Below are 72089 nucleotides of genomic sequence, written 5' to 3' on the forward strand. Positions count from 1 at the left end.
TTCAACAAGCTTTTTGCCACCCTCCCGCCCAAGAGAACATACTTCGCAGCTGGAGTTCCAGGGTCATTCCATAGGCGACTGTTCCCCAAATCTTCTATCCATTTTGTGTACTCTTCCTTCGCACTGCAGTGGCTTTCTCGGGTCCCGCAAGAGTTGCTGGAGAAGGGATCAGCGGCATGGAATAAGGGGAGAGTTCATTGCACGGGAGCTCATGAGGAGGTTCGTGGGGCTTATGAGGCTCAGTATGCTAAGGACATGGAGGTATTCTTCAAGGCTCGGGCCGAAGAGGTTGTGGGTGGAGGGGTGATGGTGCTCATAATGCCTGCTAAAGCCGACAAGGTGCCATATTCAAGCGTCCCGATTTGTGTCATGTATGAGCTCTTGGGGCAAAGCCTCATGGACATGGCTAACGAGGTAAACCTCTTCAACAATGCTATGATCTCTCGCCGTTTCTTTCCATAAAGCTATCGGTTCTGGATTATAACAATCCTTGACCACACAAACGTGGTGCATAACACATGAACTGAGTTGCGTAAATTCAGAAATTTTAATTTTGCAGGGAACAATAAGTGAAGATCAAGTGGATTCGTTCAACTTGCCTCTTTATCCCACCTCTCCCTCCGAGATATCCAAGTTCATCGAGGAGAACGGTTGTTTCTGCATAGAGAAAATGGAGCTGATGAGCACCCAACACCGATTCGAGGGTCCAATCAATGGTGCAGATGTCGTCAGGCACCTGAGAGCAGGCTTAGAGGGGCTAATCAGCAAACATTTTGGTGGTGAGATCATCGACAAACTGTTCAGTCGTCTCGAGGAAAAGTCTGAGGACCTCAGCCATCTACAGGGTTCAAGCTTCACGGGAGGAAGTCTCATGTTTCTGGTTCTGAAACGCAAATAGTTAGTGAGAGGTATAAAAAACATTTCTGCTTTTACTACGAAAATGCGCTGTTTTGCTGGAGCTGTGGACCGTGATCAATGCTTATTGTATATTTCCTTGGACCCTTAAAAATTTCAACAAGGACGAACCATGCTATGAATTTTCAATACTTCTGCACCTGTTACAATTTTTCACATTCCCATCAGTTGATGGGAATGTAAATCGTAGATCTTCATCTTTTATTAATGAGAAAATAAAAGTGGGACAAGACCACTGTTGCGTTTCCTATAAACAACAGTATGTGATGTATAATCGTTACGTACAATAAAACACAGAAGAGTTTAATTCTTATCAAAGTCGCCTGTACATTACAAATTCTCATTCTTCCATTCATTAAAACATACGGGCAGTATTCAGAAAACATAAGGGGGAGATACAACCTGCTTAGGCTATCCGCCTTAATGATTCAGACGGAGTTGCATTCTCTAAATGTCTCAATCCATCCGGACCTTCTGTAAAGCCATTCGAGTATCCGCTCACTCCCTCTTGATGTGAACAAGATTGTCAAAGTACAGACCAGCTGGAGATACTGAGCAAAATGATCAAGTTGAGAGTTAAGGGTCAAATTGACTCCATTTGAAAACGTTAATAGCTAAATATAATTTTTAACACTAGTGGCTAAAAAAATGATATAAACAAAAACATTATGGCCAAGCATCAGTCGTTTACATTACAAATCATGATATAAGCATGGAGTAACTAATCATGATAGAATATCTGAAGCAGTAATTTTCCTTTTTTTTTCGATTATAAACGAGACTTATCAATGAGAGAGAATTCTAGATGAAAATAAATGGGGTAATCTTCTGTCTTTGAATCGGTATAGATGGATCTTTCTGCTATAAATAGTGTATTGTACTCCCTTAAATATGCCCATCATCAACAAAAAGCAGGAAATCTTCCAGAAAGCCAACCCCCAGAAGGTGCACGCAATCAATTTGCAGTATACAATATATCTGCGCCATCGAGCAGCATAAGAATTCGTATTTATGCAGAATAATCTCCGGATATTTTTAGGCCTAGGGTTTACGATTAATGCTTAATACGACATTCGTTCTTGATTCTTATTATAGTCTACTCTGCCCGGTGCTTTGTGCTTTATTATCAAGGCACGAACAAGAAGCACGATGTTAGGATGGATTATAAAAAAGATCACATCACAACGCGGGCTCGGATAACTTGAAATGATGATACGTTCTCTTGTATGGTTGCAGTTGCTGGACCTGCATTTCATGCTTGCCCATTTTGAAAACTTCCAATTCTTGGCAAACAAATAGCACTTATTAACAAGCAACTCGAAGAATTTATGAGACTATTGGGAACAATTTCATCCCTGTCATATGTGTAAGGAAACCACTACGTCCTAAACTTCTCGACACTGATGCACCTGTTTTGAAGATAAGCACCCAGTATACTTTCAAGTTCCAACTCCAGAAATGTAGTCAACGGTTACCAAAAGAAATCCACGAAACCTGACGCGGAAGATTTTCAACCCATATCTGTATCAATAAGCCCAAGCCCAAAAAAGCATATATTGGATATATCAAGAAAATATTTTCGTGATGTGGAAGGGGAAGATGAGATGTCTTGATCCATAGATTGATAATATTATTATCTTAATTAGGTAGTATATTTAATTTAGATAGAAATATATTTAGAATTATATATTACTTGCAATTTTAGTTCGAGTCAAGAGTCTAAAGTTTTCAATTTTGGAATAATTACTTGTTTTGTTTTAGGAACTTACATAGTAAGGGTCTAGATTCTAATTTCCTATTTTAGTTTATTAGTTTTCTTAAGTGACGCAGCGTACAACGCGAGTAACCGTCATATTACCCATTGATTTGCGCACGAATATCGAAACTTCGACCTTCTATACCTGTTGATTCTACGAATACCAGGAAATAGGCATCAAACTCGAATCGATCCGAGATTGGACAAAACACGAAAGCTCTGAATTTTATTGATAATCCAAAAGACGACTTCTCCAGCCCTACAGCTTACACAAAACTTAAATAGGGTTTAAGAAAACCTAAATTGCATAAAAAGAACTAAACTTTCCTAAAATTGTAAAAACACCCTAATTAACATAAATTGTCTGTTTGAGATCCAAAACGATGGAATTTACCTTAAATATCGAAAAGTCACAGCAAAACGATGAGTTTTGCTCCGGATGCCATTTCCTTCAAAATAGGGTAGTCAGAACCTAATTTTCTCTAGGTACCGACTTGCCAGGTCTTTTGCCGCATTATTCTCCCCTGGATGGAGAGAATTCACCCTCGAATCGTCATCGTCCGAGCTATCACCTGTGTAAGGAATCAAGTACTTAACATTAAACACATCGACAGTACGAATGTGGCTGGGAAGTTTAAGCCGATAGGCGTTCGAATTGATCTTCTCAACGACCTCCACATGACTAATCTTTCTAGCAGCGAGCTTGTGGTAGTCACCAACAGAAAATCGATCATTCGTAAGGACAGCCCAAACAAAATCGCCAACTTCAAACTCCACGTGCCTTCTCCTTCGGTCAGCAACAGCCTTGTATTTCATGGCAGCATTATTCAAATTATTCTACGCAGCTTCATGAATCTCTTGCAGCCCGTGAACGAAGTCAACCGCCTTACCATGAACCCTGGTCTTATCCGGTACGGGTAACATATCAAGGGAACCCCGGGGAGTAACAGAATATGGCACTTGGAAGGGACTGAAACCAGTGTTGCGATTAACAGCGTGGTTGTGCGCAAACTCCACCGAACTTAACTTCTGATCCCAGCTCTTCAGGTGCTCCCCTACTAAACCTCTCAACAGATTGTCCAATGACCTGTTAACCACTTCTGTTTGTCCATCTGTTTGCGGGTGATACGCCGTACTAAAGTTCAACTGGGTGTTCACCATCTTCCAAAGGCTCCGCCAGAAATCAGCTATGCAGACGAGCCCGAACATGCAGACGGTATACCTCCCGAAAATACAACTGAGCAACTCGCACAGCATCAGTGGTCTTCTTGCACTGAATAAAGTGTGCCATCTTGGAGAACCTGTCGACGACCACATATATAGAATCATTTCCTCTTTGGGTATGGGGCAAGCCGAGGACGAAATCCATACTGATATACACCCATGGCTGCGAGGGAACCGGCAGGGGCATGTACAACCCCGCGTTAGTTGTTGTACCCTTGGACATTTGACAAACCTTACAGCGCTGCACATACTTCTCCACTTCTTTATGAATTGTAGGCCAGAAATACGATGACTGGACCAGTTGCAAGGTCCTGTCTCTTTCCACATGACCCTCGCCGTGTAGCTACTGAATAATATGGGCTCGCAAACTACAATCAGGAATACATAGCTGATTTCCCCTGAAAAGAAAACCATCCTACAACACGTACTATGTTCTTTTTCCAGCCCGAACTTTAGCTAGCGTCACAGAAAAATAGGGGTCGGCTTCAAGCAACTCAGCAAAAGAACTGAAATCAGGTACCTCAACCATCATCCTACTCAGAATGCTACACCTCCGACTGAGAGCATCTGCAACGCGAGTAGTGACTCCGCTCTTGTGCTTTACCATGAAAGTAAAACGCTCTAGGTAAGCCACCCATGATGCATGACGAGTTGACACCTTATCTTGGCTATGGAGGTGCTTCAAGGCCTCGTGATCGGTATACAAAATGAACTCCTTGTGAAAATGGTAATGTCGCCAATACTTCACCGCCTGCACTACAACATAGAATTCCACATCGTAGGTGCTGTATCTCACCTTCGCCCCCGTCAGTTCTCGCTGAAGAAAGCAATTGGCCTGCTGTTTTGGCTCAAGACTGCACTAATCCCCACCTTCGATGCATCATAATGCAACTCAAAGGGCTACTGAAAATCAGGCAGGACAAGAATCAGGGCGGTCGTCAAACGCTCCTTAATCTTCTGGAATGTCGTTTCTGCCCCCTCAATCCACTCGAATTTGCCTCCTTTCATGCAATCAATTAAGGAAGCCATAATACTGCTGAAATGAGGAATAAACCGCCTATAGAAGGAGGCTAACTCATGGAAGCTCCTGACTTCAGTAATGCTCGTTGGTCTAGCCCACTGCCTGACTGCCTCGACCTTGGATGAGTCAACCCTCAAAACCATTAGCAGCAACAACATAACCAAGAAAAAGAACTTCTGAACTCATAAAAACATATTTCTTCAACGCCGCATATAGTTTCTCGCGTCGAAGAACAGAGAGGACTTCTCGCAAGTAGGCCAAGTGTTGCTCGGGGTCGGCGCTGTAGATCAAGATATCATCAAAATACACAACCACACACTGACCAATGAAAGGCCGCAGAATCTGGTTCATCACTCTCATGAACGTACTCGGCGCATTCGACAGCCCAAATGGCATTACCAGCCATTCATATAACCCCTCCCTAGTCTTGAATGCGGTCTTCCATTCATCTCCAACACAAATCCGAATCTGGTGATAGCCGCTCTTCAAGTCCAGCTTCGTAAAAATCCCGACACCACTCAGCTGGTCAAGCAGATCATCCAAGCGAGGAATGGGAAAACGATGCCTGACTGTTATCTTATTGATGGCTCGTCTGTCTACACACATACGCCATGATCCATCCTTCTTAGGTACTAGAAGTGTCGGGACAGCACACGGGCTCATACTCTCCCGAATAAACCCTTTCGATATCAGCTCCTCCACCTGTCTCCTTAACTCTTCATGTTTAGCCGGGCTCATCCTGTAGTGTAGTCTGTTCGGAAGGGCCGCACCAGGCTACAGGTCGATATGGTGCTGGATGTCCCGCAAGGGTGGTAGACCATTTGGCAGCTCCTCAGGAAAGACATCCTGAAATTCTTTCAAGATCGGTAAGGACTCACAAGGCATAAGACCCTCCTCCACAACCTCCCTGCCCACGAGAGCAAACATAAACTCTGCATCATGCAACTCCTCCTGAAATCGGGCAAGGGACAGCAAGTTGGTTGCGGTAATCGGATTCGCAAGTTCGAGCTCGATAGCGTCCCTACCTCTGTTCGGTACCAGTACAATCTTTAATCCCTTATGCGTGAAGCTGTAATTATTGGTCCGTCCATCATAGCTCACGCTCCTATCAAACTGCCAGGGCTTTCCCAACAACAAGTGACACGCGTCCATCATGACAACATCACACCACACAGAATCCCTATACCGAGGGCCAATAGAGAAGGTAACCAGCGCGCGCTTCAACACACTCACTTCACCTCCTTTCTTCAGCCATGCCAGCTTATACGGTTTGGGATGTGGCTCACTTCGCAGGCTCAACTTCTGCACGGCCTCAGCAAATACGATGTTCTCGCAGCTGCCCGAGTCTATCATGAAACGACATACTTTATTCTCGATGGTGTAGGTAGACTGGAAGATATTGTTACACAGCTAGTCTTCGTCAGCAGCTCTCGGGGTCATACAAGACCTCCTCACCACCAGATTGGGCACTCCATCTCCAGTCACAATTTCTTCCTCCTCATCAAACTCGACCTTTCCATCGCCTCCAGCTACATAAACTGCGTCATCAGACAATTCCTCTTCAATAAACATCGCCTTTTTTTTTCTCTCTTTTCTGCACTCAGATTGCTGATGCCCGGGCTCTCCACACTTGAAGCACTTCGCCCCGCTACTGCTCGGCCCAATGTTGGCAGGCCCTATCGGACGTCCAGGAACAACACTACTACTGCCAGCTCGGACGCCCCCACCGATTCCTACAATGGCAACACCTCCACCGAACACCCTGCTGCCCGCTCGCTTCTGCTGTCTTTCGATAATCAGGGCCCTCTGATGGGTGGAAGACACGTTAACGGGGTTGAACAAATTAACCGTGTCCTGTAGCTGCACTCTTAGCCCGCCAATATATCTCGCCACCAGCTGATCCACCGACCTACTGCCTTGCCTCAAGTTCTGTAGGCGTTGGTACATGATCCTCTGAAAATTATAGGGCAGAAAGGTAGCCCTCATCTTTTTCTTCATCTTTTCCCACGACGTGATCTTCGGTTTGCCCATCCTACTACGGGTAAGCTTCACCTGCTGCCACCATGCCGACGCCCTACCACGCAACCGAGTCGTCACAAGTTGTACTCGCTTGGTCTCAGGTACCCCTTTGAACTCCAAAACCTCTTCTACCGTTGCTAGCCAATCTAGAAACTCTTCTGGCTGTAAACCCCCTTGGAATTCGGGAATATCGGTCCGAATGCCCGTCTCCCAACGCAAGTGACGCAGCGTACAACGCGAGTAACCATCACAGACCCGTTGATTCGCGCATGAATACCGGAACTTCGACCTTCTATACCTGTTGATTCTACGAATACCAGGAAATATGCATCAAACTCGAATCGATCCGAGATTGGACAAAGCAGAAAGCTCTCAATTTTATTGATAATCCAAAAGACGACTCCTCCAGCTCTAGGGCTTACACAAAACTTAAATAGGGTTTAAGAAAACCTAAATTGCATAAAAAGAGTGTCATGCTTGGTACTCTAGGCTTGCGTACTGGTCAAAACGCGGAAGACGGACGTCGGGCAAATCGAGTTGTTCCTCGTGAAGAGCCTATTGTTCGACACGTTTTGACCAATCGTACACTCCAAGTCGATGCTGGACCATATCAAGATGGAGGATACGATCAAGTTGTGAATTATTGCAATAGCGGAATATTTCAATGGGATCCTGGTGATAACCATCTCAGAAGAATTCCTATTTTTGATGGAAGCGTAAGTGACGAGGATTTTCTAGAGTGGATTTTCGATGTGGATTGTTTCTTTGATTACTATGATATCCCTGATAACGGAAGCCGAGTAGATCGGGTGGTTTATCGCTTAAGAGGTAAAGCTTCTACTTGGTGGAAAAGATTGCAACAAGATCGCGGTCAAGATGGCAAAGATCCAATTTTTACATGGAGGCGTATGAAGAGATTTCTAAGGCAAGATTTCTTTTCTTGGAGTATGAAGAGTACTTATTTCAATTGTACCAGTAAAGTTCTCAAGGAATTAGGACGGTTGAAGAGTATACCATGGAATTCCTTCACTTGGCTGAATGAGTTCTACCAATGGAAAGTGAAGATATCAAAATCAAGCGTTATCTAAAAGGCCTAAATCCTGACATACAAGAAAGAATGGGGAACAAGGTGATTTTGACTTTATCTGAAGCTTGCAGCTTAGCTTTTATGGCCGAACTGCAATTCAAGGAACAAATTAGAACAGAAACTCGAGAAAATTTTGCTAATTTTGCCAAACATCATCATGAAAGGGCTAAGGTAAATCTTAGTGATCAAGCGAATATTCATCCCGCGATGGAAGAGAAAATTCCGAATAGTAACCATGGAAACGAAAAGGAAGACGAGAGACCAACACCAATCGACTGCAAGGAGGAGAAGATTAAAAAAGTTTCCAAGATTGTTGAGAGTCCTAAAAAGGAAGATGATATCGAGGTGAAGAACGAGTTAACTCTAGAATCACATGAGTTGCCTATGTTGATTGTGAAGAATTTATATTTTGAAGAGAAGTTCCCAAAGGTATCATCGGTATTAACATTTCCACATATGGAATTTGAAGCTTTGGTGGATCTCCATCCATACGAGCGATTCAACTTCATGGTGACTACAATACTCGAAGCACATCGAAAACTCGAGGACGAGCTTTTCACAAGTGGGGTAGAATGACGCAGAGGATTTTCAGCCCATATCTGTATCAACAAATCCAAGCCCAAAGAAGCATATTTTGGATATATCAATGAAATATTTTCGTGATGTGAAAGAGAAAGATGAAATGTCTTGATCCATAAATTGAGAATATTATTATCTTAATTAGCTAATATATTTAATTTAGATAGAAATATATTTAGAATTATATATTACTTGCAATTTTAGTTCGAGTCAAAAGTCTAAAGTTTCCAATTTTGAAATAATTGCTTGTTTTGTTTTAGAAAGTTACATAGTAAGAGCCTATATTCTAATTTCCTATTTTAGTTTCTTAGTTTTCTTATGCCTATATATAGTCCATCTCAATATACTAAAAGAGAAAACTAGATATCTCAGAAACACCTATTGATGAATGATACTTTGAATTTGCTATAACTCTTTATTTTCAACATATTGTTAAGGTTTAACTGTGTTCTATTCCTTTCGAGTCTAAATTCAAATTTAGGCGCAAGAAATCGTAATCTGCGCTACATTAGAACCGGATGTACAAAGATCCAGAAATCACACTCAAACTTAATCAGAGGCTCAGCTAGCTCAGGAAAAAGCTCGATATACAAGGGGACTTATTCATGGTTCGCTATCCTCTTTCAGAAGAAAATTACATTGCTAGGAAAACCATCATTGGGTGAGTCATAAATATGCGCAGCTATAACAAGCAACATAAACTCAGGATCTTCCGAGTTGAGATTAACTTGGTAGAACAAAATTTCAACACAGGACTCTAAAAAATGGAAACAACACATCCACGGGCCTATTAGTTTATGCCGAAGAAAACTAATCAACCTTATTGTCCTGAATGCAATGCGACATTCCACGATGTATCCTGAAGAGCCGTGCCAATAATTTACCCGAAGTGCTTCCTTTCACATTAGCATTGAAGCAAATCGACAAATTAAAGCCGACTAATCGGATGAACTTTGTCACATCTATAGCAACATCTCTGCAATCTGCACAGCATTTAGTGCTGCCCCCTTGCGTATCTGATCACCACACACAAAGATGTCCAGACTGCACAAATTACCCGGCTCAAATGTATATTCCAATAAAATTTAAGAAAAGGTCAGGTGAACTATAATAAGATCTGATAAATTAAAGATAGATTGTATTTTCTGAAAAGACTACTGTTAGGACATGAGTCTCAGTTTTCAGCATTAGAAACAAGTTCGAAAATTTCCATTTGGTTCTTGAATCTATAGGAAATAATAATAATTCCAGCTTTCAATTAATCTTTTCAAAATCGAGGATAGGAAACTATGCGAATAATATGCTGCATTGCACTTAACAAAACATATGATTACAGATCTTTTTTGTGTTTTTTCAACACATTTCTTCCTTGTTCTCTCTGTCTTCTTTTTATTTATTTATTATTTTTTATAATTTTTTATAAGTGTTACCACTTTTTCATTAAGAACAAAAAACAAAACGCATGCCAGTTTAGTGTTTGATCTTTTAATTCATGAGTCGAAAAACTCTAATTTTGAGTGATAATTTACCAAATCCATTGCAGAAAAATTCGGACACATGCAATTTCTCAAATCGTAAGTATTCTAGTAATCCAGAAAAATAAGCAGACCAAACCTTGTGCTAGCAAATGAAATGTAGAGCAAAAACCAGCATACCCTGTATGTCCATCTTGAGACACATCACGACGTATCCTTCCAACTGCAACATCATCTTTATTGGATACTTCCAATGGTGTAGGGAAGCGATTGGCTGCTCGATCATCGATAACCACAACACCTGGAGCTTTTTTCAAAATTTCCTTTGCCTTCTCCTACATTCCAGTCAATAATAAAATATTACCACAATGGATTTAATTATCACTGACGATCTTGGACAACAATTCATCTACAGCATTACAGATAAATAAAGCAAAGTTACAGTTAAGCGCTCAAAGATTGCGGCAAATTTACTGATAAAAAGTACATAAAGCAATGGAAGTTTGGGATGAAAGCAAAAACACAACGAACCACCGTATAAGATGAAACCCTTCTCTTCCACTGGAGTAATAATATACTATAAGCTAGGTACTCTATGGCAAACCCTTCCAATTCCTAAATGCGGACACCATACAGGATAACTCTGGGTATCATAACATCCACAAGCTCATGCATTCATCATATGATTAGAGTTGATCATGATGTGTGTTACCATGGCTCAACTAATCGAGCTAATCACTTGAATAGAAACAACTTTTACACAAGCAGAACATAGATGAAATCCCTATCTTCCCATCATAAAGGTTTCTAAGAATGAAAGGAAATACTCCTTCAAGAAGATCCAAGAGAAAAAAAGTTCCACAGAGAAGACCATCAAACACAAGGATCGTAAAAACCTTCACAATCAGTACAAAGAAAACTTTAAAAAGTTCTAGGATAGCCATTAGAGTTAATCAACCAGGGTTATACCCCATGTACTTTCCCTTGTACCTCAAATTGGTTTTCAAAAGAAAACGATTCACATGTTACGAAAACAAGGCATGCACCTGCTGAATAAAAATCTCTACTTAACTCACAACAGATAAAACTTATTTTGAATATCTTCGTCTCACATCATAATTTAGGGGAAAACTGCAAACTAGCGCAATTTCATTTTAGATTACACAGCAAGTTGCAAGCTTTATATGCTCATCTTAAAATTATGTAGAATCTACATAAGCACAACAATTCCCTTCTCTGTAGATATTACTTTTATGAGTGCCCAGCTATCATGAACTAAAATTCCATCTTCGAAATCCACATGTAAGGCCAGCCCAAAAATAAACTCTTTCTTTACCTCATCAAGTGGTTTCTCGAATTGGAGGTTCACACTTTCCGCATGAGCACGCATTACAGGAACTCGTATGCATGTAGCAGTCACCTTCACATCCTTGTCATTCTACAAACAGCGGAAAGAGGAAAACAAGATTTTTATATTTGAACAGAGTAAATTCCCACAGATGCATTTATGTTAAAGTGACCCTACAAAGACTTCAAAAACAAATTCAGTCAATGACGAAAACTGAAATGGCACCATAAATACAAGCCTCAATATTTACCCAGATTTTCCTTGTTTCCTTCACCAGTTTCATTTCCTCCTCATTGTATCCATTTGACATAACAGGGGCATTGTGAGAAAACAAATTAAAAGCATACTGCCAAAGAAGAACATCATCAATATCAAGAAATGTACGTAAGGGACAAGCAAAGATTAATAATCCACAATAGTTATTAGACAAACCTGCTGCTTGAAGATGTTACAAGTTGGAGGCTTCCCCTCCAGAACCTTTTAACAAAAGCCACAGAGAGGGAGGAAAATGGTTGAAATTCAGCAGCTAAAACAGATACCAATTCTCAACTAAAAGGCCAACTTTTGGAAAAGAAGAAACCTCACGAGTTTGAAGCACAAGCTCCTCCATCGCGGCAGCACCAGCGCCACTAGCAGCTTGGTATGTGCTAACTACCATGCGAACCACCTGCAAACCGCCGTGAAAAGCAATTGATACATTGAACGGCAGTTATTTTAAAGGAATTGATATGTTTGCTATCCAAGTTGAATTGATGCATTCACTAAAAACAAAGCCCCCGTGAATGCTGCAACACCAAACCATCCTCTATCAGCTCGACATTTTTAGGATGGTGAACAGCTTGATTACTTGACCTATAGTCGAAGATTCACACTCTAGAAACTCCGTGGCCCAGCTAACTAATCGAAATTGTCATAACAGAACGAGATTTGCACCTTCATGGCTTTCTAAAATGCCCATGAAATTCTGTCATGGTACAATAACTCCAGGTTTCGGAATAAATTGCGTTCCTAGCTCCAATGTCCATATAAAGTTTACGTATTGAGTTATTCTCATCAATTTACTGAAGCAATTGTATCAAGTCCTCACCTTGGCATGTCGATGGAGAGGAGTTGCTGCCATCAAGCAGATGATGGTGGAGCAATTCGGATTTGCGATGAGAGCCCCCTTCCCGCTGCCGGCCCTAATACCCGCCACAGCCTCAGGGTTCACTTCCGGGATGACAAGAGGCACTCCCTCGTCCATCCTGAACGCCGAGCTGTTGTCCACCACAATGCCGCCCTTCTCGACCGCAATGGGCCCAAACTCCTTGCTTATGGACCCGCCGGCGCTGAACAGGGCGATATCGACTCCGTCGAAGCTGTCGGGGGCGATCTCCTCGACCAGGTAGTCCCTGCCCTGGAAAGTGAGGTGCTTCCCAGCGGAGCGCCTGGAGGCAAGCATCTTGATGGAGCGGTAGGGGAAGTCGCGGTCGGAGAGAACGGAGAGGAACTCCTGGCCGACGGCGCCGGTGACGCCCACGACGGCGAGCGACGGACCGGACTCCTGGAGGGACATCCGGATTCGGGTGGCGGGAAGCCGCCTGGGTCTGGCGGCGGCGGCAGAGGAGAAGAATAGGTGGTTGTGGGGGCGCTGGTGGTGGGCTAGCTGAGTGAGTGCTGCCATTACTGCGTATAGAGAGAGAGAGGCGGCTGAATGTGAAGAAGCGGAGTATGGGAAGGAGGTCGGTAGCAGTTTGGGAGGCTGGGCTTGCTGGGATGGGGGAAATGGGTGCGTTTTTAAAAGGGCAGAGGGGAGGAGAGGAGAAGAGGAAAACGATGGCCAGTGGCACCAGTCAGTAAAACAGTCAGGTAGGGTTTCACTTCGCCCTCATTCTTGCACTTGCCCCCGGATTGATTGCAATTACTGGTAAGCACAAAACATCGGGGCATCACCATGTTTGCTATCATTAGATTTTGGTTAAAAAAAAAAAATATATATATATATATATATATATAAGACACAAACAAACTAGGACACTCTTGTTGAGGAGGGGTTTGGTCTCGATACGGATCACGGTAAAAGTTTCACCTAACCAAAAAAATCAAATTGATACCTTCAATTTTCGATAGGTTCTCATTTCTTCTCAAACTTTCCCATCGGCATCAATTCACTACTATTCGGCAATTCTAAAGGGGTTTTCGTACTCTGTTTTTAATTGACGTAGTTTTTTTCCGATTTTCTTTTTCATTTCTTTCCTTATAAGCTTCGGCTTCGAATTTTATGCCAAAAAAAAAAAACGAACTGATAGAATGATGGCATCAATTCCTTATGAGCATGTGGTTTTTCTACTTAATTTTTTCTAGCGTGGGATTATATCTGTCAGAAGGCGAGCTAATCCTGAAATCAAAAGGCGTAGACGGCATCGTCCTCGAAGTGGTTGTAAACCTTATCGGCTAGAGATTGGAACTCAATTACGAGCTCAATCACAGAGGTTGGTGCCTTGGCCGCAGCCACCATGTCCTAGGAAAAGGTCACTCGTATTTAAATCAAAATACACTAGCGATATCATCTTAGAATTGATCGTGGACCTCATCTTCTAGAAAGTTGAAAATTTGAACTTCGAGCTCGATCATAGACATGGGGCATTGGCCACACCTCACCTCTGGCGACCACCCCTTGAGATGGGGTTGTCGACAGCCTCAATTTGAAATTCAACACATGGGTGGGAACCTCGCCTGCAGTCACCACTCCTCGAATGACCTCATCTCGGATACTAGGGGCCTTGGTCGCAACCACCATCTCTTAGGATGGGGTTTTCGACATCAAAAAGCATCAATAGCCTAATCTTGGGGTGCCTTCGCTTGAGTCAATGAGAAGGCGGAGCATAAGACAAAAGCTCATGAGACTTAGCTTGTCATGGAGTTTGTTAAAATGGGAGTATCTAAAAGGAGGCTGCAACCTTTTATGGAACTACACTCTACAAACAGATAAAACTGACTTTAGGATATATTGGCTTGCTAGTTTTGTGATTTTATTATGTATTGCAAAAGTTGGAAGAGAAGCCAACTTCCTATGATGTTAGCATTGGTGAAGATTCCACAGGGATGCTGATGAAACCCGACACTTGAAGGAAGGTCAAGGAAAGCTTGGACTTGATTAACGAGCGCATATGGTGAGGTGGAGCTTGATTGGCAGTGCCAAAGTAGGTGAGTGGGAGATTTGTTGTTGCGGTGTTTTGCTGTTTGCAAGTAAAGATGGAGATTGTCAACATTATAAGGCGTCAACGACATAAGTATCCTCAAGGGTGGGTGCAATCGAATAAATAAGAAGTTATAGCTAGAGAAAAAGCTCCCAAGACTTAGCCTGGGGTAGAGTTTGTTCAGATCCTATTGTAAAACAAACCGAGCATTTGTTTGTCTCAACTTAAAATTAAATGAGTCAACTTCGATTTTATTTTTAATTTAAAATTTCATATTTTTATCTATCATTAATGCTCAAACTTTTGCGTTACACCGACCAAATAAATACTTTTAGCTTATTTTATATCGTCTGTCATTAATGCTCAAATAAAAATATGAAATTTTAAATTAAAAATAAAATCGATGTAAAACGATCAGACAAGGGGAGGAAGATGTTGGTCGCCAACACACTGACCACCACTGTCTTAGGCAACGTCACCGGCATCCTCAGGGGTTGATGGTGACGCCGCCTAGGCTAAGGTGAGAGAGAGGGTCAAAGATCTGGTTTGCCATGGCTCATCGTTGGCCACCGCAATCACGATCTCCTTCTCTTTCTCGAGATCTGTGACGAATACTGGCTGTGGTTGCTCGTCTGCCAGCCACCACAACGCCGACGACCTATGACTCGTTGGCAACCTTATCGACACTCTGGTCGATGGCTGACAAGCCGCCCCTCTGGCTTTGCGAGTCATCTGATTTCTCTCTCTCTGTCACCTGCTTCTATCCAGAAAATGCAAATGGGACTAATTTGCAAATTACGTAAAAATTGAGGGGCACCATTGCAAATATGATAAAATGAGCCCTACTTATTGCTTAAGTGCTTGTTTCATTAACTCATTAAGCTAAATTACTTTTTATTTTGAATTATCAAACATTCTGAACAAAATTTATACGTAATTTGTGTTATCAAATACACACTAAGAAGACAAATAAAACCACTTAAAGGATATACGGGCTTATAGGTTTAATGATTTTATGTATTGAGAAAGTGAGAAGACAACTTCCCAACTCATTTGCAATATTATGTGTGATTAGTTGTAATTTACACGAAAAAGAAAAAGTAAAAGTATTTCAATTGTTTCTTTTCTCAACTAATTATAAAGTACGAAAAACCATTTCATCTTACTTTTCATTGATGAAATTGCCCATATTACATATAATTTGATCAATAAGAACCGCTAGATTGAAATTATGATGGTAATTTTCTAATAATAACCGGTCACAAATATTTTCCACTCACTTTCTTCCTATCATCCTCCCCATTTTCTCTTCCTCCCCTTTTTTTATTTTTGACTTTTCTTTCTTTGCGATTATTCTATAATTCTATACTAGAGTAAGTTGTCCAATACCTATTTGATTTTTTAGTATTTCGTATGTATTGTCTCCGCGCTTAGCACGGATACACCGGCTTTAGTATTATTTAAGTACGAGTATTTTATTAAAAAATATATATAATTTTTTTTATGAAAATATGAGTGGTTCTTTGCTTCTGGTTAATCTACTCTCGAATATTATTTTAGTAGCGAGATACTTTCAGTAGATTTTAACTATACTTAACTACATGAAAAATACACTCACGACACTGACTCCATTAATTTAACTATTTAAATTCTAAAACAACAATGCCTCCAAAATCCTCGAGACTAACAATAAAAGACACTTCAAACTCTTTCAAGAAATTACCGCAAATTCCTTTCCAACCTCCTTAATACTCTAGACCCCGTTCCCCCTCAAAACCCTCCAAATCCATAATAGTAATCCAAAGATAATTGTGGTTTGCCAAACGAATAGAAATTGGAGTTTTCAAAAAGCAGAATTAAATTTTCTTCGATCCAAAAGATAGAGAGCAGAGCATAGATGATAGTCGGTTCACGTGAACCAACAAAATTCGATGTTTGATTCAATTTCTTCATTTGATCCACCCTGTTTATCGCTATCTTTCCCACACTCTTGGACTGTTGATGCAAATTTATTTGACATTCTGTCTCTTTTCATAGTTGATAAATACCAACTTTTTCTTAGACTACGAGTATTATTAATTTATTAATTGAGACTAATTCCATTCTAATATCGGTCAATGAATTTAATATCTCAATACGACAAGTAAAATTCATCCATTAAAAACTCAATCTTTCTATATCATGTCCTTGTGGTTGTTGACCAATATAATTTAATATGATTTTCTTAAGGCTACTCAAGAATCATGATATTCACCATGAATTTCTCTACCACCTCTCATAATTAATGATATGACAAAACTAATTTAACAAAATATATATACATATACATACATATATAAATATATATATAGCACAGCTGACTCATCAACCTATTGCATTATTTGGATGGAGAATAATGGAAGAGAAGGGAGGGAAGGGAATAGAAAATTTGACAAATTTTATACAAATTTCTCCGGCCATCCCCTCTCTCTCTATTTCTCTGCATCCAAATGATCAAAGGCAAACGTGGAATATTTCCGCTTCCTTTGCGATCCAAATCTCTTCATATACAGTTCATTTTTCCAATCAGTATATATCCCTGTAAACTTCATTTCAGAAAGGGATGCAGGCCAAGCTATAACTGTGGTGACATTTAAGCTTGAATGTTTAAACTCGAACTATTTGCGTCGGGTCCATTAGTGAAAGATTTGGCTCCGAATAAACATTTTAACCTAGAAAATTATAAACGATCGCTCAATAATAATGTTATGAGAAAAAAATTAATAAATCTGTTTGCTTGCCCTACAGTAAGCTCATCTCTCTTTGGAGCAATTCTATTGCTGCTTTTTTAAGTCGCATACTAAGATAGGATTACTGAAATAATTTTTTTAAAAATTTTAATCACTATTGTTTTTTTTCCCTCTAATATTTTACATGCTTCGCTGTGTTCAATAGCCGATCTTGGTTCAAACAACAATAAACTACGCGGGCAATGTGCATCCTCTCTAATATCTTGATCATGATTGTGCTTTTTTCCTTCTATTATATTAAATTCTTCACCGAGTTCAATAGCCAATCTTGGTTTGGACAACAACAAGCTACACGTGCAATGTGCATCACCTCCCTCCATGATCCAACCCATTTGACACATGATAAACGATGTAGGTAGAGAAACCCCAACCGATATTGTTATATATAAAACTTATCCAATCTCCCCATAATTAATGCCCCATTGTCCCAACAACTCCTTACCATTTCCTCAGGCAAGCATCCATGATTTTATTAATTCAAGGGGAAATTTGGCCAATTCGGACTATGAGTAATGTTTGAGTAAGTTCGAGCATGATATGAAGGAAATGAATCTCTGATGGGTCTCTGTAATGTATGTGTTTACAGATTTTGACAAACTATAGAAGACAGTTCCCAATTTTTTAGTTTTATGAGAAAATTGGAGAATTCCTTTTCAGTCCAAACCCTATAAATTCTTTTAGGTAATATGCCTTGCGTACAAAGACTTCGTGACAATAGAGAGAAATACGCAATCGCAAAGCAATTAATTGAGAATGAATTGCGATTTTCAATAACAATATGGGGATTATAATTGGAATATCAAAAGAAAACAAACTCAAAACAAAGTTACAGAGGATGACCTACCATACTTTCCATTAACAGAGGTAGTTCAGGCTTTGAAAACATTGACTCAAGCTCATCCAAGTTCAAAGATTTTGAAACTGATTCATTGAGGGATAAGCCATGCCGCTACAAGTTCGATTATTTAAATTACTCTACTCCTAAGATAAGAGGGAAGATGCTCCCAAGCTAAGCTATGACGCAATATGTCGATAGTTGTGTGTTGAGTTGTGTCCTTTGTCCTAGGAAATCAGGTAGTACATATAGGCCTTCAAGCTCCCCTGATCATTGTGCTTCTCTCTAAGGTGGAGATCGAGGGCAAAGTGGCTAAAATAAATTTCCTTATTGAGAAAGGAAAGTCTTTGCGTGCTCCTCACTCCAAGTAAATCTGCTAATAACCTTTTCGATTGTGCCTCTCGCACACATTCTCCACGTGATCTTATCCATAAGGTGTCATTTTCCCGTCTTTATCCACGGGAAATTCTCACCAAATTATTCTTCTCCAACTCAAAATGACTCGGTCAAATGTGTCATTCGATCATCTCTCACTCGTAGATTGTTCGACCAAGCATATCAACCGGTCCATTTTTAAAACGGAGTGTATAATCTCTCTACGCTAGACGAAAGGGGGTATTCGTGTCATGAACTTATTAGCTACTGCAAACAAATCCTTGAGCTTTATTTATTTACGTCAGTGACCCTAAATATGTTGGCCCACTAGATTCATGCCACGTGGCATGGGTTGAAAAACTAATTTCGTGTTGGCAACAGATGCTGATGATGAGGATTTTCAGCCCAATTCCATATTAACAAGCCCAAGCAAAAAAAACATATCTTGAATATATCAATGAAATATTCTCGTGACGTGGAAAGGGAAGATGAAATGTCTTGATCCATAGATTATGAATATTGTAATCTTAATTGGGTAGTATATTTTTTTAGATAGAAAGATATTTAGAATTATATATTATTTCGTATTTTAGTTTGAATCAAGAGTTTTGAGTTTTCTATTTTGGAACAATTATATGTTTTGTTTCAAGATGTTATTTAGTAAGTGTCAAGATTCTAATTTCCAATTTTACTGTCTTTTTAGTTGTCTTTGGACTATATATATGTAGTTCATCTCATTGTAACATAAGGCTAGAACTTTATTCTTGGAGAGGTTTTCTCTTCTATCGTGGTCCTTTTGTGACGCGGAGGTTTTTCAGCCCATATCTGTATCAACAAGCCCAAGCCAAAAGAAGCATATCTTGGATATATCAAGGAAATATTCTCGTGATGTGGAAGGGGAAGATGAGATGTCTTGATCCATAAATTGAGAATATTATTATCTTAATTAGGTAGTATATTTAATTTAGATAGAAATATATTTAGAATTAGATATTACTTGCAATTTTAGTTTGAGTCAGGAGTCTGAAGTTTTCTATTTCATATTATTTCCTTATTCCATTATAGGAAGGTAATCTAGAGGAGTATAGATATCAGTTTCCTATTCTATAGTCAGGGATGTGTCTTCCCTCTATATATAGATTATTCACCTCATTGTAAGAAGAGAATCACATACCTCAGAAACACCTATTGATAAATGATACTTTGAGTTTGCCATAACTCTTTGAAAACTCAAATGATTCAAAGAGTTAGGGCAAACTCAAAGTATCATTCATCAATAGGTGTTTCTCATCTCATCTTCCCCTTCCACATCACGAGAATATTTCCTTAATATATCCAAGATAAACTTCTTTGGGCTTGGGCTTATTGATACAGATATGGGCTGAAAATCCTCCGCGTTAGGAATTCTTCTGGGATGGTTATCTCCAGGATCCCATTGAAATCTTCCACTGTTGCAATAATTCACAACTTGATCGTATCCTCCATCTTGATATGGTCCAGCATCGAATTGGAGTGTACGATTGGTCGAAACGTGTCGAACAACAGGCTCTTCACGAGGAACAACTCAATATGCCCGACGTCCGTCTTCCGCGTTTTGACCAGCACGCAAGCCTAGAGCACCAAGCATGACACGCAGTTCCTCAAACCTCTGGTCTAGCCTCCGCTCCAACCTCTGTTCGAGTGTCTATTCCATCCTTTCAATCCTCTGCTCTCGTGCTTGAATCACTTCCACCTCCTACTCTTCGGCATTAGGGTGGTTGTGAATCGCCTAGTCCGCCATGATCAGATTTAGGCAACTCCTGCTTTGATACCAACTGATGCAGCGCGGATCACGGTTTCTCGCGCCTAAATCTGAATTTAGACTCGAAGGGAATAGAACACGGCTAAACCCTAATAATATGCTAAAAACAAAGAATTATGGCAAATTCAAATTATCATTCATCAATAGGTGTTTCTGTGGTATGTAATTCTCTTCTTACAATGAGGTGAATAGTCTATATATAGAGGGAAGACACCTCTCTTAACTATAGAATAGGAAACTGATATCTATACTCCTCTAGATTACCTTTCTATAATGGAACAAGGAAATAATCTGAAATAGGAAACTTCAGACTCCTGACTCAAACTAAAATTGCAAGTAATATCTAATTCTAAATATATTTCTATCTAAATTAAATATACTACCTAATTAAGATAATAATATTCTCAATCTATGGATCAAGACATCTCATCTTCCCCTTCCACATCACGAGAATATTTCCTTGATATATTCAAGATATATCCAAGATATGCTTGGGCTTGTTGATACAGATATGAGCTGAAAATCCTCTGCGTCATTTTGGGTATTGTTTGTCGGGTTTAGACATGATATATTTCCTTCGAGTCTAAATTCAGATTTAGGCGCGAGAAACCGTGATCCACGTTGCGTCAGTTGGTATTAGAGCGAGAGTCGCCTAAATCTAATATGCGAATGTAGCGAGTCACAACCATCGTTTTGTCAAAGCACAAAGGGTATTTTACTTTCATGGAGCGGAGAGTCGGGAGGCTTGATGCACTCAAGAAAGACAACAATTGGAACGAAGAAGACAGAGGCTAGACTCAGCGAGTTTTTCCTCGGAAGTCACCTTTCATTCGACGCGTTCCTTATAGGTTCCATTTTGTTGACGATGATGAAGATGAAGGATATCATCGGATCAGTAATTCTCGTGGAAGAAGAGGATATATGTATGAGCTGAACGACTATCGTCCAAAAAGAATCCCGATTTTTAAGGAAATACGTGTGACGAGGAGTTTCTTGAGTGGATTTCTAATGTAGACGAGTTCTTCGACTATTATGACATCCCCGATGATGGAAGCTGACTTGATCGAGTTGTTTATCGCTTGAGAGGCAAAGCTTATGCCTGGTGGGAAGAATTGCAACAAGATCGTGTTGAAGATGGAAGACATCCATTTTTTACGTGGAGGCATATGAAGAGATTACTAAAAGCGAGATTTCTATCACAAGATTACCAACAATATTTAGTTCTTCACAACCAAAGGTCATGCAAGGGCAGAACTGTACATGAGTATATAATGGAGTCCTTAAGTGTCTCCAAAGACCATGCATTGAGTGAGGTAAAGACCAACAAATAGCCAAGAAGGTGCAACCAACAGTTCGAGAAAAGATGCAGCCCATGTCAAAAACGGGAGTTCATCCCCAAAATAAATTTGAGCATGAGACCAAGGTCGCCGCCGAGGAGTCGAAGGAATTGCAAGTAACGCTCACTCCAGAGTTCCCATCTGAAGAGTGAGTTGAGGAAATGCGAAAGAAAAGTGATGTTCCGAAGAAAGAAGTCTCTCTAGAAAGAAGGACATGAGACCGCAACCAGTGGACTGCAAGGAGGAGCGAATTCAGGAAGTTTCTAAGATTATCAAGAGTCCTAAAAAAGGAAGATGATATCGAGGTGAATAATGAATTAACTCCAGAGTCACACGAATTGTCTATGTTGATCCTGAAGAAATTAACTTTTGAAGAGAAGTTCTCAAAGATGTCATTGGTATTAACATTCCTACCTACAGAATTTGAAATCATTACAGGTGAAATCGTTACTTTTAGTCCGATGCTGGGGCTATTTCTTTTTGCATTGAAAGCCTTCCCATATAGAAATCATGAAATTAATCAATAAAGAGGAGACGAGATACTGTAAAGCATCGGAGCCGGTCAAATGAATACCAACAGCTACTAGACATGATGCATATTTCTTCGACATACAAGCTGGGGAATTCTTTCTACTTTAACCATCCAAAGGGGAAAGTACAACATCCTGAATGGGTATGAGCTTTGCCCGACCCCCGTACTCCTCCGGCAATACTTCCTCGCCAATTTCCTCCATGAAATCTCTCTTCTCATCCTCATTGCTCACAATTACAACCTGCAATCGGGTACCGCAAAATCAAGCAATTGCAAGATACAAAATAACTGAAGTTACATTGTGTGACTGAACTTGAAGTTTTAAACTCATACTGCAGAATCCATATGTACGGTAATAATAATATGCTCCCCAACCGCCACAACTTTTATAATAGAAAGCAGTTGAAAAGGTTCCGAGCTGTTATATACGTTCTTCAACCATTACTTGCATCCCAAATTTGGATCATGAATCCTAAATTATCAAAGTACCGATTTAGAAAATTATACAACATAAGTCAACTTCCAGATCTCTTTGGTAGTGGAACCAATTCCATTCATGGGTGGAAATAAAATGCAAACATCCTTTTTTTGGGTATAAAAAACAGAACATCGGAACAGTTTATCACAACAAGAGAACAGCAATTCATATTACCTTTTCAAGTGTTGCCTTCTCAAGAAATCGAGAAACCATTCTCCACACACCGACAAAAAACCAGGGCATGCTTAAAATGTAAAGCTTGGCTAAACGCTCGGGATAGTAAGCCTGCAGGGGATATACATAGAACATTGATGAATAATAAGACTCATACAATTTGGCCATACTCATAAATTGTCTCAAATTATCCTATCAGAATATTATGTTCTGAAAAAGGACTAATCCTTTGCTGTTGAGCATCACATAGTATGATCTGAAGCATTTCCAATAATCAATTGCAATTATTCACTTATTGCCAAAAGAAAAAAGGTAACATATGCTGTTAAAATAAGGCAGAATAACTTTGCGGAGAATCACCTGTAAAAATTGAAACCCAGTGATGAGTCCGCGTGCATCAACATTTTTGTAACTTATGCTTTGCAGATCAAGCACTGCAATTAGCTTTTCATCACCTATTTCTCGTCCTTTGAATGAGCTGAAACAGACCAGTTGCTATTTCTGATTTAGTAAAAAGAAAGGAGAAGAAAAGCATGCCATTGTGAAAGAACTTGAGAATTTTTACCAAAATGGCAAATGCAAAGCTAAATTACGAAACATATCCTTGGAACTTTTGAAAGAACTTTTGAAGCACCTTGCAATGGTCTTGTCCAGTAGATATACCACGAATTCTGCAACAAGAGCGAAACCAGGATTAGTTAAATAGCCGGCACCGGTTATGGCATGCATGAGACAGTAAGCTGGAAACTCATTTCATTTACCCTCCTCTGAGAGAAGTTTAATCCATGCATAGAAGCGAGATTGATGAAGGCTGCAGAATGTAATGTGTCAATTGAGACAAGGTTTAATTTTAAGTTGGGAATTGGTGAGTGAAACGATAGGCGAACGAAAGAATTCCTAATCTTGCTGATCACCCCCTATTTGCCATACCTAGACGGATGTGTCAAAGGAGAGGCAAAAGAAAAGAAGCCTCTGCACCATAAACTTCTTGCCGATGCAAAATTCAACTGGAGTAATTCTGCAATTTATGTTCTATGACCAACTGTCTTAGCTCTTCTTCTATGACCATCAGGGTTTTCATGATCTGATTAATATATATGGATCATTCGTCAATTCATATATTGTTTTACTTTTCCTCTCTAACTCTTCTCTTTTTTGAGTGTGCAGTTTTCCCATTTCTGGAGAAAGTAGATGTACAGATTTCAAATGATCGAGGCACAAGCTAACAAAAATAAACAAACTAACAAACTAATAGGTGAAACTAAAACTCTTCAGAAGTGTACAACATGTTCAAGAAATCATCCGAAAGGAAAAAAGTTGTGATGAAGTATTTGCCAGTTCATCTAATAGCTTAGATTTTTTGGCAGGTGAATATATGATAAATAAAGTTCATAAAATACGCGGTAGACTGATTGGGACCTTATATTTGTTACTGTATGGCCCACCAGCCTGACTCAAAAATTATTGATACAAGCCACCGTTCACAAACTTCCGGTATTTTTCTAATACACAAATAACAAACAGGAGAATATAATCCACAAAAGATTCCTAATGATGCTGATGAAAACGTTAGTGAATTGTAATACATCCCCTTGGCCATATTCTCCAAAAGCATGTAGAGACTAGATCAATATCCAAATTCTGATGATATATGATAACAAGAAAACCAAATATGCTGATAGACAATATGTGGACCCGTTTATGCATATGGCCTAACACCAAAATGAGTAATGCAACCCATGTTGCTCCAACTCTTTTTGGCCTATCTGTTGGGAGCTTTCTGTTTTAGAATATACACGATTGGCCACACAAGTGACATTTCCGATAAGCACGTATCGCCATATCAATCAAGTGATGGAATTTCAGTTAAAAAGCAGCATGATCATGCAAGTTTACCACTGTAAAATTCTGGATACTATTGATCTCATTTTAGAGCAATTAAATGATCTTTAAATGAAATACCCATGTCAAATAAACAACTGATACAAGCGCTTTGCATAGTTTCAACTACATTGAAGAGACAAGTGAATGTCAGAGATTCAGAACATGTCACTAGTACTTCAAGCCGGAAAAGAAGAAAACGTAACATCTGAATTTTAGGAACAAGAAAAGACGAAAGAAACTTCAGCTGATACATAACGTTTGAGGGTAAATCTTAGAAATATATATTCTTAAGCTCGTCTCAGATTCAAGGTTTACAGGGTCCATCCCACGCAAAACTTATGAATTAGGCAAAGTTGAAATGGGAAAAAAAGAGTATATGAGAGATTCAATTCAAAGACTGTCATAATAACTATAAAATCCATCCTATCCTGGCCTCAATCAAGAGATGCTGACTGTCGTAGAGCCCACAAGGGAACGAAAAGTCTAAAGCGATTAAGCCCCTGTGATCGGCCCCGCAAAATGACCTTTCTGAAACACAACTATGAAGGAATTCTGTTCTCCAAAATAAACCAATTGACTAAACCATAATCGGCAAGCTGGATTTTGCTAAAGTACGCATGTCCCTCTGCAATTCCATATGCTGTAGCAAATCATAAAACAATTTAACCAAATGAAGAAACTAAGAAAAAGAACGGTAAATGATTGAGTAAAAGAGAGATCGTTACTCTTGAATTGGAGCTGATCTTTGGAAGGGAAGTGATTGCGAGCCTTGATCAGCATGACAGGCCGCCCTCTATTTCTTGATAACCCCTGCAAGTAAATTTTCTTGGCTCCCAACTCATCCGCTATTTCTGCCTCAGAGATGAACCCATTTGGGACCATATTAGCCCTCCATTTCTGCCACTGCACAAACAACTATGCTGCCTTCTCCGGGTCCATTGATCTTGCAATCAAGAACCGCAAGAGTGTCGTGTCACCAACCTTCTGCATCAGCATAAGGACCGGGTAAGTGAGCAACATAGACAGTCAGTCTCAAAGCTGAGCCTTTTTTTCCGACAGAATCAAAGCGAAAGGACAGATCCAAACAGGAAATGCAAAAGCACTGACAGCCCATGGACGTCGATCACTTTGTTGTTTCAGTGATTGAATTGAATACCTGGGTTGAAGAACCAAGATTTTGAACTGATTTCCTCATCTGGGTCAGCGCCAATTCTCGGTTGTTCTCCATCCTGGGTGACTGATCAACAGATTGGGCACCTCGGGAGCACGAGAATCTCTTCCCCTTTTGGGCTCAATACTTAAAACTAGTCCAGAGAGGCTGAATGAGGCGGAGAGAGAGTAGTTTGCGACAACATGAGAATTATCAAACGACAAAAGCACCCAAGAAGAAGGAAGGCGAGATAGCAAACGTTAGATAATGCTTTCCCTCTGCTCTGGTTCGACTACGGAGTTTGGAGGGAAGAAAAATGTCAATTATTATTATTATTCCCTTGCCAGATGCTGCCCCCACTTCTATGGGATTGAGACAATTCGGATGCCTCAGAGAGAATTTCTTTCTTTTTTTTTTTCCCGGTGGATCATCTGATAGATTTTACGGTCCAGATCAATTGAGAACCTACTCCGACGGTGGAGATCGATCTGGACATATATCTGTCAAGTTGCAAGCGGAAAAGTCAAATGTTACTGTCCGAATGTCCAAATCGATCGCCACTCTCCTCTCCCGCCGTAGGTGACGGATGTTGATGTGCCCGATGGTGCAAATCGTAGCACGACTTCAAGGGATTCGGTTCAAATTTCAATTGGACCGATTATGCGAGCGCGAGTAAAAAAGTTTAAAGATGAACTCAACGGCCTGATTCAAGAGGTTTGGGTTCAAATAAATTCGTGGAGGCCATTGCACATGAACCACGTGTTCAACAAAGATATATCAACATGATTCAAGTTTTATAAGATTCTAGCCAAGTCTATGATGCAGAGGATTAACCCATGATAATGCCATTTTCTAGAGTGATTCACATTCTTGAGTGAAATTACGTAAGGGAGAGAATTGTGAGGTCCTTTCTTTCTAACTTTATTTTGCAGCAATCATGACTCACAACAATGCTAAGAGTATTCCCGAAGGTGCTACGGAGTTGGCTGATTTGAAAGTACTTATGGAGGCCATGATGAGTGAGATGAGGCGTGTGATAAGGTTGGAGTTAGAGTAGGTTCATGAACTGATAGATCAGATGGAGAACACACGTGTGGAGCAGCCACAAAACGCTCCTAATGCGCATAGGAGGGAAAGAGTTCAACCGAGAGAAGTGAGGGTTGAAGATGAAGAGAATTATGGGACTGGTTTTGATGAAGAAGATGATCGAGATTCGGTTGTTAATAATAGGAGACGTGCATGGCGGTTTAGAGAAGTTAGGAATCGATAAGACAATAACCTGGGCAGTATTAAGATGAAAATCCCATCGTTCCAAGGAAAGAGCGATCCTGACGCATACCTTAAGTGAGAGAAAAATGTGGAGTTTGTATTTGATTGTTACAGTTATTCCGAACTTAAGAAAGTGAATTTGGCAGTCATTGCATTATTGGATTATGCAATTATTTGGTGGGATCAATTAGTGATAAATAGATGAAGAAATAGAGAGCCACCTGTAGATACGTGGGAGGAAATGAAAAGGGTGATGAGGAAGCGATTTGTTCCTAGTTATTACTACCGAAAGTTGTATAATAAGTTGCAAAGTCTTAGGCAAGGTAACCGGAGTGTAGAGGAATATTTTAAGGAGATGAAAGTGGCCATGATTAGAGCAAATGTAGAGGAAGATCGAGAGGCTACTATGGCAAGGTTTTTGGCTGGATTGAACCGAGAAATTCAAAATGCCTTGGAATTACAACATTATGTGGAGCTAGAGGATATGGTGCACAAGGCCATCAAGATTGAGAACCAGTTCAAGATGAGAGGAAATACACGTGCAAGTCAAAGTCCAAGCACATCCATTTGGAAACCGAATCAGTGGAAGAAAGATGAGACACAATCCACGTCGAAGTTTAAAACCGAGCAAAAGCAAGAAGCAACCAGCCATGTTCCTCAAGGTAAAACCGACACTTCTACCTCCAGGAATCGTGACATTAAGAGTGTGTTTGAATTTAGAGTTGAGTTGAGTTGAGTTTTGGTTTTAATTGGTTTGTAATGATTGTATTGTTGAATTATGAGAAAAAGTGTGAAAAAGTAATGAATAGTTGAGAGAAAATAATGATTAAGTAATGATTATGTTGTTGAATTGTGAAAAAGTAATGAATAGTTGAGATAATTTAATATTCCAAATTGAATTGAATGATTAAAAAAGTTGAAAAAATTTTAAAAAGTAATGATTGTGTTGTTGAATTAAAGATAAGTGGAGTTGAGTTGAGTTGAGTTGAAAATTTTTTAAAAAACAAACACACCCTAAGTGTTTTAAATGCCAAGACAGGGGACACATAGCAAGTCAATGTCCGAACAAGCGGGTCATGGTGATACGAAACAATGGTGAAATTGTGACCGACATTGAAGATTTCGACATCGATGACATGCCGCCATTGGAGGACGTTCCCGAGGAGGAATATTTAGCCCCGGATGCAACGACATTGGTGGCAAGGAGAGCATTGAGCTTGCAAACAAAAGGAGTTGAAGAAGTGCAGCGGGAGAACATCTTTCACACTAGGTGCTACATCAAAGACAATGTATGTAGTGTGATTATTGATGGTGGCAGTTGTACTAATGTCGCAAGCACAACAATGATGGAAAAATTGGGACTGTCCATGTTGAAGCACCCGAAGCCGTACAAGCTGCAATGGTTACATGATAGTGGTGAGATAAGGGTTAAACAAGCAAGTGTTAGTTGCATTTCGAATTGGTAAATACGAAGATGAAGTGTTGTGTGATGTAGTACCAATGCAAGCAGTATACTTGTTGTTAGGGCGTTCATGACAGTTTGATAGGCGTGTAAAGCATGGCTTTACAAACAAATACTCCTTTGTACTGAATCAGCGATTAATCACTCTTGTACTATTGACAGCGCAGCAAGTATATGAGGATCAAGTGAGGTTGCAAAAAGAGAGTGATCAAAAGAAATGGAGTGATCAAAAGAAAAAGAGTGAAAATCAGAGAGAAAACAAAAGAATTTCTATGTAAAAATGAGTAAAATTAAGCGGGCAATGTTTTCAAATCACCCGATGATTGTACTTTTGTACAAAGAGGCATTTTTCAATACTAACGAACTTAACCCCGCTCTGTCTAGTTCTGTTGTTTCTCTTTCGCAGGAGTATAAGAATGTATTTCCCGAGGAAACACCACATGGGTTACCTCTAATCCGAGGGATTGAACATCAAATTGATTTTGTTCCCGGTGCGACAATTCCAAATCGACCATCCTATAAGAGCAATCCTGAAGAGACAAAGGAGCTTTAATGGAAGGTAAGTGAGTTGTTGGAGAAATGGTACGTGAGGGAGAGCATGAGTGTCAGCACCCCATTTTGGCCCATTAACTCCAACAGAGATCACTCGACCAAAGCTCGGGTCACTATTCACACCCGGGTCGACGGTCATGGACGTGCGGACCCGGAGACATGAACTGCAGGAAAGAGGCAGGGGCAATCAGAGGAAGCGGACATGCAACAAACCTTGGGACAGCAGAAGCCGGCACTATAGTACTATTCATCACCGAATCACCGGAGTATCAGAAGGTGTCTAATATGGGGTTCTAAAAATCCCTTATGGTACCAAAATGATCAATGACACTCCCGAGCGCATTTCAGAGCTCTCTTGCTCAAGCCGAGGCATTCCCGAACATTTGTAGATGCCTTCCTAATGGGGCTCTCGGGGACGCCCGATCAACGAACCAATAAACGGCCCCCGGAAATAGGTATGCACACACCCGAAGGTCACTAGGACCAGGGAATAGGTTTAAGACTGCTTTTTGGAACTCATCTTGGCTTCCCGAGAGGATCCCGACTTGGAAAAATGGGGCATTTCTACACAGAAACATTGCCAGAGACCCTTTTAACAATTCGTCGGTGTACGAAATCCATGCCAATCAATCCTAGAGACCTCGAAGGCTTGGGAGATGAACCCTGATCACATTGCACAATCCGGTTTGGGTTCCCGAATACCATTTCGGCAGTAAAAAGGCCCATTTTCACATGGAATCTTGCGCTCAGAGCTCTTTTGGGGAAATGTTGACGTCCGAGCTCTGCACCATCCATTCCCAGCAACCCCTAGGGCCTGGGAAATCATTTTGGCTCGGACCAAGCAAAGCATACCGGTCTCCCGAATGACGTTTTAATGGTCACAAACCCCTTCCGGCAAGCCTTCGGGACTCGTTTTTGACAAACAGAGATCGCAGTGGTTTCCGAACACATCAAAACATTCGGGAAGCATTGAGAGAGCCTCGTTCGCGGATTCCTAGGACGTCTCCGGTTACCGATCTTCGCTCGAGGCCAGCAGTCAACTGTTCCGCTCAATGCGAAAAATACACCAGTGCGAGCCTTACAACACGCAGAAGTGCAAACAGGCGTCGAGAGCGAACAACTTCACTCCGATCATCCAAACGAAACAAGACCGGCTTTCGAGTCCTCTGATCACCCGAGCATCCGCTTACAAGAAGCATGTCAATATTAGGCTCATTAAAACTGTATTCGCGCATACATCGATAATTCGTCGTTCAAGCGAATAACGGAAATCAAATGCACAATCAATCCAGCCCCGAGTTCTTTCGGCTTTCTTCCTAATCATGTGGGACCCTTGAGCTAGCCAAGCTGAGCCAAGCCATATTACACCCGTCACTTCCTTTCTCCCATCCATCACCTCCCATCATCTTTCAAGACAACTCCCCCCCCCCCCCTAATCCCTCTTAAAAATTTGGATCCCCTAAGTACCCCCCTCTAATTGCACTTTATTTCACTAATTATGCCTCATTAAGCCTCCTATAAGTTCCTATATATCATTAACACTAATCACAACTCAACTTCCATCATCTCTCTACCTTTCTCACACTAGGAGACATTTTCCAAGCTCTCTCAAAGTTCAGCAAATTCTAGGGGCGTGCAGCCCCTCCTCAGCCCAAAAAACGGGGCAAAACAAGGTTTAGCCGATCCCATTTTCCGGTGATCGCCACTCAACCCGAACCAAACTTGACCAAACTTCATATCCCACACGTACTCGACCTCCCGAGTCCGTTTCTGGTGTTAGTTTCTTAATTTGAGGCTCCCAGCACCTTGTTCCAGCTCTGTCTAGAAACAGTCCCTTACGTGGTTTTTCGATTTCTAGGCGAATGCTTCCCTCCCGACTTGCCCCGAGCACTAAACAAACCACATATCCCACATTTCTTCGACCTCCTAAGTCCATTTTCTGGCCTTAGATCTTCATTTTGAAGCTTTTAGCAGTCTGTTTTGCCCCTATCCAGAATCGGGCTCCCTAGACGGTTTCACGGCTTCCCGGGCTTCTTTGTTGCCATTCCTTCCCACGACCATGGCGAGTCGTGCCATCACTTTCTCAGGGTTCCTCACGACCCTCACTTTCCTGCGTGACGAGGTGGCTGCGTGCCGAGAGCTGTTCAACCGTGCACCACCGCTATTTCCCTCCATTCTCCCTTCACAGATTTTCCTAGTTCTTACCGGTTTTTTTGGCATCTTCCAGGAAAATTTGCTCGTACAATCCTCACGAAACCACCGCAAGCGTGATCCTCTTTCAGTTAGGAGTCCAATGCCACTGACCCTGTAGCAAAATACCACCGGGAGCCTCCGGGAGAGCCGTTTCTTTCCAACCAACCCAGTTAGGTCAATTCCGCCCAGTCGAGTCTGTCATTTTTTACTGATCCGATTTTGCTTTTTATTTCCAAAAAATCTAGGCGTACAATCTTACGAAACCACCGCAAGCGTGATTCTCAGCTAGTTGGGAGTCCAATACCACCGACCTTGCGTCAAAAGACCACCGGGAGCCTCCTGTAGATCCGTTTCTTCATCGGCTGCCATCGAGTCTTTTTTGCCCCGATTGGGTCTGTCATTTTTTTATTGATCCAAATTTACTTTTGATTTTCGAAAAATCTACGCTTGCAATCTTCACGAAACCAGCGCAAGCGTGATCCTTAGTCTCTTGGGAAACCAACACAACCGACCTTGCACGAAAAGGCCACCCCGATCAACCGGTACAGCCTCGAAAAGCCAGACTGCCAGTCGGGTTTGCCAGTCAACCCGACTTAACCGATTCGGGTCTGTTTGTTCCAGGGGGCATAACCGACTTCCCGAACCTGTTTTTCTGACTTTCCTCGACTTTTCCCGCATCCCGGGGCTAGGTATAATCATTCCCGACTTAAAGAAGTTATGACTTTTACGTTTTTTTTGCATTTGTGGGGCGATAAGGCAGTCAATGACCGATTTGCATGCAAGTTTACATTTTTATGCCATATTATGCATGTCTTCATCGTATAAAGTGCTAGCATGTCAGAAAAAGGCTTGAATCGAAGTCGATGAGACCGTGTTGGCTCGGGCAAGCCAAAGGAGCCTATCGACCTCACCCCAAGGGCCGAGAGCCCCTCTTGGCTTCCTCAGGCCTTGGATGGCCTTCTTTCTTCGACTCAAGTCGTTTCCCGAGTTTTTACATTTTTTCTCTTCCCATGAGTCGGCGCCATTTTATCGATTCCTTTAAACATTATGCTTGGGTATGTTTGCGTGCTTGTATTTGTTATCCGAGATCATGGCGGCACCGACTATGTAAAATGTGTGGTATTATCGTGTTTGATGTTTTATGCATGCAAGAAGCGGTCAAAACCGATATAGGAGACAACCCTTGACCTTCCTCAGGTTGAGGACGGCCTCCTCTATCGCTTTAAAATCGGTTCTTGGAATTGATTGCAATTACGTTTTTTTGTTTATTCATTAGTTTCGCGTTAGTTCGTATGTTAAACGCGTTAATTTTGAACAATCATTCCATTAATCCATAACATTTGAGGTTCAAGGCCTCAACCACTGAATAATTCCACAAAAGGGAAAGCGGGACGTATCATTCGGTTCAAATAAAATTGCATGAACTGAATATCAATTTATAAACGCGTTGACGAATCATGAACCGACGGAAATGCCCTTTTAAAATCCACAATTTCAAAACACCAAGACACGTAACACGAGCAAAGTTGGTGTCTATGGTGGACTTGTGCACCTTAACTCGAGTCCGAGCCCGATTTGAGGCGACTCAAGTTAAGGTATACAAAGTCTCCTTTAGACCCCTTCGTGTCACGTGATCTCAATTTTTCACTAACGCCTTATACATTTTGCAAACCAAGGGCATAACTGTCATTTTGTGATTTGCCGACATTCTAGGCATTAAGGAAGTTGAAACACCTTGATCTATGGGTAGGAAGGGGCAGCCTGTTCAAGTAGCCCGTTTCATCCACTTTCGGTGTTTCTATCATCTTATTGTAGATTCGGTAGTTATCGTTGTTAGTTCTGTCGCAAAACATATAATATCGGATTAACCATTCATTTGACTTAATCAAACATTAGATAATGGCTAGGTGGAATGCTAGGTTTCAAATCTAAAGTCAAAACATGAGTTCGGTGCATTCAGTGAAACCGCAATGTCACTAACATAATGGAATCTTAAAACAAACCCACGCACATAGTCGGTCTAGAACCGTATATTAGTACATCCATTCGCTTGCTTAGGGTAGATAAATTGTTTGCCAAATAACCTTGGTTAATAACTGATTAAATCACGTAAATTCGGCCTAATACACAACTTGTCTGTATTCATCTTTATTTATCAGTTTTCGTCAATTTCTATCAGTTTTCCCTGTTTTTCGTTATTACTTATTGATTTGTTGCAGTTTGAACCTGAACCCATAGGTCATGCCTATCACGGGGTCCAACGCCCTAAACCCTCGATCACGGGGCCCAACGCCCCTATACACGTCAAGCGCACGCAACCCGAGTGCGGAATGAGGTTTAGCCCCGACTCACCCCCTTGCTCCAAGCAGTGTCTATGTGGAAGACCACTTGGATCAGGTGCGTGAATCAAGGTTAGACAATCACTCGGGAGCTCGACCACTCCAACGGCCATCTTGAGAATCCATCGACTTTTTTGCTATCCATCGGTGTGAGACCCGACAAATTTCACATATATACATAGAAATATATACATATACATTAAATTACGTAAATCATATTTGCTTTACAAATGGTATTTTCAGACATATATATCTATATAGCATGTATACTATGTATAGATTTATTATTCTCTTCTCCAAGTGCTCTAAAACAACTGGAAATAATAATAACAGTAATCAAAAGAAATGGAAATAAAATAATGATTTGATTGGGGTGTTGGCTTCTTAATGGTGGAACTTACCACAGCAAATCTCTTCTTCTCCCTCTGTTATCTCTTCTACCGCCTCAATTTTCGTTTTGTCATTTTTCATTGTCCTTTTCTTTTCTTTTGTGGCTGGTAAGTTTAAAAAGCGAAAAAAAAAGTGCAGAATGGACCCACGTGGTCCAACTTTCTTCTTTCAGCAGCCCTTTTCTCCACCGCCTTTTTCTTCCTTTCCTTTTCTCCTTATCTCTGTTTTATTTTCACCCTTGTTTGTTCTGGTCAAAAAGGGAAACAAACAGAAATAGAGAGAGAAAGGTAAGAGGATTGAGAGATAGAGAGGAGCAGGGAGCAAGAGAAGAAGCTGAGAGCTCGGAAAGCACACAGGAGAGGAAGAGCGGGTGAGTAGGGAAGAAATAAGAAGAGGTTCGGGGAAGGTGGGAGCAAGGCCTGACAGTTAGTATATGTGAGGAACTAGGGAACCCAATTTAGTTGCGGACATCTTTAGGTACGTGAAGTTCCTATTTCGAATTATTTCTGTTGTTTGAATTCTATTGTATTGTTCAATTGGTAAGTTAAGAATTATGATTAGTTGGGTTATTAGATTGAAGGAATTTTGGGTGATAGCTTAATCTAGTTGTTTTTAGATGTAGGAATTTGAGAAGGCAACGATTGAAGGAAACATTGCAAGCTAATTAAAGGGAGGAAATATTTATAGTGGCATTTAGTTATCTTTAGGCTAGTTTACAAGAAAGAGCAATTATATTATGGTAATGCGTTAGTACGTAACTGATTCTCTTTCCTTTGGCTTTGTTGACTTGATTTTAGACTTCTTGTTGGCAACTTAGAAGCAACGGTTTAGTGGAAGTAGATAGGAAGAATGGGCAAGTAGTGTTAGTGTTGATTTGAGAGTGTAGGGAACTTTGATTGAATTTATCTAAAATTTTTCTTTGAGATTGGTCTGCTATGTCTATAATATGGTGGAATTTGCTTCTTCGATTAGTTGGGACATATGGTTGTTAGAGCTTTATGGAGGTATCTGATAATGACAGGTGCCTTGTGATGGTTTTGCTGGTTAAGTTAAGTGAGATTAGTGATAAATTGAGGAAACAAAACATCAGTTAATTTTGTAAGTTAAGTGATGCTATAAGGGTAAGTCTTACTGATTTGTGTGTGAATAAAATACCAGATGGGGCTGATGAGGAAGTATAGACAAGATAGAGGTGAACTTGATTATAGAAGTATTTTCGAAGTGAAATAGAGTTCAGCTAGCACCAATAAGAATAGTGATTATATTGTCTAGTTATAATATATGATTCGTTCTTATTGAAGCCAAAAGGGCTATGCTTGTAATTTAATTCTAAAAAGAAATAGTTAATCTAAAAAGGGTGTGCTAAGTGGTGTGATATTGTATTGTATTGTGTATGCATAATTTAGTCCTTGTTATGCTTACACTTGATTAGGGACCGAGGAGACTGAATTCCGGCATTTGAAAGGCTTGATTCGATGGACTATATCTTGGAGTTAGGTGAGTACTTTATTCCATTATGAAATGATATATATATATATATGTATGATATGTGAATACTCTATTCCCTTGTGAAATCATGTGTTATAATTATAGAAATTATTTAAGATGAATGTAGTGGTAGTTAGATTAAGGAATCGGTATTGCTATGTTGTGTGAACGGATCTGAGCAATATGGCCTTTGTGATTCACTTTAACCTGGGATATGCAGTGTGATTGAGTATGTGGATCGTGTAAGAAATATATGATGATAATGTGATTTAATTGGGAATATGATGGAAATTGTATTTGTGTATACGGAGGTTGTGATAATTTGATAATAAGAATTTGGTGTGGATTTATGATGTGTGATGGCCCGGTTGTAGTTGATTGTGTTTGTGATTGTTGTTTGACTATAGCCATGGGACCGCTGGACCCGGCGGATTACAAAATAGGCCAGATCGGCCGCTGGACCTAGCGGAATACAAATAGGGCCTGATCGGCCGCTGGACCCGGCGGAATATAAATAGGGGCATGATCGGCCGCTGGACCCGGCGGAATATAAATAAGGGCCTGATCGGCCGTTGGACCCGGCGGAATACAAACTAAGGTCAACTCTTACCGCCAGAGGTTAATAGGCGGCCCCCGCTTATGAGATATGGATATGGGGAGTTGAGAATGATATGAGAGAGATGTGCGGGGTCACGGAACCGTCACAACTCTGTTGCGAGGAAATGCAACCCTATGGCTATATTGATTTGGTTGTGTATATTGTTTGTTGGGTTTGATTGCAGTAGATGTGATGATTATTGCGATTGTTTGAATTATTTTATGGAAGCCGTGTTGTTTGTTAATTTGATTTAATTAGGTTATGAATGCAAGGGGATGTTGAGTTAATGGTTAATTCTAATAATAGTTTTATATGGTTATAAAGGCAATTGATTGTTTGTGAATGTATTTAGCAATCATTTGTACGTATTATATAATCGGTCGTGTGGGTGAATTAATCGATAGACTTGGTTATGCTAGTATTATCTATATGAATATTTGGTTGTTTAGAATATATTTATTAGTTAATATCTATTTATTTTGCTTTGGAATATTGTACTCACTGAGATGCAGCTCACACCCTGCATATATTTTTCCAGACAAGCTTTCAAATTACGTGGAGGAATCACTTTTTGACATCGGGGATCAGCTCGAAGAATTAGGTAGGAACCTTAGTTATTGGATAGATATTCTTTTTGTATAGAATGGATTTGAAAATGTTACGACCTGAAAATTTTGTTTGGTTGTATCACTGACGTGGGTGCGGAAAAGTAATCTCCGGAGATGTGTATATACATATTAGAGTTTGTTGGATTGGTTATATACTTTGGAAATTTATTGGGATGCAGGTTTTTACGTGAATAGTTTTATGTGATAATGGATTCGAAGAAATTTAGAAAAATTTCTCTCAAAATTTCGGGTCGTGACAGTCGGTCCGGTCGGACCCAACCCTCGGCTCCTTGAGCCCGCGTTGCTTTAATTTATTTTTTGATCATTCACAAAACGCACGGCGAGTCGAGAGGAATATTGGCCCAACATGAACCGATCGGGATCCATGTGTTTTATTCAGTTTTATTCTGTAATTATTCGAGAGCACATTGTACGGACCCGAATGTGGACTCTCGTCGGGGCCCGCATGCGCGCGACCTAAAATCGCGCGGCTTGACGGATTGTTCCACTTTCCCGTGGGGACGCGTGACGGACACACGTGAGAAGGAGTCGCCACTTATCATTTTACGACCCGAAAGTCGAGAGCGGATAAGTTACGCTGGGTCTAGGGGTATGGAACACCTAGTTGTTATTAAGGCATTGGTCTGTGCGGAACCGGAAAATCCGTGTTCGGGGGTTCATGTTACATGCGGGCCTATATCCCGCATGCCCTTTTGGTACTCTGGTTTGCTAGGCTTGCATGTTTTATTATTTACCGCATGGATTAAGTTGCGCTCGGCTCGCACGTTTTGACACCGTAAGTTCGATGAATCAAACAATATCAGTTGAGAAGCCGAGAGAGAAGTAAATTTGTGTGTTAGGGAATTGGTTCACAATCTCACGTTACAGTTCATCAAACCATAGAGGTTGAATCCCTGCGTGAACCAGAACCATGAGATCTTGGATTTACCTGTGTCTAGGCAAGCATTAGATCGATTCGATTAATTCGACTCTCGGACCGTTTGCTCACCGACTATAATTCTTACAGAATGAATGTACAAAATAAAATCCTTACAATTCTCTCAGAAATACAATAAAATATAAATTACAAATGATCGAATTCCAATCGATTCGCGTTCAGTTATTATCCCACTCTAATTCACCGTGAGTTTAGGGAAAAACCGAAGAAATGGAACTCGATGCACGCTCTCACTGAATAGGGTGTTGGACCCTGTGAGTGATGATTAAGGCATTGGACCCTGTGATTGATGATTAGGGTGTTGAACCCTAATATTATTCGGCTTAGGGATCAAGCTCGACCCGCATGACAAACAAGTGCAAAAAGGTAACACACAACATGTTAATAATAGACAAAGTGTTTGTTACTGTCAAATGTACATGTTTTAGCAAATTATTAATCCGGGGTACTTTGGCATGCAAATCCTATCCTAGACAAACAAACGCGTGCTAATGTTTTAGCATTCGGCTTTGGTTTGACAACCTGATATATTGGATGTCCGTAGTCAAGTTTCTTGTGTGTGGATTGCTTTTACAGTTGTTCTGTATTGTGACACTGAATTTCCACTGAATTAGCCAAACTCGTGTTTTGATTCTAGATTTGGAATCTAGAATTCCTCCTAACCCTTATCTAGTGTTTGGTTAGGTCGAGTGAAAGGTTAATCAGCCTTTTGCATATTTTCTGACAGAGATAACTGTTCTAGTTACCCGAGTTTATGTTAGGATGACAAAAACTCATTAGTTATTTAAGAAAAGGCTATGCAGATGAACCTGCACCTGAACAGGTAGCCCGTTCTTATCCCGCACTATAGTGTTTTCTGTCATGCTAACCCTAGGGATATCGCTGAATTGTGAAAAAACGATTTTGCCCTTTATTTGAAAATTATTTTCAGAAAAGGGGAAACATCGTAGTGTGGGCCACCTTGACCTATAGCCAGTGTCGACCAATTCCCTGGATCGTCCAAGGTTGTGCAAGAACCCCGAAAAGGCCAAAGAACCGGTCGATCTGTCTAGAAGTGATCTAAAAAGATCTTCTGTATCTTAACATGAGTTACTTGGAATTAGGTAAAAACTCAAGTTAAGACACATAAGCCTTTTTCAGACGTCCTGCTACATCGGATCGTGCGTTTCGGGTTTTGAAATTGATAAGTTTGAAAAGGGCACCAACGTCATTTAACAACTCATCGACGCGAGTTATCAGTTAATGGCCAATTCGTATAAACTTGTTTGAATTGAATGAATTAACCGTGTGAGCGTCCCGATTAACCCGTTAGTGAAATTAATGCTTAAGGGTTGTGCCGAATGCATTAATTACGAAAACGATTCGTGACTCGGTGACCAAGACGGGTCAAGAAAGACCGAGGATGATTCGGCCAACGATGGCCGAAACACCCTTTGGTCCTAATAGGCCCGAAAGGGTCTCCGAATTGCAAATCCATGCATATTTTGGTTTGGAAAGACATTTCAAGTGAGATTCTCGATGTAATTGAGCTTGCAAATTACACGAAATCGAGAACGGATTTAAAACGGGAAGAGGAAGCCTCATGGAACCCGAATAACTCCATGAGACTCTCAGCCTATTCTCCTTGGAAAAAGCCGAGAGGTCTCATGGCTTGTATTTGGTTTCACGAGTTTTCTCCGTCTTGTTTTGAATCGTTTCTCGCATGCTCAAACATCAAAAATGTTAAATAACACGATTAAACGAAAGTCGTTATTATCATGATTTAAATAACACATTCAAACATGCAACCATGCACAAACATATTATTTAAGGAATCGATAAAACAATACCGACTTCATGGATGTGAGAAAAACAATAAAACTCAGGAAACAATTTAAATCGGGGCAAAGGAATCCGGTCTTGACCCAAAAAGGTCAAGAATGCTCTCGGTTACCTCATGGAGAGGTTAACCCGAACGATCTCGGCTTTTCCGGGTCGGGATGGTTTCCTCGACTTCGATTTAGATATTTCCTGACATACTAGCACGTTAAACGATGATAAACATGCATGGTGTAATAAGGAAATTGCATAAAATTAAAGTTCGGAATTAAAATCATGCTTAAAACCCCTTAAAACTCCATAAACACAACAATAATATAAAAGTCCTAGCTCTTCTAAGTCGGGAATGGTCATACCTAGTCCCGAGAGGTGGGATGGGACCTTCAAGAGTCGAGTTGGACCGTTGGTGGGTCGGGTTTGGCTGTTTTGGCTTGAACAGACCCGAATGGTAGCAACAGACCCGACTGGAAAGGTGGACAGACCCGACTGGCACAAGTAGGGTCGGACGTCGCCACGGAGGCTCCCGATGGAATTTTGAGGCAAGGTCGGCGGCCTTGGATAGCCAAGGGACCCCTCTAGGTGACCGTGATGGTCGTTTGTTCCCAGAGTTGTGGGGTTGACCCATACAGTCCTGCAAAAATCACCGAAAACAGAGCACGTCTGGAAACTGGCCCAACTGGGCAGTTTTCGGGTCGGAATTCATAACGGTGGATTTTGATGGAATATTTGAGCAAGGCCAACGGCTCCTGACTCATAACTGACCCCTGGAGGTGATAGAAGTGGTCGTTCATCGAAAGGGGTCATGGATCGACCCGATCTACAAGAAAACCGAACAGACAGTTAGAAACGCCGGCCCGACTGAGCAGTTTTCGGGTCGGAATTCATAACGGTGGATTCCGATGGAATTTTTGAGCAAGGTCGGTGGCTCCCGACTCCTAACGAACCCCTGGAGGTGTTTGATGGGTTTTTAAAGTTCTGACCGACTCGAAAGTGTGAGAAAACATGGTTGAAAGTTTTGACCCGGCTGGGCCAAAACTGTGCTCGATTATGTAATGAGCTGATTCTCTAACTTAGAGGCTTCAAACTTGAAATCTAAGCTCAGAAATGGATAGAGGGGGTCGAAAACATGTAGGATATGAAGTTTGGTGAAGTTTGGATTTAAGTCGGGATGGATTCCGACTTAAGTCTTGAGTGTTTTGCTTGGTTTTTGGGTGGTTCTTGCTTGCTGCGATTTTGCTGAAGTTCGTGGGAGGTTGAGAGCATTTGTTTGAGTGAGAAATGCTAGAGAGAGAGTGCTTGAAGGTGGATGATTAAGTTAATGACATTTGGACAATATATAGGAAAGCTTAAATGCAAGATTAATGAAGAAAAGTGCAATTAAGGGGCATGGATTAGGAGATCCGAATTTTTAATGAAGATGGGGATGAAGACTTCTTGAAATGCATTAATGAAGAAGAGCCAAATGCATTGATGAAGGTGGAATGTTGAAGTGAAATGGTAGGCTTGATATTTTGAAGAAGGATAAGGCAAGTTGCCTGGAGAAGATGCCAAGGAAATGGGCGGCAATGGCAAGGGATAGGGCTGGTCATGACTGACCGTGGGCCCCATGGGTTTGAGAGGAAGTTCGGGACAAAGTTCGGGTCTCGATTGATCGCGAGTTCGAGGCTCGTTGCTAAAACAAACGTCGAATTATCAATTTGCACGCGAAAACAATTCAAACAAGCCCAAAATCATCCATTTTGCCCAAATGAATGTTCGTGTGGTTTTTGGCTCAGAAGCCAGTTTTGCTCATTTCAAGCGATCAGAGCAAAGTTAGCCATTTCTGAATGCACATCTCGTGTTTGCATTCCGCGTTGGTCATTTTGACGTCCATTGTCAATCAGACTAGATAATTGACCCTTAAGCCAGTATTGTCAACGTGAAGTCGGAGACGTCCTAAGAGTTCGAAGCCGGATTTCTCAGAATGCTTCCTGAGTTGCTTGGGCGCTCCGGAAATCACTGTGATATCCGTTTGTTGAGATTGGACCTCTAAGGACTCGAGAAATGCATCTGAGACCTCTAAAGCACTACTCGAGAGGTCTAGATGAGTTGTGTGATTTATTCCGACGATTCCACGTTGAGCCTTGAGAAGGCTAGCACTGTGTAGGGTAGATGTCCGGCGTCAAGTTTCTGTAGAAAGGACCTCCGGATATGCATTTCCACTGAAAATGGCCATTTCTACTCCTCGGAGGTTACTCGGGAAACTGAAAAGGGTTTTGCTGTCTGTTTTGCCCTATTGCAAATGTCAGCTAGAGTTTTCAGGGCAATGCAGGGTCAACTTTGTTTGCCGTTATTCTGTCAGACTAGTCTCCGGTTATGCATTTCCGAAGATGGGCATACCCGTTTTGTCACTCGGAAGTCATTTGAAGTGTCTGTGTGGCTTTCAAGAGACAATATGAAGTATTACTCATGTTCTGTATGCTTGTGGGGCATAGCCGTATCTGACATTTAGAATTAACTTTTCTCCGAGAAACCGGCATTTTTGAATTTCTACTGAAAAGTTGTATGTATACAGAAAGTTGTTCTGTATAGAGCAGATGATTCGCGAAATACGTTTGAAGACACTTTTCATCTGTTTGGCATTGATGTGGATTTTTGAAGTCTAATATTGGCTATCTTTCGATGGACGAGCGAACTATCGGAAAATAGGGATGTCCACGTGGTATGCTGAAAATGCCGGTTTTGGACGTTGTTGAGCTCTCTAGTCACTCTGTTGCCCTTTGGTGACCCCTAGAGTCCTTATGTCGTGTGTATATGTCATCTGCTTCATTTTGCTGACTTGAGAATGAATAGTGATTTCTCGCTCTATGGAGCCTTCTTCTGTGATAACGCTCAAGTCATGGAATTGTTTGCTATTGATGGACATTGTTTGACTTGTGGACCAAAATGGGGTGTTGACACACATTGTGAGGACATTTATTTGTGCATTCCTCCATTCATTGTAAGAATCCCCGGTCGGCGAGCAAGAGGTCTGAGTGCAGAATTGATCGAGTTGATTCATTTATCCGGAAGGCAAGTAGATTTAACATCTCATAGTTTCGGTTCGCGCGGGGAATCGACCACCATGGCTCGATGAATCGTAGCTAGGATAGTGAACCGTTTCTTCGACGCACGAACCTACTTCCCTTTCAGATTCTTGATTCGAATCGATCAATTCATTGGTTTTACGACGTCAAAACGGGCAAAGAAAGTGCAACATAATCCATGCTGTAAATAAATAATAAACGGCAAGCCTAGCAAGCTAGAGTACCCAAAAGGGCGTGTGGGATATAGACCCACACGTAATAAAATCCCCGAATTCGAAATTTTCGGTTCCATACAGGCCATTGCCTTAGCATACTAGGTGTATCACATACTCCTAGACCCGGGTAACTTACCGGCCCTTGACCTCCGGGTCGTAAAATAGTAGGTGACGACTCCTTCTCACGCGCGTCCGTCGCGCATCCCCGGGAAGATGGATACTCCCAAGCCACGTTGTATAAGCAAGCGCATGCGTACCCTGACGAGATTAAAATTCGGGTGCGCACAATGAGCCCATGCGCCGTTCCAGTTATACTTGTACCTAAGAAGGATGTGCGTTGATTGCCGAGCAATCAACAACATAATGGTACAGTATCGTCATCATATTCTTCGCTTATATGATATGTTAGATGAGCTGCATGGTTCTTGTGTATTTTCTAAAATTGATTTAAAGAGTGGTTATCATCAGATTAGAATAAAAGAAGGAGATGAATGGAAAACTGCATTTTAAAACAAAATATGGTTTGTATAAATGGTTAGTTATGTCTTTTGGTTTGACTAATGCTCCGAGCACTTTTATGAGACTTATGAATTATGTTTTGCGTGCATTTATAGGTAGATTTGTTGTTGTTTACTTTGATGATATACTCGTTTATAGCAAAAACTTGGATGATCATAAGGTACATTTGAAATCTGTTTTAGATGTGCTTGGGAAGGAAAAATTATTTGCTAATCTAAAGAAGTGTACCTTTTGCACCGATAAGCTTGTATTTTTGGGATTGTTGTTAGTGCATAAGGTATACAGGTTGATGAGGAGAAGGTACGTGCAATCCAAAAGTGGCCGAGTCCTACAAGTGTAAGTAATGTTCGTAGTTTTCATGGACTTGCTAGTTTTTACCGACGGTTCGTAAAGGACTTTAGTAGCATAGCAGCACCACTTACTGAAGTGATCAAAAAGAACGTTGGATTTAGATGGGGAGAAGAACAAGAGAAGGCGTTTCAACTAATTAAAGAGAAGTTGATCAACGCTCCTTTATTGTCTTTACTTAACTTTTCAAAAACTTTTGAGATTAAATGTGATACTTCAAGTATTGGTATATGTGCAGTTCTTACGCATGAAGGACGACCAATTGCTTTCTTCAGCGAAAAACTAGGTGAGGCAACCTTAAACTAGACAAGGAGTTGTATGCATTAGTTCGGGTTTTAGAGACGTGGCAGCACTACTTATGGCCTAAGAAGTTCGTGATTCACACCGATCATGAGTCCTTGAAACACTTGAAGGGCCAACACAAGCTAAACAAAAGACATGCTCGATGGGTGGAGTTTATTGAGACGTTTCCATACGTCATTCGATATAAGCAAGATAAGGAGAATGTGGTCGCCGATGCACTTTCTCGCAAGTATGCATTACTCTCTACACTTGATGCAAAATTGCTTGATTTTGAGCACATAAATTTATATGCTGTTGACCATGAATTTTGTGAGGAATATTGGGCTTGTGAGAAAACCCATTGTGGTAAGTTCTTTAGGCATGATGGGTTCATGTTTCAAGAGAATAAGTTATGCGTGACTAATTGTTCCTTGATGGAGTTATTAATGCAAGAATCTCATGGTGGGGGATTAATGACACATTTTGGAGTTGCAAAAACTTTAGTTATTTTGCAAGAACACTTCTATTGGCCACATATGAAAAGAGATGTTGAGAGAATTTGTGGTAGATGTATCACATGTAGGCAAGCCAAATCCAGAGTGCAACCTAATGGTTTGTATACTCCGTTACCTATTCCTAGTGAGCCTTGGATTGATATTTCAATTGACTTTGTATTAGGATTACCTAGGACTAAACGAGGGAGAGATTCAATTTTTGTGGTTGTTGATAGATTTTCTAAGATGGCACACTTAATTTCATGTCACAAAACAGATTATGCTTCGCATGTTGCTGATTTGTTCTTTAGGGAGATTGTAAGATTACATGGCATGCCTAGAACAATTGTTTCGGATAGAGATGCTAAGTTCTTGTGCTATTTTTGGAAGACTTTGTGGTGTAAGTTAGGTACTAAGCTATTGTTTTCTACTACTTGTCATCCACAAACTGATGGTCAAACTGAAGTAGTAAATAGGACTTTGTCTACTTTGTTGAGAGCAATCATTAAAAAGAACATCAAAACATGAGAAAAGTGTTTACCACATGTTGAGTTTGCTTATAACAGATTTGTTCATTATGCTACTAAATTTTCACAATTTGAAATTGTTTATGGATTTAATCCTTTAATTTCATTGGATTTATCTCCTTTACCTTTAATTGAGCATGTTAATTTAGATGGCAAAATGAAAGCTGAATTTGTCAAGCAGATTCATGAGAAAGCAAGACTCAACATTGAGCGAAGAACGGAACAGTATGTAAAACATGCCAACGAGGGGCGTTATAAGTTAATTTTTGAACCCGGAGATTGGGTTTAGTTGCATATGAGGAAAGAGAGATTTACAGCGCAAAGACGTTCCAAATTACTTCCGAGAGTGGATGGTCATTTCCAAGTCCTAGAGCGCATTAATGACAACGCTTACAAACTAGACTTTCCTGATGTTACAATGTAAGGGCTACAATGTAAGTGCTACTTTTAATGTTGCAGATTTGCTTCCTTTTGATGTAGGTGATGATTTGAGGGCAAATCTTTTTCAAGATGAGGGGAATGATGCAAATCGTAGCACGACTTCCAGGGATCCAGTTCAAGTTCCAATTGGATCGGTTACGCGAGCACGAGCAAAGAAGTTTAAAGATGAACTCAATGGTATGATTCAAGAGGTTTGGGCTCAAGCAAATTCGTGGAGGCCCATTGGACATGAACCGCGTGATCAACAAAGATCCATCAACACGATTCAAGTTATAGAAATTCTGAACAAGGTTAAATTCAACAAGTGTTTGAGGAAGTTTCTAGAATATTGAAGATCAAGAGAAGATATCATCAGATTTATTTAAAGTTTAAATCTGATGGAGATATTCTAGGAATATTTAGATTTCATGTCTTTATAGATTAAGTTATATCTCTATAAATACTTTAGATTTTATTTTCCTTACTTTACGATGAGACATGGCCAGATTACGATAAGATAAATACTCATCTTGTCAATTTTTAAGAGGAGAAACATTCAGAAAATTGTGAGAGTATTCTCTTTGGTTCTTGACGAACTAATTCGATCTTATCGAAAAGTTCCGTGGCGTTCATCATCGACTTATCAAACGGCTTTCCACTATCGTTTGTGGCGTCTTCCTATACCGAGGTTCTTGTTTCGCAATAAACAACGGGTTGATGTCAGTTATACCAAGGTTTTTGTTTATGTTGTAAACAACGGGTCAAGGGTTTGTCAATCAAATCTAATCGTGGAACGATCTTGGAATCCTTCAGTTGTCGGGTCTCGTCATTCTTGACGGGAATCGCATCACCTTCAGAAGCAAAATGGTCAATCACAGTGTCACCACGTAAACGATGGACTGAAACCCATTTGAAGACTTCTTCTTGGAGATCGCATGAAAGTTGGGGCAGGCGCCAAGAACACCAACAATGAGACAATATTGCCCAAGAGACCCCAATTCAGCGATTTATGCAAAGGAGCATCGTGCAAAAGCAAGGCAAACAAAACCACGGACTTCCACTTGCTGAATTTCCTCGCAGAGAAACTAGCACCACAATACTTCACCTCTATATAAAGGGCGCTCGTCAAGGGAACCTTCGTCGGCTCGTTACGCATTGATTTCCTAAAGTAGCATGTGCATGGTCCTTGAGATCTCCGCTAACAGGTGCGTTTTGTTCCAATAATTATCTGCATTGATTAAGTGCAGAATATAAGCAGTGATACATCATCAAGCTTAAATTATATGTTGGGCATCAACTAACATCCTTGCATGATTTTTATTTTTGTGTTAATATGAGAAGTAGCGTACGATGGTCTGGAACTTACAGCGGTTGAAAGTCTATAATTTGTAGACTAAAAGATAGTTGGTATGACCAAAAAAAAAAAGGGTAAACTCAGTTAGCTGTTTAACTCCATTTCTGGTATACATATACACAAATATATCTATTGATACAATACTCCACGTGCACAGATACATATTCTAGCATAGAAGCTTGCAGATTCCTATGATTTTATAATACAATATGATGGGATATGATATATATATATACACAATACCTCCCTCTCTGAAGAGCCCTCCCTAGACTGGAGATACTATTCACGACTTAAATAGATTGACAGAAGCTCTCCTCTTCCTCTTGCCGAATACCTCTCTCTCTCAAAGTCTTACGCCCAGAAACATTCTCTCTTCTCTTCCTCTTGCCGATAACCACCATCTAAAAACGGTGTATTTAGGAAGCAAAACCATATTACCTTTAACCACCAAATCGGAAACTAGGAATCTAAACATAATTTAGGTTGAAAGGCAAATCCAGTGGATAAAAGAAGAAATAAACTTTGAAAAGATTGAGAATCTGCTACATGGAGCAGATTTGAAACAAAAAATCCAAAACCCCCACAGCCAGATTCAACAATCAATCTGTGGTGAAACAACAAATGCTTTATGGGGTAGAAAGTATCATGTCATTGATTTACCTTATGAAAAAGATTTCCATGAAAAAACATTACCCACAAAAGCAAGACCCATCCAAATGAATCAAGAGATAGAAAAGCACTATAAAAAAGAAATACATGAACTCCTTGATAAAAAAATTGATTCGACCTAGCAAATCTCCTTGGAGCTGTTCAGCTTTTTACGTAAACAAAAGCGCTGAACTTGAAAGGGGAGTCCCAAGGTTAGTAATCAATTACAAATCGCTTAATCAAGCCTTACGGTGGATTAGGTATCCAATACCTAACAAAAAAGATTTACTTCAAAAACTTCATGATTCAATAATCTTTTCAAAATTTGACATGAAATCAGGGTTTTGGCAAATTCAAATCACCGAAAAAGACAGATACAAAACAGCATTTACAGTTCCATTTGGACAGTTCGAATGGAATGTAATGCCCTTTGAGCTGAAAAACGCCCCATCAGAATTTCAAAAAATAATGAATGACATCTTTGGTGCATGCTCAGATTTTATCATAGTATACATCGATGATGTCCTGATATTTTCACAAAACGTTGATTCTCATTTCAAACATGTCAAACATTTCATGAGAATCACATCAAAAAATGGTCTGACCGTGTCTCCAACCAAAGTCAGCCTCTTTCAAACAAAATTAAAATTTTTAGGACAATATATCAGCAAGGGAACCATCATCCCCATAGAAAGGTCGATCCAGTTTGCTGATAAATTCCCTGACCAGATCCATGATAAAAAATAGCTACAACGGTTTTTAGGAAGTCTTAATTATGTTATATACTTTTATCCTGACCTAAGTAGATTATGTAAACCCCTCCATAATCTTCTGAAAAAGTCTCATTCTCCTTGGACTAAGGAGCACACAAAAATAGTGAAGCAGATCAAGCTTCAAGTCAAAACCCTGTTTTACTTACACTTGGCAGATCCAAATACTGACAAAATTGTTGAAACAGATGCCTCTGAAGAAGGATACAGAGGAATCCTGAAACAAGTAAAAGATGGAAAAGAGCAAATTATCCAGTACACTTCAAAGCACTGGAACAACACCTAAAAAAATTATTCAACCATAAAAAAGGAAATTCTTTCTGTTGTTTTATGCATCGCTAAATTTCAATCTGATTTATTAAATCAAACAATTTTACTACGGATCGATCGCAAATCAGCAAAAGAAGTTCTTCAAAAAGATGTCCAAAACATTGCTTCAAAACAGATTTTTGCCAGATGGCAAGCGATTTTGAGCATCTTTGATTTTGACATAGAATACATAAGAGGAGAGACTAACAGTCTCCCGGATTTCCTAACAAGAGAATTCCTGCAGGATCCACCATGAGCCAAAGGACTCGTTCCTCCAAAAAAGAGGCTTCTGCCTCAAAACAGGTGGCTTCTAGCTAGCTCTTTGTTGGGCAAATCACTGTCAACAGCCAGATCAAAACCTATCGACAGACCCTTCAAAGGGAAATTGACAAGCAGGGGAACATGCAGACCCTGCCAGGTAAAATACCTAAAACTCAAAAGAAAGAAAATGCTCTTGCAATAAAGAGCGAATCTCCTCAGAAAAATGACGCATTAGTCCAGCAATGGATTACTGCATTAAAAGATAAACCAGATTTAGCACAAGTGCTTTCTGGAATATCTCATCCTAAGCCTGAGATCAGCAAGGGAGAGAGCTCTGGGCAAATTGCCACAAGAGCAAGAAAAGATCTCTCAAAACAATTTCAAAAAAGGAAACCAACTCTTCTAAAATGGCGTCATGGTTTCCAAAAACCCAATTTCAAAACATTTTGATCATGGAAGAAGGATTTTACAATGAAAACCCTTTCTTTACATCTTCAAAATTGTTTCCCAAAAATTGGTATTTTCGGCCTTTGGATATTTTAAAACCCCGGGAATACTATGAGAAAATTTTGAGTGAAACATGTTCGATTGAATTCAAGCATCACCTCGTTCCTAATTCACCAAACACCATATCCCATTCTACTGCCAAAATCCTACGAGTCATCCACCCTAAGGAATGGAATGAGTGTAACCCCAACCATATCTGTAAATTCCAAGCCAGATTTTCGTCTAATCTACCATACAATCCCATGTACTACTATTGGGATTACCAACAATCCTGGTACAATGCTTTCTTGTACCAAAACCATGAATTCAGACACACCTGGCTCATTTTCTTTTATTTCAAAACATCAGCCAAATTCCCTTACTGGTTTGCCCATTGGTAGTCACTCTGGGGTCCTATTCTAGACATACTGCCAGCCAAAGTCCATGAGACATATCTTACTTTTGCCTCCCAATACAAGTCACAGGGAAACCAAACCATATTCCCCATGCTCCTCCAATTTTTTCAAATCTTTGGACTATCATGGGTACAAAACTGAACATTTTGCTACAAACCTGATCCCCAAACAGGTATGCAGACACTGGCCAGAATTTTCAAATGTAAATGGTGGATTAAGTTGGAAAAAAATCATCTTGATCACCAATTTATAATTGAATGGTTCCGAAAAAATGCTTTAGTCTCTGACAGGCAATGGATGACCATCAAGTATTCCTCCAGGCAAAGGCCAAGGCTTCCTCATTCCTGTCAGCCACAAAAGATGACACGTATCTTATGAGTCGCCTGAGTCAAGTGCTCATGGAATTAAAAGATCTGAAAGCCACTTCCTCAACCCAAACGAGTTCTCTCAGGGAAGATGAGGACAGTGACATACTATCAGATTGACAAAGTGTTGGCCCCACTCCGCGATAAGGCCGAAGACGTCCAACCACTGCCCTTAATAGTAGCGCAAAAAGGACAAAAAACCTTTCGGTTCACGTGGCCGACAAAGTCGGTAGGGTGGCCCCACTCAGCGATAATTCCAAGTGCGTCCAATCACTGCCCTTTACAGTGGTCCAAAACAGACAAAAACCCTTTCAGTTCGCGTGGTCGACAATAGCAGCATGCTAACCCCACACGCGGCAAAACGTCACTGTAATCAACAATAAATTACTGTTGTAATAGTACCCCGCATGTGAAGAAACAATATGATGTGCTTCAGATTGCAGCCCAACATGTATTCGAATTTTCGGGACCAGACACTCATTCTAGAAGACTCCATAACAAGAATTTAGCTTAATTAGATATTGAGTTTCCTATATTGCTATGATATAGTTTCCCTTAATTAAATATTATTTCCTATATTAGCTTGAGTCAGTAATCTTAAATTTCATATTTCAAATTATTACATTACTCTATTTTAGGAAAGTAATCTAGAGGATATCAGATATTAGTTTCCTATTTTAGAGTCAAGGGGGGTGTCTTCCCTCTATATAAATATGCACCTACTGTAAGAGGAGAAGAAAGACGAATTTGATGAATATTTGAATGAAATTGCCTAGAGCGTTTCCTCTATTTTTCTTATCTAAACAAGTCCTTTGTTTAGTGGCGAAAACCCCGATTCTTATCGTTCATCCTTGAGCGTGGCGAATCAACCCGACTTTTCTTACTCGTGGCGAGTCATCTTATCGAGTGAGTTTTGTTGGTTCTACCATCCACCCTTCTTTCTTATCAAGTTTTGGTTCGTGAGCTTATCATTTGGTATCAAAGCGAAGGTTCTGTTCTTGTTGGCCGATTGAAACACATGAGGGAGTGTACATACGAGTGTTTAGTGAGGAATCATTTTGAGGAACGCAATGGATGAGGAAAACGTCTATGAGGTTCCGAGGGGACTCATACTCGACCAAGCCCAGCTCCTTGGGTTCCAGTAGGGGCAAGACGAACTTTCTGCACGTCTTGATAAACTGACCCAAGTTGTTGAGCGAATGGCCTTGGCACGTGCTGCTGTACCACGTGCGCATCGAGTTCCCAGACGGAATGTTCAAGTGGAAGATGAAGCTGACTGGGAGGATGAACTACCTGATAAAGAAGAGCAGCCGGTTCCACGACGGGAGCAAAGGGGCGTCGGTAACAACCTCAAGTTGAAGATTCCGTAATTCAAAGGCACGAGTTCCCCTGAAGAGTACCTCGAGTGGGTCCAGCGCGTCGATAAGGTGTTCGAATACTATGAGTACTCTGAAATCTAGAAGTGTCAGTTTGCTGCCCTCGAGTTCACTGATTATGCGAATCTCTGGTGGGAAAACATAAAAGCACGACGAAGGAGAGATGGCGAGAATGAGATTCGTAGTTGGTGGGAGATGAAGAGACTTATGCATAGAAGATTTGTGCCTGAGTACTACAAGCAACGGCTTTATCTTCAATTGCAAAGTATTAGGCAGTGTGGTATGTCCGTAGAAGATTATGTTAAGGAATTCAAGCTACTGACCGTGGGATGTGAGCTGCGTGAGTCTCAAGAGACCACCATTGTGCATTTCTTAGGAGGTCTGAATAAGGGGATTGCGGATATGATCGAACGACAACCTTTTGTGTCCCTAGAGGATGTCATAAAGCTAGTCATTAAGGTACGAAGGCAACGGAAACATGGCCAACTAACTACGCCAAGAGTGTTCAACCTGAAGCCGGTGATTGCTGGATCCACACCCCAAGGGTCAGCCTCAAGGTGGAATGAGCCACGAAAGGAAGTTGAGGGCTCGCTCAAGTCTCAAGCTGAGTTGGCCAAGGTGAAGGAGTAGGAGGTCGATCCACAACCCCCTGTTTGGTGCCATGACATTAAGTGCCTTGAATTTCATGGATTCAGACACTTCACCTCCGAATTCTCCAATTGGCGAGAGGTGACCATCCAGAACCCTCACCCTGTCAAAAGTGAAGTTGAAGAGGCCGTTGTAGATGTTTGTGGGGTTACGAGTAAGGAGAAAGTGGAATATGCTGATGAGGGTGAGAAGCTCAAGGTTCAGCCAGTTGTGAGTTCGGAATCAAAGTTGGAAGAACAGCGGGAGTACTTGGAGAACATTCCGAAGGTTCTAATTTCAAAATCTCCAAAGCGAGTCCTGGAGGAACCCATTTTAAGCTCAACCCAAGAGGAACTTCAGGAAGAATTTGCTATTGAAGATCTATCGATGGTTTTTCATCAAGTGAAACTTGAGCTACCTGAAGCGCACATGACTCCACTGAGGAAGGGGCAATCCAGCCAGAGAGTTGATTGGCGAGGAAGAACAAAGAATCTAATCTATGAGGAATTACAAGAGAGGGTTTGTACAGAAAAGTTGGTCATTAAGTGGCAAGCTAAAAAGAACCGAAACACATACATGAAGACCAGCAGAAGATTGGCGAAGACTCGATGACGCGTCTTTTTCCAACCGAGAGGGGATGATGTGCTTCAGATTGCAGCCCAACATGTATTCGAATTTTCGGGACCAGACACTCATTCTAGAAGACTCCATAACAAGAATTTAGCTTAATTAGATATTGAGTTTCCTATATTGCTATGATATAGTTTCCCTTAATTAGATATTATTTCCTATATTAGCTTGAATCAGTAATCTTAAGTTTTCTATTTCAAATTATTACATTACTCTATTTTAGGATAGTAATATAGAGGATATCAGATATCAGTTTCCTATTTTAGAGTCAAGGGGGGTGTCTTCCCTCTATATAAATATGCACCTATTGTAAGAGGAGAAGAAAGACGAATTTGATGAATATTTGAATGAAATTGCCTAGAGCGTTTCCTCTATTTTTCTTATCTAAACAAGTCCTTTGTTTAGTGGTGAAAACCCCGATTCTTATTGTTCATCCTTGAGCGTGGCGAATCAACCCGACTTTTCTTACTCGTGACGAGTCATCTTATCGAGTGAGTTTTGTTGGTTCTGCCATCCACCCTTCTTTCTTATCAAGTTGTGGTTCGTGAGCTTATCACAATATAAAGCTACACAGTGAAAGGCGCCTCCAAGCATCCATAAAAGGGCTCTTCCTTCTCCAATCTAAGAAGGCTTACAAGGGTGCAATACCTCTCTCTCTGAAAGGCTTACACCTAGAAACATTCTCTCTTCTCTTCCTCTTCTTTCTTCTCATAATGTAATCATCCGGCATGTAAAACCCGGATCCTCCTTCCACCTCTCATCAGTGTAAGTTCCAGTGTAAGAATGGGTTGAGATTTCCGTATCTCTTCCCCATATGTCTTTTGTTTTTTCCGTATCTCTTCCTGATATGTCTTTTGTTTTATTTTGTTTCTTGATCATGTACTCTATGCCCATGTTGGGCTAAAAATCTGAATAAATCTTCCATGTTGATATTCGAAGTATTAGATCCTCCTTCTTGAATACTCTGTGATCCCCTAGTTGGTCCTTGACAGTCGTGAATGGTATCAAAGCCAAAGGGGGAGAGGATGCATGTTTTGTTCTTTCTCTTTTCGTTTTCGGTGTCTGCAATAGGTCTCGTTCTTAGATCTGCTTGCATGCTTAGTATCTGATCCCTTTGTAATTTCCTAGGATCTAGTTCGATACTTTCTCCACCTGTGTCTGGTAGTTCGTCATAGATGTGTCGGAGCTCTAATGTCTATCTTGCGCTCTAATGGTCCCCACACATTCTAATCCTTAAGTGCATGTTCCTAGCCTACTGAACCCTTGTTTGCTTAAGTCCCTCTGATTAGGGCTGCATTTTTGGGTATAACTGGGGGAGTGATGGTGTAAGGATACGGTCTAAGTAGATGGTGGTTATCGACAAGAGTAGAGTTATCTCCATACATATTTGATGATAAATCCAGGTACAGTAATTGGGGTGAGAACCAGATTTGAGGAGGTACACTGTGGTAAGGCTGCTTCGCATCTAGGTATGTCTAGAACTCGGTCTTAAGAGAAGCTGAGATGTGAGAGTAAGTGCAGGATAGCATCTTCGAACACCTTAGCATTTGGTCTAGATCGATAGAAAAGTTTCTATTAGATCGTACATAGACTATTGAATGATGAGGAACTGATATGCTGAATATCTTGATAAATATTTGTAATACTAGAAGATTTATTTTTCAAAAAAGGAAAAGTATAAAAACCCATTTTTGGTTTGGGATCGAGACAAATTGCATTATGTGTTTTTATTAGGGATAATTAATCCCCCTGTGGTGTACTCCGTTAGATATGGGGGGTTACGGCGTTAATTTTTTTCATTTTCAGTTCTTAATCTTTTGCCTTTTAATCATTTTGGCTCTAAATCTTTTTTTATATACCCTAAACTTTTCATTTTATTTCATTTTAGTTATATAAAGAAAATTGAAAGGGAAAAAGGGGCCGAGGCCGCCAGTCGGCAATCCCGACCCCTCCACTGAGGTCGTCGGTACCCACGAAGGACACAGGCGACCTCGGTGGAGGGGTCGAGGTTGTCGATTGGCGGTCCCACCCCCGAATTGATCGGGGACATCCGACTATCGAAATGCACCACATGAGGGGTTAATTGTCTCTAACAAAAACACATGGTCCAATTTGTTCTGACTCCAAACCATAAAGGGAGTTTTTGTACTTTTCTTATGTGTGTATATATATATATATATATACCAGAATTACCGTATTAAAAGATAAACCAGAATTAGCACAGGTGCTATCTGGGATATCTCCTCCTCTGCTGGAGACTAGTAAGGGAGAGAGCTCTAGGCAAATTGCCAAAAGAGCAGAAAAAAGTCTCACAACATTTTCCGATAAGGAAACCAGCTCTTCAAAAACAGCTCCATGGTTTCCAAAATCATTATTTCAAACTGTTTTGATTATGGAAGAAGGTTTTTACCATGAAAACCCCTTCTTCGCAGCATCAAAATTGTTTCCTGAAAATTGGTATTTCCGGCCATTCGACATTTCAAAAACCCGGGAATACTATGAGAAAATTTTGAGTGATACAGGTTCAGTTGAGTTTAAACACCACCTTGTCCCTGGCTCCTCAAACACCATATCTCACTCTACAGCCAAAATCCTGAGAGTGATCCACCCGAGAGAATGGAATGAGGGAAAACCATACCAAATCCATAAATTCCAAGCCCGGTTCTCGTCCGATCTCCCCCATAATGCCATGTATTCCAACTGGGATTACCAGCAAGCTTGGTACAATGCATTTTTGTACAAAAACCATGAGTTCAGACACACCTGGCTGATCTTTTTTCATTCCAAAAATACGGCCATATTTCCCTTTTGGTTTGCCCACTGGTGGTCTATCTGGGGTCCCATTCCAGACATACTGCCTCCCATAATTCATGAAGCCTACATCATGTTTGCTTCTCGATTCAAACCTCAGGGGAACCAAACCATTTTCCCCGTGCTTCTCCAATTCTACCAGATTTTTGGATTATCATGGGTTCATAATTGGTCTTTCGGATACAAGCCTGATCAACAGACAGGCCTGCAGACACTGGCCAGAATCTTCAAATGCAAATGGTGGGTTAAGTTGAAGGTAGATCATCCTGACTCGCAAATTGTTCTCAATTGGTTCCGTAAAAATGCTCTTGTCTCAGACAAAGCACAAGTGGACCACCAAAGCTTTCTCCAGGTCAAAGCCCGCGCTTCGTCCTTCCTTTTAGCAGCAAAAACTGATGAGGATTACATAGGATGACTTAGCCAGGTTCTCCTGGAACTCAAAGATCTGAACACTACTGCTTCGTCTGCATCAGAATCCCACAGGGAAGAAGACGGCAGTGATTTCTCTTCAGAATAATTGCTAGCCTCAGCAACCGAGAGCGTCCGCCCACTGCAATAGCACGTGGATCATTACCGGATAAAAAACCTTTCGGCTCAAAAGGCTATGCCCCACATAATCGGCGCAAACTCCGGAAGCGTCCCACCACTACTCACAGTGGTACCATAACGGACAAAAAACCTTTCGGCGAACGTGCCCGACATAAAGCAGCCTCCTGTCACTTTTTGCGACAAAAAAGGTCACTGTAGCTACAGTTCTTCCACTGAGCTCGACAATACCCCGCATGTGAGTGCACAGTCCAAAGCTGCACAGCGACAAGGCATCCACCACTGCCTATAAGAGGAGTCTCCTTCCAACATCGAGGGACACGACTCATCCACCGATAATACTCTTCTCTTCTTTCTCTCTTCTTCTCATATGTAAACATCCGGCTCTTATAACCCGGATCCTCCAACCCCCTTTCTGAGTGTAAGTTCCAGTGTAAACATGGATTGAGTCTTTACAGACTCTTTCCTTTTCTTTCTTTCTTCTCATGTCTTCTTTTGTTTTCTTGAACATCATGTACTCCCTTCGGCCCATCATGGGCTAAGTTTCTGAATAAATCTTCCATGTTTTCTTCCTGTATTCCATGGTTATCCCATACGATAGATCTTGGGTAGAAATGGTATCAGAGCCATAGGTGGGGATAGGATGTATATTCCGTATAGATTCTTGTATTCAGTAGAGCTCATAGGTCATATTATTTAGGACCGCCTTCATGGCTGGTAGTAACTCATCATGTGTTCTTCCTATAGTGTATTCTTGCATATCCTATATAATGTACTGAAGCTGGTAAACATGATAGGAAACAGACATAGATCATTATCTTTCTAGGTGTCTAGATCCGATATCACAATGAACTGAGGCTAGATTAAGAAATAATGTAATAGGCTCTAATGTCTATCCAGTCGCTCTAATGGACCCTACACATTCACCGTTCATAGGAACCCGGGAGGAAGTCCTAAGGTATTACCGTTTTGTAAGTCCCGATGGTTAGGGCAGTGTTCAGGGAAAAAATTGGATGCGATGGCCCGGTAGTGTTATGAGCACCGTCTAAGTAGATGGAGGTTATCGGCTGGAGAAGAGTTATCCTAGTACATTATCGTTCGTCTAGGAACAGCAGTTGGGATAGGAATTGGATCTTTAGTAAGAGATGAGCTTTTGGAATTTGTTCGCCTACTATTATTGTTTAAACCAGGTACAACAGTTGGGTAAGGTATGTGCTAGAAGCTGCAGGGAGACACTGTGTGAGGCTTCTACCGATCGTCCAAGTATGTCTTAGATCTTGATCTCGAGAGAAGCTGGGTAGGAGAATTAGATACGGTTAAGCATCTTCAACCCACTAGGCTAATGGTTCTATACATCTGTAGAGCTTTCGTCTAAGATAGGTGTGGAATGCTCTAAGGGTAAGGAACTGATATGCAGTATAGAAAGTCTTGATAAATGTTTGAGAGACTGGAAGATTTATTGTTTTTGAATATGGATTGGTTTAAAGCAAGCTCTTCGAGTACATGTTCTTCTGAAAATAATTTCGATAATGATTCTGTTCTCAACAGAGATGAGGTCAATTTGGAATGTTTTGATAAGTCTATAGATGATTGGGAAATCCCAAGAATCGCTTCAAAACAGATTTATAAAAACCCAAAATTCCAAATATTTTCAAAAACTGATTACACCATAACCACTGAAGAGCGGGACATTCCCCTAAAAAACTCTTCACAAACCATAAAACTCTTGAACCAAGAGTCATTGAAAAAACATAATGATAAATACAACTTCATCCATATAGGGCTCGTCCAAGTGGGCATAAAACCCCTGACCAGAGAATGCTTAGATACCTCAGTACTCTTAGTGCTTATAGATGCAAGGCTTCTGAACTATCATGAATCCATCCTTGGGACAGTAGAGACTAGTCTGTGTGGCGGACCAGTCCATTTCAACTATTTCCCAAATTTCACCATGTCCCTCAAAGACTAAAACATAACCCATGGCTTGACCTTGCAGATTAAAATGCACAACTACAAGATTGCTTTAGCCTCCATCCCTTTAGCCCTTGTGTACAGAGTCCATTACAAAACGATGGTCTCAGCATTTGCAACTAAAGCTTTCAACCATAGCCCCAAAGGAGAAACCCTCCTTTTCCAAACAGACATTGCCAGTTCAAACACTGTAGTCCCCAGACCAATTAGGTGGAATGAGTTAACTCTTCCTGATGAATGGGTCTTAGAAGACGCAGTTGCCCCTGAAAAAATTCAAAATGAGGAACTTAGTCGAGTGAGCCAGTTCCAAGATGGGAGAGTTTCCATAAGCTTTCGCCATAGGAGATCAGTCGACATACAGTCCACCTCAACCCCTTCGATAAATTCTTCCTTTAGAAGCCCTGAGCTTAGAAGGAGATCATTCAGTGTTGCCCCATCGGCAAACACTTTCCAAACAGCTACTGAGAACCCTCCTAGGTCTGCCAACCTTGGAGGAATAAGTAGTGTCGTCACCGATATTTCTAGGCCAGTATACTCTGCCCCTATCACAGATGAAACTGAGTCTTCGCCCCCTTCACCCACATTTTCATCCATAACTGATGCATCCAGGATCAATCCTAACCCTGAGATTTATGTGATTGAGAAACCTTTCACAATAGCTCATGCCATCCTTAGGAATGATTTCTGCTCCAAAGAAAATGAAAACAGGAGAAATTGGCTGCATGAGGTTTTTACCGAAAAATACGTTGAAACCATAATGCAAACCCATTGGATCCATTTCATGAAAGAAAATGAGAAAAACATCCTTTTCTGGAATTGGTTTTACCAAATCTACATGGAAGAAAAGGCCCTCAAATTCACTGAAAATACCATAACCTGGAAACTACCTTTCAACAGAACCGTAGTCTCCTCAAAACCTTTTCCAAAATATGTTGAGCCAAAAGAACCTGAGCAAACCAAAAACCTTAGGTTACTCAACATGATGATCAAAAACACCCGCGCCTTAGAGCATGAAAACCGGGAGAAAGAGAGGATACAAGTAGAGTTAAAACTTCGCCAAAAACTCAATGAGCTCCATAAAGAAGTAATAACTCTAAAAAACGATGAAAAGCTGGTTCAGACTTTGGACGATGCTGAACCCAAACCTGAGTGTAAAAACCAGGAATTCACCCATCAGAAATACCTCCTAAAACCTACAATTAAGGTGAAAGACTTCCAGATGGAAGTAACTGCCCTATTGGACACAGGTGCGGACACCAATTGTGTGAGGGAGGGATTAATCCCATTGAAATATTGTGAAAGGACCCATGAATCTTTATGATCTGCCAGCAATAACAAATTGAAAATCACACATAAAGTTGCAGAAGCAGAAGTAAAAAATGAGGATTCAACATATAAGACTGGTTTCCTAGTTGTCCAAGACTTAAAAAATGAAGTCATACTAGGAACCTCATTCATTCAGCTCATCAAACCCTTTCTTTTCACCAACTCAGGCATAAAGACGGTGTATTTAGGAAGCAAAACCCCTTTTCCTTTCATCACAAAACCTGTAACCAGGAATCTGGACATAATACAGGCAACTGAGAGGCAAATTGGCTGGATAAAAGATGAGCTCTCATTTCATGAAGTTGAAAATCTGCTCCAAAAACTAGATTGGAAACAAAAAATCGATAATCTCAACATTCTGATTCAAGAGATAGTCTGCGGAGAAACCCCGAATGCTTTCTGGGATAGGAAGCAACACGTCATTGATCTACCTTATGAAGAGGATTACGATGAGAAAAATATCCCAACAAAAGCCAAACCCATTCAGATGAATCAAGAGTTGGAAAAACACTGCAAAGCAGAAATCCAAGAACTCCTGACCAAAAAATTGATTAGACCCAGTAAGTCTCCCCGGAGTTGTTCAGCCTTCTACGTGAACAAAAACGCTGAACTTGAGAGAGGAGTCCCTAAGTTAGTAATCAATTACAAGCCTTTGAACCAAGCCTTACGGTGGATTAGGTATCCAATACCTAACAAAAAAGATTTGCTTCAAAGACTTCATGATTCAAAAATATTTTCAAAATTCGACATGAAGTCAGGTTTTTGGCAAATTCAAATCACCGAAAAGGACAAATACAAAACTGCATTCACAGTTCCGTTTGGCCAGTACGAATGGAATGTAATGCCTTTTGGGCTCAAAAATGCCCCATCTGAATTTCAGAAAATCATGAATGACATCTTTGGTGCATGCTCCGATTTCATTATTGTATACATTGATGATGTCCTCATATTTTTCAAAACCATTGATTCTCATTTTAAACATGTGAAACATTTTATGAGAATCACCTCGATAAATGGCTTGACTGTGTCTCCAAACAAAGTCTGCCTTTTCCAAACAAAAATTCGATTTTTAGGGCACAACATCAGCAGGGGCACCATAATCCCCATCAACAGGTCCATCCAGTTTGCTGATAGGTTCCCTGATCAGATCCATGATAAGAAACAACTACAAAGGTTCTTAGGAAGTCTAAACTACGTTGTAGATTTCTTCACTGGCCTAAGTAGACTTTGCAAACCCCTCCATAACAAGTTAAAGAATTCTCCTCCACCATGGACGGATGAACAAACCAACATTGTGAAGCAAATCAAGCTTCAAATCAAAACTCTGCCCTGTTTACACTTGGCAGACCCATTTGCAAAAAAGATTGTTGAAACAGACACCTCTGAAGAAGGATACGGAGGAATCTTGAAACAGTCAAAAAATGGACAAGAAAAAGTTGTCCAGTTCACATCAAAACATTGGAACCCAACACAGAAGAATTATTCAACCATAAAAAAGGAAATTCTTTCTGTGGTCCTTTGCATATCTAAATTTCAATCTGATCTTTTAAACCAAAGGTTTTTACTTCGGATTGATTGTAAATCTACAAAAGAGGTTCTACAAAAAGACGTTCAAAACATTGCATCAAAACAGATTTTTGCCCGATGGCAAGCTATCTTGAGTGTATTTGATTTTGACATCGAATTCATAAAAGGTGAGACTAATAGTCTCCCTAATTTCCTGACAAGAGAATTCCTGCAGGTACCACCACGAGCATGAGGACTCGTTCCTCCAAAAAAGAGGCTACGGCCTCAACACAGCTGGCTCCTAGCCAGTCGATAAAAATTGAGGAGCAATCCTCACATCATAAGGCCTCTGGCCAACCCTCCATTGGTTAGATCACTGTTGATAGCCAGATAAAAACCTATCGACAGACTCTCCAACAAGAGATCGATAAGCAGAGCTACATGCAAACTCTGCCAGGTAAAATTCCTAAACCCAAAAAGGAGATTCAAACTCTTGAAAAACAGAGTTCTTCTCCTCATAATCTCGATAATAATACCGTAGTCCAGCAATGGATTACCGTATTAAAAGATAAACCAGAATTAGCACAGGTGCTATATGGGATATCTCCTCCTCTGCTGGAGACTAGTAAGGGAGAGAGCTCTAGGCATATTGCCAAAAGAGCAGAAAAAAGTCTCACAACATTTTCCGATAAGGAAACCAGCTCTTCAAAAACAGCTCCATGGTTTCCAAAATCATTATTTCAAACTGTTTTGATTATGGAAGAAGGTTTTTACCATGAAAACCCCTTCTTCGCAGCTACAGTTCAAGCTACAGTTCTTCCACTGAATATACATCCTATCCCCTTTACAGACCTACGAGCTCTGATACCATTTCTACCCAAGATCTATCGTAGGGGATAACCATGGAATACAGGAAGAACAAGGATCTGATATGCATAGACAATCAAGATAAATATAAGATCAACATGGAAGATTTATTCAGAAACTTAGCCCATGATGGGCCGAAGGGAGTACATGATGTTCAAGAAAACAAAAGAAGACATGAGAAGAAAGAAAGAAAAGGAAAGAGTCTGTAAAGACTCAATCCATGCTTACAGTGGAACTTACACTCAGAAAGGGGGTTGGAGGATTCGGGTTATAAGAGCCGGATGTTTACATATGAGAAGAAGAGAGAAAGAAGAGAAGAGTATTATCGGTGGATGAGTCGTGTCCCTCGATGCTGGAAGGAGACTCCTCTTATAGGCAGTGGTGGATGCCTTGTCGCTGTGCAGCTTTGGACTGTGCCCTCACATGCGGGGTACTGTCGAGCTCAGTGGAAGAACTGTAGCTACAGTAACCTTTTTTGTCGCAGATAGTACCAGGAGGCTGCTTTATGTCGGGCACGTTCGTCGAAAGGTTTTTTGTCTGTTATGGTGTCACTGTGAGTAGTGGTGGGATGCTTCCGGAGATTGCGCTGATTATGTGGGGCATAGCCTTTTGAGCCGAAAGGTTTTTTGTCCGGTAATGATCCACGTGCTGTTGCAGTGGGCGGACGCTCTCGGTTGCTGAGGCTAGTATCTTTGATGAGCAATTCGGGTATCCAATAAATACTCTTCCTCGAATTTGTCAAGAAATGCATCATGACGGGTGCTGAACCGTGGTTGATTCGGCATATCGATGATGGAGATATGAAGGAAGACCCTTTGGCATTTACCTGAGAACTGGAGAATATGCTCTGGGTATTGACGCCAGTGCCATTCATTTACCTGAACCCAAGCTCGCCATTTGCTGATCTGAGTTATGATTTGTCCATCTGCTGGCCAAAACTTTGCCTCTGGGGTGAGAACACTCCTTGAACTTACCGGAGAGATAAAGATATAATGGATAGCAGGTTGAACTTTTATGGGGGAAATCCACTATGGGGGAGAGGATTCAATGCTGATGAAGAGGCTGGACGATCGGTGCAAGGACTTTTTGATAAGGTCCCAAGCATTGTTCCCAAAAAAGGATTGATACTCTGGCCGATGTTCATCCTCTGGTCTTAAAATTATGGATTTGAGAACTCATATTTCAGAAGATCACAAAAATCGAAATGGTGTTTATAAAATTTATCTTTTAAAGGAAAAACATAAAAACTTATCATGGGGATCGAGAATTCCATGATATGTCTGCAACCATTCATAAGTAAGATATCGGCTTTTTCAAAAGCATCGTCCTCACTGTGTTGGTCGCAGGGTTGTGGAAAATCATTTTGAAAATAGTTTTTTCTTTCCCAATTCCAAAACCATCCATCAATTCCTTTTTGTGTGCACGCACAGAACTGAAAGAGTCTTTTGAAGAAGGAAATCATGGTTGTAGTAAAATCCTGAAGACTTATCTCAGAAATTTTTAAGACAATGTCTTCTGGAAGTTTTGAAAGAAACAGGATTTCTCCTGCTTGTGGGAAAATGCCACTGAGAGTTACTTCAATGGGTTTTTGAGAAAACATTTTCTCAGTCATATTTCCGATGAGGGGAACTTTTGACCGAATTATCGACGGAGTTGATGAGGACTCCAAATCCTGCTTGAATTTTTCATTTTCTTTTTCAAGAGCGTCTTTTTCTCTGAGGCAGGACTCAGAAAACTCTAAGACTTCTATTATTTCCGCACATAGGCTTTCTATTTCTTTCTTGAAGCCTTCATTTTCTTTTTCAAGAATATCTCTCCTTTTTTCACTCTTTTTTAATTTTTTCTTCACAGCATGGTTTTCTCTTTGCATTTCTGCAAAGTGCTCTGTGAAATTATCGAACTCAACTAACCTGTTTTGGAGGAAAGCATGAGTCCGAGCTTTTTGGAGGGATAACTCTTGCTGCAGCGAATCGATTTTCAGACAAAGTTCCTGCTGCAAGGATGCTTTGCTGTTGCCTTGTTCTTCCATGTGAAGAACCAATGCATTTATGGATTCCTCACCCTTTTGAGGATTCTTTATGGAGGCCCATAAATTATCCAAGATGAGTTGTTGCCTGGGGTCAGGCCGCCAAGCCGTGAGGTTGGATTTTATACAGAATCGCTTTTTTGGAGGCAGATCCTGATGTTTATGTGTCTTGCTCCTGGAAGAGGAGCCTTCGCAAGCTTGGTCAGACCAGGGGAGTTCCATGTTCCTGTATTGATACATGAACAAGGGTTATGGCAAGTTTATGTTTAAATCAACCACCACTGGTTCCTGGTAGAGATAATGGCCAATGACTAGCTCATAATCCTCCCGGGTTTTTAAAGTGGAGTTAATATGCAGAAAACAGGGTTTTTTATCGCAAGGAGGGACTCTCTTGCAATGCCTGTCAAAGTAAGCACACAACACATTGGACACAGGATGATCGATGAGGGCACATATATTATGGATATATGATGTATAAACACGATCCATAGAGTCTGTTTCCCCGTCCTGTATATCATTTTGTATTTTTTCAAGACTGTCGTCTTGCAACAGTTCAAACAGCCATTGGTGTAACCACTCTTGAGCAGATTCCACGGCCATTTCCTGCATAAGATGAATCAGTCTATCTTGTAAACACATTTATCAGAAATGAAATGGAATTTTATTTTGCTTCCTATCAGCACCCCATTTTGGTCCATCGGCTCCAATGGAGGACTTTCAACCCAAAGTTCGGGGCACTATTCACGACCGGAAAATCAGAGGTGAATATGCGGGCACAGAGACATGAGTTACAGAAGAGAAGCAAGGTCCTCCAAAAGGCTCAGAAGGGCAATCAAAAAGGAAGATAAACAACGAACCCCAAAATAACAGAAGTCGGCACTGTGGCACTATTCATCGCCAGATCACCGGAGCGTCAGAAGATATCCAATATGGGACTTTAAAAATCCCTCTTGGTACCAAAATGACCAATGACACCTCCGAGCGCATTTCAGAAGCCTCCTGCTTAAGCCGGGGCACTCCCGAACATTTGCAGACGCCTTCCTGACGGGGCTCCCTGGACGCCCGATCCACGGACAAGTAAACGGCACCTGGAAATAGGCCTGCACATACCCAAGGACCACCAGGACCAAGGAATAAGTTTCAGACTGCCTTTCAGAGTTAGTCTTGGTCTCCCGAGTGGATCCCGACTAGGAGAAAGGGCCCCTTTTTACACAGAAACGTGGCCAGAGACCCTTTTAACGAACCGTCAGTGCACAAAATCTGCGCCAATCAATCCCAGGGACCGCAAGGGCTTGGGAAATAAACCCCGATCGTATTGCATAATCCATTTAGGTTTCCCGAGTACCATTCCAGTAACAAAAGGGCCCCTTTCACGGGGGATCTTATGCTCATAACTTATTCAGGGAAATGTTGACGCCCGAACTCTACACCATCCACTTCCAGCAACCCCTAGGGCCTATGAAATCATTTTGGCTCAGACCAAGCAAAGCATATCGGTTTCCCGAGTGGCATTTTAATGGCCACAAACGCCTCCCAGCAAACCTTCGGGGCTCGTTTTGACAAACGGAGATCGCAGTGGTCTCCGAACACATCAGAACACTCGGGAAACACAGAGAAAGCCCCGTTCGCGGATTCTTAGGACACCTCCGGATATCGATCTCCAGCCAAGGCCGACAAGTAAACCGTTCTGCCCAAAGCACAAAGCACGCCGACACGAGCGGTACATCACGCAGAGGCGCGAACAAGCGATAGAAACGGACAACTTCACCCCGATCATCCAAACGGAGCAAAACCGGCTTTCGAGTCCCTGGGACACTCGAGCATTCACCCATACGAAGAATGTCAATATTAGGCTCATTAAAACCGTATTCGCGCATACATCGATAATTCGTCGTTCAAGCGAACCACGAAAATCGAATGCGTGATCAATCAAGCCCCGAGCTTCTTCCGGCCTTCTTCCTAATCAAGTGGGACCCTTGAGCTAGCCAAGCCGAGCCGAGCCGAGCCAAGCCAAGCCGCGAGCCATGGTTCTCCTCTAAAGACAAGCCAAATGAGCCTCCACCACACATTTTCAAAATATCTTCTTACACCCATCACTTCCCTTCTCCCATCCATCACCTCCCATCACCTTTCAAGACAACTTCCGCACCCTAATCTTCCCTCCAAAAATTCGGATCCCCTAAGCACCACTTAATTGCACTTAACTCCACTTAATCTTGTCATTAAGCTTGCTTTTATAAGTGCATTGGGTCATTAACTTAATCACAACTCACCATCCATTCTCTCTCAAGCTCTCTCACTCTAGAAAATCCTCTCAAGCCCCTTAGAGCTCAGCATTTTTCAGAAATTCGTCCAGCTTTCCCTCAGCCCGAAACCAAGGCAAAATTGCCGGAAAACTCAACCGTTTTCCGGCGACCGCCACTCAACCCGAACCAAACTTGACCAAACTTTATATCCCACATGTATTCGACCTCCCGAGTCCATTTCCAGTGTTAGTTTCGGCATTTGAAGCTTCCAGCATGCAGTTCCAGCCCAGTCCAGAATCGGGTCCCTAGGGAGTTTCCCGGTTTCTAGGCGAGTTCTTCCTTCCTGACTTATCCGAGCCTCAAACAAACTACATATCCCACATGTATTCGACCTCCCGAGTCCATTTCCGGTGTTAGTTTTGCGATTTGAAGCTTCCAGCTTGCCAAACCAGCTCTGTCCAGAACCGAGTTTCATAGGCATTTTCACGGTTTCCCGGGCTTCCTCGACATTTCCACCACCCCATGACTATGGCGAGTCGTGCCATCACTTTCTAGGGGTTCCTTACAACCCTCACTCTCCCCCGTGACGAGGTGGTCGCGTGCCGAGAGCCGTCCAACCGTGCACCACCGCCATTTCCCTCTTTTCTCCCTTCACAGATTTTTCCAGTTTTTTACCGGTTTTCTTTGCATCTTTCAGGAAAATAGACGTGTCCAATCATCATGAAACCACTGCAGGCATGATCCTCACTTAGTTAGGAGTCCAATGCCACCGACCTTGCACCAAAAGACCACCGGGAGCCTCCCGTAGAGTCGTTTCTTCATCGGGTGCCAGTCGGGTTTGTTCCTCTGGTCGTCTCTTCTAACCCGAAATTTTCAGGAACGCACAGGTCAGCTCGGGTTGAATCTCGCTACGAGCCACCTATCACCATGTTCCTCACTCAGTTAGGAGTCCAATGCCACCGACCTTGCATCAAAAGACCGCCGGGAGCCTCCTGTAGAGCCTTTTCTTTGCCGGGTGCCAGTCGGGTCTGCTTGTCTCGACTGGATCTGTCTTTTTTTTTACTAACCCAACTTTGTTTTTGATTTCCGGAAAATCTACGCATGCTCTCCTTCCGAAACCACTGCAGGCATGATCCTCAGTGAGTTAGGAGTCCAATGCCACCAACCTTGCAGCAAAATACCACCGGGAGCCTCCGGGACAGCCATTTCTTTCTGACCTGCCCAGTCGGGTCAATTCCGCCCAGTCGGTTCTGTTTTCTGCTAGCTAACCCGACTTTGTTTTCGATTTCCAGAAAATCTACGCATGCTCTCCTTCCGAAACCACCACAGGCGCGATCCTTAGTCTCGTGGGAATCCAACACAACTGGCCTCGCGCGAAAATTTCATCCCGATCAACAGGTACAGCCCCGACAAGCCGGACTGCCAGTCGGGTCTGTCGCCGACCCGACTTCACTAACTCGGGTCTGTTCGTTCCAGGGGGCAGAATCGACTTCCCGAAGCCGTTTTCCGACTTTCCTCGACTTTTCCCGCATCCCGGGGATAGGTATAATCATTTCCGACTTAGAGAAGTTAGGACTTTTACGTTTTCTTTGCGTTTGTGGGGAGATAAGGAGGTCCATGACCGATTCGCATGCAAGTTCATGTTTTTATGTGTCTTTTACATCGTATTATGCATGTATTCATCGTATGTAGTGCTAACATGTCGGGAAATAGTTTGAATCGGAGTCGAGGAGACCTCGTTGGCTCGAGCAAGCCAAAGGAACCTCTCGGCCTCACCCCAAGGGAGGTGGCCGAGAGCCCCTCTTGGCTTCCTCGGGCCATGGATGGCCTCCTTTCCCCGACTCAAGTCGTTTCCCGAGTTTTTACATTTTTTGCTTTCCATGAGTCGGTGCCGTTTTATTGATTCCTCTAAATATCGTGTTTGTGCTTGTTTGTATGCTTAATTGTGTTCCTAAGATCATGGCGGCACCGGCTATGTAAAAAATGTATGTTATCATCGTGTTTGATGTTTTATGCATGCAAGAAACGGTCAAAACTGATTCTTGGAATTGATTGTAATCACAATTTTCATTTAATCGTTCGTTTCATGTTAATTCATATGCTATATACGTTAATATCGAACAATCATTTCATTGATCCATAACAATTGAGGTTTGAGGTCTCAATCATTAAACCAATCCCACAAACGGGTCAAATGGGACGTATCATTTGGCTAATTAAAACACTTGGACTAAACAATTGGGCAAATTGATTATTAATTCATAAACGCATCGATGATTTACGGAACGGCGAGAATGCCCTTTTCCATTAAAAGCTCACAATTTCAAAACACCGAGACACGTAACACGAATAGAATAGACGTCTAACGAGTACTCGCGTGCTATGACTCGAGTCCAGGCCCGATTTGAGGCGGCTCGAGTCAAGACGCGCGAGTCCTTCTTGGACTTCTTCATGTGACGCGATCTCCAATTTATACACGAACATTGCAATTTTATCATCCAAGGGCATAATCGTCATTCCGTGATTCACCGATACCCTAGGCGTTAAGGAGTTGGAAACACTTCGATCTATGAAAGAAAAGGGCAACCCGTTCGGGTACGAGTTTCATTCGCACGGCCCATTCCGTTCACTTTCGGTGTTTCTATCTTCTTATCGTAGATTCGGTGGTGAACATTTTATTTCAGTTACAAAACACGAAAAACTGAATCAATCATATATTTGGCCTAATCAAACACTAGATAATGGATAGGCGGAATGATAGATTCCAATCTAGAGTCAAAACACGAGTTTGGCTAATTCGGTGAAGCCCCAGTGTCACCTCACTGAATAAGAGTCTTAAAACGAACACACACATGTAATTGGCTTAGAACCCTATCCTAATCCACCATCTATGTTTGCCTAGGTTAGATACATTGTTTGCTAACCAACCCCGGTTAATAACTGATTAAATCATGTACATTCGGCCTAATACACAACTTGTCTGTATTCACCGATACTTATCAGTTGTTGTCTGTATTTCATCAGTTTTATCAGTTTTCTTCTGTTTTATTCTTGCTTTTTGCTGATTTGTCACGATTCGGGCCCGAGCCCATAGGTTACGTGTTACACGGGGTCCAATGCCCCAAATCACCGAACATGAGGTCCAACGCCTCCTAATTCACCGAGCGTGTGCAACCCGAGTGCGGAATGGGATCTAGCCTTGATTCACCGTTACACTCCAATCACGGCCTATGTGGAAGGTAATTTGGATTGGGCGTGTGAAACGGATCTAGATATCACCCGGGAGCTCGATCGGCCCAACGGTTACAGTGGGAATCAACCGATTCTCCTGCAAACCTTGGATCGATCGGACCCGACCCCCGGCTCCTTGAGCCCGCGTTGCCTTAATTCATTTATCGGTTATTCAAAATACACGGTGAGCCGGAGCAGAATAATGGCCCAATACAAACCGATCGGGATCCATTTACTTATTCGGTTATACTTTGTAATTGTTCGAGAGAACATTGTGAGGATTCTATTTGTATGTTCATTCATCTCCTTGTAAGGATCCCCGATCGGTGAGCGAGAGATCCGAGTGCTGGATCGATTAAGTTGGTCTATCGCCACCAAAGGGTGAGTAAGCTTGGATACTCGTGGTTTCGGTTCACGCAGGGAATCGACCATCACGGTTCGATGAACTGTAACGCTAAGATAGTGAACCGACTCCTCGATGCACAAGCCTACTCATCTTTCGAACTCTTGGCCCAACTTGATCAATTCATCGAATTTACAGTGTCAAAACGGGCGAGTCGAGCGCAACTCTAAATCACGCGGTAAATAAACAAAATGGCAAGCCTAGCAAGCTAGAGTACCGAAAGGGCGTGCGGGATATAGGCCCGCACGTAATAGAACCCCCGAATTCGAAATTTCCGGTTCCGTACGACCATTGCCTTAGCATTTAGGTGTACCCCGTACCCCTAGACCCGAGCGACTCAACGACCCTCGACCTACGAGTCGTAAACAGTAAGTGGCGACTCCTTCTCACGCGCATCCGTCGCGCATCCCCACTGGAAGGTGGATACTCCCAAGCTGCGTTTGCTTAGGTGCGTGCATGCGTGCCCGACGAGATTAAATTCGGGTGCGCACACTTCCAAGCTTATGCGTTTCTATGCCAGATGCGGTGACCAGAAACGGTTTTAAAAGCTGGATGAATGGGGTGCCTAGTATGACCTTATGGTTAAGGTTTCGTACTAGCAAGAATGATGTTTTGTACCGGACTCTATTCTGCTCAACTTCTACCTCGCTCAACTTGTAACTGATGTCGAGTTTGGTACCACTAACCGAAGAAAGTGATTCAGTTGTTCTTTCATAGAATCTGGCAGGAATGATTTGTTCATTAATGCAATTTTCATCTGCCCCTGTATCGAACAGAGTAGTTGCATCGATAAACAGATTATGGTTTATGACAAGCGTGATCTTGATCAACCATCTGTTGGGAGAAAGTTCCCCTATCATGGTTAGGGTTTCATGCTGGTCATTTTTTGATTGGTCCAGGGCCAGAGTCTCCTCTGGGTTTTTGTCCTATTTCATGAGGTTCTGATCAGAGCTGGCTGAGGGTTTTTGTGCCCCAGTGATGAGCTCTTCTAAATGGCTTATTATGGTGGAGTGTTGTTGTTGCTCAAACTTGAGACAAACAATTTCACTTCTGAGATTATCGATTTCTTTTTGGGCATCAAACGAGATTTTATGAGCTCGTTTCTTGTCATGCCTTTTAAGGATTTCAGAGAGGTTGTAATTAGGGGTTTTGGTCTCGCTATAGAGATTGCCCTGTTTCAACTTCTCAAGGTATTGCTTTCTTAACAATGGGTTTTGGATTTGATCTGCTATTTCTAACAGAAATTCATGATCTTTTGTTAAGACATTTATCGATTTTTCATCGGATGACCAGTCAAGTTCATCCATTTGCAGACCTTCTTCATCCTCTATGGAGGATCCTGTATCAGAGTCAGAAGACTCTATCAACAGGTTACAGATCTGGTTTTTGGTTTCTTCATCAATTTCTAGTTGATGAATCTTTTTGTTGAGGTAGCAGTATTTCTGGGTATGGCCAGTTTTCCCTCACTTGAAACACTTAAAAGAGGAGCTGGACTTTTTCTCACTCTTATCAGTGGTCTGTGGTTTTGAGGGAATCCTAGATTTTTTATGGAAATGTTTGGGCTTATGTTTTCTGCTGCAGTCCCCACTGCAGGTTTTGGGTTTTCGACCTTTTTGTCGACCTGAAAAGAGGGATCGAATTGCTGGCAAAAATTGCCAAGCTCTTTCCTGGTCTGGGCCTTTTCTTTTTTCAATTGTTTTTGAAGTTTGTGCTGAGTACACATTCGGATACCTTCCTTATGGATGAAGCTGATCAGCTCTCCATAACTCAATTCTTTGTAAGGTATCTGGCCATGATTTATGGATTTGATTTTGTTTCGGACTTGTTCTCCTAACAAGGTTGGCAAACCTGCTAAGAATTTTTCTTTCCAAAACGGCTGGTTACAATCCTCCCTAGACATGACCCTAGTGAGGAAGGTATCTTTATATTGCCTAAAGTCAGACAGTCTTTTGCATTTTAGGTTTGACAACAAATCTAGGTTTTTGTCTTTGAGGTGAGAAGGATCTCCTACGAAGTGTTGGGAGATGGTAAAGACTAGAGTTGCTACGGCATCAGGGATATCTTCATTGTTAGAATCCCATATGATCTCACCTGCTTCATCAGTCTTGATGCTGGTCAGGATTTCATTTTGTTGAAAGGGCGATAGGTAGTTATCCCACCATCCTTTCAGTTGACCAGTGAACCCTGCTATTAGCATGTGTGCTATGGCTGGGTCAGACAGTCGCGTCTGGGTTTTGTAAGCATTTGACACCATTGTCATTTGCTGCAAGACGCTGAGTATGTTGTACTCAGATTGCCCGTCAATGTTCCACTCATATATGGCATTGGCACTATACCTATTCTGGACAATATTGAGTTTTTCTTCCAAAACTAGGTCTAGTGCACTTATGGTAGTGTAGTAGGGTTTTTGG

At 41.3% G+C, this 72089-nt stretch overlaps 4 protein-coding genes and 1 long non-coding RNA gene across 9 annotated transcripts in view; 2 read left to right on the plus strand and 3 right to left on the minus strand.

The window, feature by feature from the left end:
- The window catches only part of LOC116199112 (loganic acid O-methyltransferase-like), a 1963-nt gene extending 800 nt beyond the window's left edge, over positions 1-1163 (plus strand). Inside the window, exons 2-3 of the mRNA XM_031529405.1 lie at positions 1-414; positions 560-1163. The exon at positions 1-414 is cut by the window's left edge and continues 231 nt beyond it. Coding sequence (XP_031385265.1) covers positions 1-414; positions 560-898 — 753 coding nt within the window. The 3' untranslated portion in view covers positions 899-1163. The remainder of the gene's footprint in view (positions 415-559) is intronic.
- Positions 1164-5690: 4527 nt separating this feature from the next.
- Positions 5691-6269, minus strand: LOC116200451. The gene has a single exon (XM_031531299.1). The coding sequence runs from the start codon at positions 6267-6269 to the stop codon at positions 5691-5693; it is 579 nt and encodes a 192-aa protein (XP_031387159.1).
- Positions 6270-9138: 2869 nt separating this feature from the next.
- Positions 9139-13306, minus strand: LOC116201153 (aspartate-semialdehyde dehydrogenase). The gene is made up of 7 exons (XM_031532281.1): positions 12512-13306; positions 12005-12091; positions 11857-11901; positions 11675-11770; positions 11413-11514; positions 10257-10411; positions 9139-9645 (listed from the first exon to the last, which is right to left on the minus strand). The coding sequence occupies exons 1-7, from the start codon at positions 13085-13087 to the stop codon at positions 9564-9566; spliced, it is 1143 nt and encodes a 380-aa protein (XP_031388141.1). The 5' UTR covers positions 13088-13306; the 3' UTR covers positions 9139-9563.
- An 8814-nt stretch (positions 13307-22120) lies between these two features.
- Positions 22121-26298, minus strand: LOC116201854 (phosphatidylinositol transfer protein CSR1). Of its 5 annotated transcripts, XR_004155957.1 has the most exons (8): positions 25965-26293; positions 25534-25792; positions 23855-25448; positions 23686-23735; positions 23559-23595; positions 23285-23402; positions 22925-23035; positions 22121-22513 (listed from the first exon to the last, which is right to left on the minus strand). XR_004155957.1 is itself a non-coding variant. In XM_031533286.1 (6 exons), the coding sequence occupies exons 2-6, from the start codon at positions 25688-25690 to the stop codon at positions 22376-22378; spliced, it is 630 nt and encodes a 209-aa protein (XP_031389146.1). In that variant the 5' UTR covers positions 25691-25789; positions 25965-26280; the 3' UTR covers positions 22121-22375. The 5 variants fall into 5 exon arrangements, 2 of the variants coding, with proteins under 2 accessions (XP_031389146.1, XP_031389144.1); XR_004155958.1 differs by having other exon boundaries at positions 23686-25448; positions 25534-25789; positions 25965-26298; XR_004155956.1 differs by having other exon boundaries at positions 23686-25448; positions 25965-26294.
- Positions 26299-34424: 8126 nt separating this feature from the next.
- LOC116199101 lies at positions 34425-37060 on the plus strand. The gene is made up of 3 exons (XR_004155464.1): positions 34425-34640; positions 35596-35660; positions 36788-37060. It is a non-coding gene; the product is annotated as an uncharacterized LOC116199101 (long non-coding RNA).
- The last annotated feature ends 35029 nt before the right edge of the window (positions 37061-72089 follow it).

This window comes from Punica granatum, chromosome 3 (assembly GCF_007655135.1).
Source record: "Punica granatum isolate Tunisia-2019 chromosome 3, ASM765513v2, whole genome shotgun sequence".
Lineage (NCBI taxonomy): Eukaryota > Viridiplantae > Streptophyta > Magnoliopsida > Myrtales > Lythraceae > Punica > Punica granatum.

What these genes read in the sequence shown, in the direction of transcription:
- LOC116200451 (XM_031531299.1), bottom strand. Translation starts at nt 6,269, where the DNA reads ATGATAGACTCGGGCAGCTGCGAGAACATCGTATTTGCTGAGGCCGTG.
- LOC116201153 (XM_031532281.1), bottom strand. Translation starts at nt 13,087, where the DNA reads ATGGCAGCACTCACTCAGCTAGCCCACCACCAGCGCCCCCACAACCAC. An exon ending in GTAACATCTTCAAGCAGCAG is followed by an intron (nt 11,771 to 11,856) that starts GTTTGTCTAATA and finishes CTTCTTTGGCAG; the next exon opens with TATGCTTTTAATTTGTTTTC. An exon ending in AGGAAACAAGGAAAATCTGG is followed by an intron (nt 11,515 to 11,674) that starts GTAAATATTGAG and finishes CGCTGTTTGTAG; the next exon opens with AATGACAAGGATGTGAAGGT.
- LOC116201854 (XM_031533286.1), bottom strand. Translation starts at nt 25,690, where the DNA reads ATGGTCCCAAATGGGTTCATCTCTGAGGCAGAAATAGCGGATGAGTTG. An exon ending in AGATCAGCTCCAATTCAAGA is followed by an intron (nt 23,596 to 25,533) that starts GTAACGATCTCT and finishes CTCTTGTTGCAG; the next exon opens with AATTCGTGGTATATCTACTG. An exon ending in CTGGGTTTCAATTTTTACAG is followed by an intron (nt 23,036 to 23,284) that starts GTGATTCTCCGC and finishes TATCCCCTGCAG; the next exon opens with GCTTACTATCCCGAGCGTTT.